We start from the raw sequence: 72089 nt of genomic DNA, 5'->3' as shown, positions 1-72089 counted from the left end.
CCCACCACTCCCCCTCTGCTGGGGGACAGAACCCTGCTGGTCCTTTCCTCCATTTCTCCTTCGGTCCTGGCAACAGACAGGGTAGGACAATGACATGGAAGGACCCTCCCTCTCCCTCCTCCCTCTCTCCCCACACAAGAACAACTGGATGATTTCCACCGCCAGCTACCAGCTCACATGAGGGTGGGGTTTCCCCTCTCATTAGAAAGAGCAAAGGAGGCACAGTATCAGCAGCTGGCTGCCATTGTTGGCTAGTCCCAAGTCAAACGTAGAGTGCCCCGTGTCCATGCAGCCCTTGGTGAGGACGGGCCACCCAACAACGCACAGGCCATTCCCGTCCAATAATTCCCCCATGATCCTATCGAGTTCATTTCCTCACTGTTGCCCACCAGGGAAAACAAGGCACCTGGACAAGGTGGATGATTAAATGCTTAGCTATGTCCCATTCGAACGATGCCAGATCCCACCCAGCCCCTGCCTTTCCTCTTCAACCAAGCGGTAACCTGTCAAAATAACTGGATTACAAAGACCGTGGGCTGCAGTGCTAACCCCACCCTTTTGTTTGGGGTCGTACGTATACGTCTGTGGTGCGTGGATGTCACGTCTGATACAGCCTCTGTCTCTCCTCCCGGGGCTTCTTACTGGTGTCAGATGTCTGTGTCCATCACCAAGTCAATAACAAGTCAGGATTCCAGAGGTCATGACCCCATTCCTGCCTGTGGCAACCCTACAGGGGGGTCAGTCTGAAAGCCCTTGCTCCAAGGAGCAGGGAATTATGGGGAATTGGGATGGCAGCCACGGGCATCTAGGGAAGGTAGAGATGCTGGCTGGTAGGCACAGTAATCATTTTAGCCCAAAGGAGGAAGGTGTCTACACTCCTGGCTGCTCTGGACCTCCAGTTCTGCATGCCAACCCGCACCAACAAAGACCAGCCTAAAGACCCAGGTACTTTTGTTTGTTGGTGGTGGTCGTGGGGCTTGAACTCAGGGCCCGGATGCTGTCCCTGAGCTTCTTTAGCACTCTACCACTTGAACCACAGTGTCATTTCTGGTCATGGCTCAATGGAGATGAGTCTCATGGCTTTTCCTTCCCCAGGCTGGCTTTGAACCACAATCCTTATGTCTCAATCTCCTGAGTAGCTGGGATTACAGGCGTAAGCCACCAGTACCCAGCTAAAACCCAGGTGCTTAACCTTGGGAACATCCCCAGACAATTCTGCTCTTACTGATGGCCTACTGTCCCAACCTCCGGAAACATCTTCTGGAGATCTTGGTTGGAGAGAGAGGGGCTCAGTGGGGTGAAGGGGGAATAGGTACAAAATGATAAAGGCAAGTTCAATCCTAGACATCTAGAGAGATCCTGGGAACCACATAGCTTTCCTGCCTTGAAACCAGACAGGAAGTCTCTGCTTATTGTTCCTTTTTCTTTTTCTGTTTTCTGTTTTCTGTCAGTTGTGGGGCTTGAAGCCAGGGCCTAGACGCTGTCCTTGACCTCTTTCTGCTCAGGATTAGTGTTCTACCACTTTGAGCCACAGCACCACTTCTGGTTTTGTGGTGGTTCATTGGAGATAATCTCATAGACTTTCCTGCCCAGGCTGGCTTCAACCCACCATCATCAGAGCTCAGCATCCTGAGTAGCTAGTCTGCCCACTGCTTCTAGGGTATACATTTTGGTTCCTTTACTGAGCTAGTAGGTCCAGGAGGGATGAAGCTCCATTTGACCCTTCCGTGTCCTTCACTGTATATACATTCAGAGCTGAGAAAAAACAAGCAGCCCCAACAGCTATGGCCCTCCCTGGAACAGGGCAAAGATTTGGCTTGAAGTGTGGTTAGAGTCTTCTAGTTCTTGTAGAATGTTGAATTTCCCATAGACACTTTGTGTCTATAAGTGGAGGTGTGGCTCAAGTAGTGGAGTACCACCCTTGTATGAAAAAGCTTAGAGACAGAGCCTAGGCCCTGAGTTCAAGCTCCAGTATACATACTCTGTCTCAGTGTCTCTCTCTGTCTCTGTCTCTGTCTCTGTCTCTGTCTCTGTCTCTGTCTCTGTCTCTGTCTCTGTCTCTGTCTCTGTCTCTGTCTCTCTCTCTCTCTCTCTCTCTCTCTCTCTCTCTCTCTCTCTCTCTCTCACACACACACACACACACACACACACACACACACACCCCTACGGGGAACTTATTTCCACCAGGACCTCATTTGTTACCAATCTCAATACTATCACTGAACAAAATCCTTCTAGAACATACCCAGCTCTCAACACAAAGGTGGGATTGGGAGCAGCAGTGGCAGGGGGGTGGTGGGGGGGGGATGGTAAGGAAGAGAGACCCACTGCTTTCAAGAAACCCTCTGTACTCCAAACTCCTAAAGCTGTTTGGCTCTTTGGGAAAATTGGTGATCAGAATTCCTGTAATCCGTTCTAATCCCAGGCATCTGACCAGCAAGTGTCCCAAAGATTAACTCTGTCTGACTACGCATATCGATGAGGGGAGAAAAAAAATAATGGCTCGTTAAGATCTGTAGCAAGGAAAATTCACAGCATCTAAACAGGGGAAATGGAGCCGACCAACTGCATTTTCTCCTCAGGACCATGGCCGATGTGATTTTGAGGAGGTTGACACACTTTATGGTTAATAGACAGTGTATTTGCTTGGCAGAAGTGATAGTAAGAAGGAAGTGATAGTGATGTGTAGACGTGCATGCTAATACATAACCATTCTCTCTCCTCTCCCTCTTTCTTTGTCACTGTCTCTGTCTGTCTTTCTCTTTCTCTGTCTCTCTCTCACACACACACACACAAAGTCATTTACCATATGATAATGTCTCAGTAAACTGTAGAATGGTGGCCCCACTAGATGACTTCATCTAGTGCCCTTGTAGCCACATTAAGCTTGGCTGACATCACAGCATGATCTGTGATGTTCTCACAGTGAAGAAATTATCCGGTGATGTATTCCTCAAAACATGGTCTCATCATTGCCTATATGAACCACAAGTATATAGATGAGAGAGAGCGAGAGAGAGATGATAGAGAAATAGACAGATAGATGATAGACAGATAGACAGATGATAGGTAGCTGGATAAACAGCTAGAAAGTCAGACAGATGATAGATAGATAGATAGATAGATAGATAGATAGATAGATAGATAGATAGATAGATAGATAGATAGATAGGGTAAACAGATGAAAAGTGGATGGCTAGACAAAGAGATAGATAGAAGTAGACAGGTGATAGATAGGCAGAAAGACAGAGATACAGATAGAGAGAAATAGAATTAGACAGATGACAGTTTGATAGACAGAAAGATGAGCTGGGAACACATGGGTCATGCCTAAGATCTTAGCTACTAAGGAGACTGAGATCTGAAGATGGTGGTTCAAAGATAGCCCAGATAGGAAAGTCTGTGAAACTCTTACCTCTAATTAACCACCAAAAATTCTGGAAGTGGAGCCATGGTTCAAGTGGTAAAGCACCAGCCTTGAGCACAAAAGTTCATGGACAATATCTAGGCCCTTTTCAAGCCCCACAACAGACTCACAAAAACTAAACAGAAGATCGATAATTCAACAGATAGATAGATAGATAGACAGACAGACAGATAGATAGATAGATAGATACATACATACATACATATATTAGATGCAAAGATAGGCGATAGATGGATAGAGAGCAAATAGATGACAGATGAATGGACAGATAGAAGCAGATAGAGACAGATAGATGGGTGGATGGATTTATAGAGATAGATGATAGACAGATAATACATATTTTATCATTGAATATGTACCTATACGTATCACAGGAGTTCTAAAAGCAAAGCAGATAGAACAGACATGTTCTGTTGTAGAGAGGTAGAAAGCAAGGACAGGATTCCTCACTTCCACTTCTAACATGGCACCCACTCAAGTCCTCTGAAGCAAGCAAGGTTCCAGGAACAGAGTACAGTGACCTTTGGCCTTGCCAGGGAGATTCATATTCTGACCTACCAAAATGACACTAGGCTGGCCAGCTTGTGGACCCTCTAGCCCCACAAAGTCTCAAGCCAAACAACCATCATTCTCTCAATCAGTGGCTCAAATCCTCCCATCCACTCTGAGCTGCACGAGGCCTACTGCCCAAAGACCTCGCTCTCCTCCAGTGTTACGAGAGAACTGAGGGCTTCGTGGCTCTAAAAGCAACAGACATAGAAAGGTTGTACTGGGGAACAATTCACAGAATTGGACTTGGTGACCTCCAGGCTGGGAGAGTAAGAAAAACAAGGTCAAAGTGACTAAGGTCAAGTTCAAATACTACTTATATTGCTTCTGATTATATCCCTCACTTCCCATGATACTTAACCAAGGTCCCAGACTAAGCACTGGGATTAAACTGGCTAATAATTGGGTCTAGCCAGGCACCTGTGGCTCAAACTTGCCATCCTAGCTGCTCAAGAGGTTGAGATCTGAGGATGATGGTTCAAAACCATTCAGGACAGGAAAGTTCCTGGGACTCTTCAATAAACTGTTCAAAAAAAGTCAGAGGTGGAACAGTGGCTCGAGTGGTAGAGTGCCAGTCTGGAGCGAAAAGTTCAGGGACAATGAGTTCAAGGCCCAGGACCAGCACATAAAATAAAATAAAGATTGCATGTATAATCCTAGCTATTATCTGAGGACTGTGGTTCCAAGCTAGCCCAGACTGGAAAGTCCATGAACCACCACAAAACCAGAAATAACACTGTGGGTTAAATTGGTAGAGTGTTAGCCTCCAGAGAAAAAGGTCAAAGGCAGTACCCAAGCCCTGAATTCAAGCTCTGTGACTGACAAAAAAGAAATAAAATAAAGTAAAATGGAATAAAACTGGGCCTATGTCTTCCAAAGAATGAAGACATTTCTGTTGCCCTAAGCAGGGCTATACTAGGGACCAGCTGTCCATAAGAGAATTGCTGGCTCTTTCCACACTATACTCACCCGATTTCCTCCAGCTCTCCTTACAGATGGTGGTACGCAGATAGGGGACCCCAAAGTGTCACCAGAAAGGGGCTGGCACCCCCATTCTCCAGAGTTAAGAATCTTCCCCAGACTGCACAATGATTGCAGAAAGAGCTGGCAAATTAAAGATGGTTGGTATTGATTCCAAAAATACTTTTGCTTTCAGCAAAATACATCTTTAATTACTTTCCTACGAGCTGTCATTTTTCATAAAGCAGTCTAGACGGCTCGTGCCAAATCATGCAAAGACGGTTTTCAATGAAATGCCTTTCCTTAATATCAAAGATCATAGAGGGTTGAAGAAAGAAAGAAAGGGAAAAAAACCTCTCTTCAGACAAAAACCTCTCTTCAGACGTGAAGTTTAGCAAATCTCTAACAAACTTGTCACATGTTCAAAATGGACCAATTCCTCTGCTCCCGTTATAACAGGTAGGGATTAAAGACAGTACCTCCAATGCCCATTTGTCATCTCTCTTTCTCTTGGGAGCTCTCCCATGTCCTACTGATATATATATTTTTTTTTCTATGCAAATAACAGGCATGTAACTTTTCTGTGCCAGTACTAGGGCTTGCACTTCCCACTTTCCCATAGCTTTTTCATTTCAGGCTGGCAACTTTATGATTTTACCTGCACCTCCACTTTCTATCATTTTTCTTTCTGGTTAATTAGAAATAAGAGTCTCCCAGACCCTTCTGCCCAAGTTGCCTTTGAACTACGATCCTCAGATCTCAACCTCCTGCACAGCTAGAATTACAGACGTGAACCATAGGCACCTCACATAAATTGTTCCCAATGTGCTCATTTCTTCTTTGTATATTCAACTTCCCTTTCCCCCTAATTCAGAGACCGAGATAACACCTCCATATAATACTGAACCATTTTTTCCTTATTCTTATTTATCCAAATTAAACTCGAAAGAAAGAAAGTAATTTGAACTCCCCTCCCCCTCCATGCACCCCTTACAAGTTTGATTAGAACCGACTGAGACAAGTTGAGAATTAGGGGAAGGAATGGTAGCAAAATTTGCAGGTTTAGCATTCAGCTTCGAAATCAGTGTCCAAGTCTAAAATTGATATAATTGACTGTTAATTAATTCCCTTGATATTTTCATTAACAGTTGGGAGCAACAAGTAGACCAGGGAGCATTCCTGAATTATTCAAGAGGCCCTCAGATTCCCTCATGAAGGCGATTTGTGATGGAAGCCCCTTGGAGAACAGGCTGAAACCTGAGGTCCTTTACTACTGGCTGCACCTTAGTAGGTGAAGGAAAGGAGATAGGAAGAAAGAGGGTATGGGAGACGCTACAGAGGTATCTTAAGTGAGACTCAGCTTTGAGCCATAGTTCCATTTCTCGCTTTTTGTTGATTCATTGGAGACCAGAGTTTCACAGTCTTTCCTGCAAGCTGGGTTCAAATAACCTTTGGATCTCAACCTCCTGAGTAGCCATAGCTAGTAGCACAGGCCTGAGGCACCAGCACCCAGTGTCTGCCATTGCATTTTGAGCCTCAGTGACTGGCAAGCAAACAACACTGAACTGTGAGAGCAAAGTACATCTAAATCACTTGGAAATGGGAAGAGTGTAGAAATGCACGCATTAGGTCAGGGAGAAGTAAGAGAACTTTGAGCATTCCCAGGGGGTGGAAGACACAACAGCCCAGGTGCCCAGGGCTCAGGTCAGAAGGGGCTCCAGGCTAGTCTATTCTGCTCCCCCAAATTACAGACTGTAAGGTGACTCCTCACCTTGAACAAACTGAGAGAGACTTGTGCATGGTGTATGCGTGTATGAGAGAGAGAGAGAGAGAGGTAAGAGAGAGGGGGAGGTGAGTATATGTGAAAGTATATGTGAAGGAGAGAGAAAGGAACGGAGAAAGAAAGAAAGAAAGAAAGAAAGAAAGAAAGAAAGAAAGAAAGAAAGAAAGAAAGAAAGAAAGAAAGAAAGAAAAAGAAAGAAAGAAAGAAAGAAAGAAAGAAAGAAAGAAAGAAAGAGGTGTGTGTATCTGTGTGTCAGTGTGTGTGTGTGTCAGTGTATGTGTGTGTATGTGTGTGTCAGTGTGTGTGTGTGTGTGTGTGTCAGTGTATGTGTGTGTATGTGTGTGTGTCAGTGTGTGTGTGTATGTGTGTGTGTCAGTGTATGTGTGTGTATGTGTGTGTGTCAGTGTATGTGTGTGTGTATGTGTGTGTGTCAGTGTGTGTGTATGTGTGTGTGTCAGTGTGTGTGTATGTGTGTGTGCAATATCCACCACATCTGGGCCCTACTCCTGGCTTCTGGAAGGGTGCAGAACTCAGATGGGGCCCTCTCCTCCTCCATGACACCTGCTGGGAAACAAAGGCAGAGACCCAGGAGTATTTTACTGGAGAAAGAAATTACATTCTCTGATCTCAATTGTTCGTTGAAACTTTAAGGAAAAAAAAAAAGGTTTAAAAAAAAAGACTCAACAAAATAAATTGAATAAAGGAAAATAAAATTCAGTTCCAGCTGAGAAACTGTTTGTGAGTTAACATCATAAACCTTCTTTTGACAAGAAGCTCTCCATCACCGAGCGGCTCCGTCGATGGCCTGGGGATGGTGGCCTGATCGTCAGCTGGCAGATGAGGGACGGATCTGCTTGTCAGGAAGCCGGCAGATTGCCCTGCAGTTGTTTGTAATGACAGGCGACAAAGAATGACTGTGGAAGAAATGATCTCTTGCTTTGCAAACTCAGTGGAGGGTCATCCAGAGAGACCCAGCCCTCTTATAGCTGTGGGCAAAGTGTTCCCACCTGGTCACGCCTTCTCCAGGCCACACCCCCACCTCCTCTGGCAATTAATGCGCAGGCTGGTTCATGCACTGTCCTCCTTGTTATGATAAATATTGGACTAAAATGATAATAAGTCTTTCTTCTTTCCTTCCTTCTTACTTCCTCCTTTCCTTCCTTTCTTCTTTCTTTCTTCCTTTCTTCCCTTTTTTTCTTTCTTTTTTTTCTTCCCTTCTTCCTTCCTTTCTTTCAGTTGTTGGCCATGGGGCTTGAACTCAGCCTGAGAGCTCTCCCTGAGCTCTTTTGCTCAAAGCTAGCACTCTACCACATTGAGCCATAGCACCACTCCCTGTTTTCTCATGGTAAGAGTCTCAGGGACTTTCCTGCCTGGGCTGGCTTTGAACTGCAAGCCGCAGAGCTTACAGTATAATCCTAAGTAGTTAGGATTATAGGTGTAAGCCACCAGCACGTATCTGATAAATCTTTCTTTCCTTAGGATTCACTATACTCCCTACGCTGTTCTTTATTTTTGTTGCCATGTTGAGAACTATTCCTCATCTTGTGTGTGTGTGTGTGTGTGTGTGTGTTTGCACGTGTGCACGCACGTGTGCGTGAATGTGTGTGTTGTGCATTTGATCGTGTCTTAAAAAATTAATTAGACACATGTTCACTATGTATTTTATCCAACTGCCTTCAGAACGTGTGTATGTGTGTGTGTGAGAGAGAGAGAGAGAGAGAGAGAGAGAGAGAGAGAGAGAGAGAGAGAGAGAAGAGGGATATTTAGAAAAAAAATGTTTTGCAAAATAGAAAAGGGAAATATTTGAGTAATTATGATCTTCCACACTGTAAAGCCAAGTGAAGGAAACAAATTCAATGGAAACATGTTTTACACATTTGTTTAATTATTTTCTAGTACAATGAAATTACACTAAGTGGAGGGAAAGATTTATAATCTTGACTTTCTTTGGTTCGTACCTCTTGAGTGACTATATGCCTCACCCAAGGGCTAACAGCTGGCCCCCAAGATTGGTTTTAGATTGTTAAATTACAGGACTCAGGACATCTACTCCGCTAGTTGAGCTTCTTCAATAAACATACAATCACAGTCAAAACCATATGGCTACTAGGCAAAACATCTTGAAGGCGTTCCTGAACCAGACTGCGGTCCCCAGGACCTCCCAAACACAAGTCCTGGAGCTGCCATTGCAATGAGAAGCTGTGTTTGCCATTTGCACATGGTCTTGCCCCTCCTCCTACCAAAAAAAATAAAGCCAGCCAGACTCAGAGCAGGCAGCCTGACCCCACATCCACGCCACCCTGCCTTGGGAAAGAGAATGGCAAGGCACTTTTGCCAGAACTGTGTTTTCCACCAGATTCCCCAGCCCAAAAGGGTTGGATATGTCTTTTTTTTTTTCCAAGTTGTGACTTGAGTGCTTCCTTATAAAGTGGGAGTGGCTCACATCTCTTATCCTAGCCACTCAGGAGGCTGAGATCTGAGAATCATGGTTCAAAGCCAGCCAAGGCAGGAAAGTCCATGAGACTCTTACCTCCAATGAACCACTAGAATACCGGAAGTGGCTCTGTGGCTCCAAGTGGTAAGTGCTAGTCTTGAACAACAACAACAATAAAAGCTCAGGTACAGCACCTAGGCCCTGAGTTCAAGCCCCATGACTGACAAAGAAACAAACAAAAACAACAATTAAAACACTGCTCTGGGGAGGCTGGCCAGAGCCAGGTGGTATCTCCCAGGTGGTATCTTCAAACCTCCCAAGTCTCCACAAGGCCTCAAAAACTCTTAGCACCTCCTTTCTCTTCTACTTTGCTCCCCCAGGGGGGTCCTCAGCCAGGCACATAACTCCCCAGGCTCTACACGGGGCAAAGGAAGACAGGGCCTCTTCCGCTTCTAGACCCAGGCTACTGTCCCTTAGGGCCTCCGACTTACTTTCCTACTCCCAGGGGCTAGCCCATTGCAGTATGACCTGCAGAGACTCTGTGAACTTGCTTGGGGAAAAATATACAGCCTGATATGTTCATAAATGTACTTCAGAGCCCTTTGGATTTTTTTCATGTTTTATTACTATTTTGTCACTTGGACAAAATAAGTCAGCTGTGGATAAGAAGAAGGAGGCAGTGGGCAGAATTTATTCACTGATAATAGCAAGAACAGAACTAACCAGCCACAGAGTTTGTATAGTGTATTAAAAGACAGAGGGGGGGAGAGAAAGAAAGAGAGAGGGAAAAAGAGAGAGAGAGAGGTTGTTACACACTTAGAGCAAAGGAGTATCTGTTTCAAAGGATTTTTCCTTTTGTTATGTGTTTTTCCTTTTGTCCCAACAGGGAACCTAAATCTGTTTTAATCGTACAGACACACGGACAAAAAGTCATTTTATATCTGCAAACTGTGTTACTTTCCTTTGTTATTAAACTGTTTGGAAAGAAGAAAAAAAACGAATCAGCCCCCTCCTTATACTCATTAGGGCTCCTAGTTTTTGTCAGTTGTGGGGCTTGAGCTCAGGGCCTGGGTGCTGTCCCTGAGCTTTTCCTGTTCAAGGCTCTACTACTTGAGCCTCAGTGCCATTTTCAGTTTTCTGATGGTTCATTGGAGATAAGAGTCTCATGGACTTTCCTATCCACGCTGGCTTTGAACTGTGATTCTTAGATCTCAGGCTCCTAAGTAGCTAGGACTACAGGTGTGAGCCACTAGTGACCAGCAGGGCTCCTATTTTTTGAGCTTCTGCTCAGTTGATGAGTAGGAATCGTGGTGCTAGGCTTCTATCTCTGCTGCCTAAGGTCATCCTTGTGACACGCCTCTCAGCTGAGATGCAGGCAGAATGAAGAGAGCCCATGTATGGAGGAGACACTAACTCTGTTGTGAGAACTCGTACTTTTAAAATCACGCCCATTTCTGGGCACGCAAGGCATCCTGTACCAAGGCCTCCCAAGAGTCCTTTTCTTCCCTGGGTGACAGCTGAGGCTGGTGGATTCCTGCTCCCATGTGTTATGCAAGCTCCCCACTCTCAGAGGAGCAAGGACTTGCTTGCAAAGGAGGAGGATGGCTTTCTAACTCAGGGATCTGGGGCAATGTCTCCAAGGTCTGTCTATAAGCAATGTAGAGTGGGTCCCTCCTAGCAAAAAAACATAAATTAACAAGCAAACCTAGCCACCATAAAGAACACAATGCATAGAGATCTGCATTGCCCAGCTGCTGAATTTATTGAACTGGGTCACAGCTGGCTCAGAGGAAAGGGGACATTTTCACATGTTTGTTTTCTGAGGTTCTACTGGGAGAGAATCAAGGCTTTGTAGGCCTTCCAGAATGATTCCAGGAATGCTAGGAATTGGGGGCAAGGAGGCTGGGGAGGAACCAAGGTAGTTCAATGAGCACAAAAGGAAATCCCACAATTGTCCTGTGGGAGAGAGAATCTTGAAGACTCTAATGGACAAATGGCCATCACGGGCCCAATGTCCCTTTCTGGTCTCTCCCTTGTCCCTCATGTTTATACTCTGCAAATGGTACCTAGAAGGGAGCTCCTGACCTCCATAAAGATCAAGGGCCTGGAGAAGAACATTCATTCAACCTCAAGTGAAAGGGGTTTCTCGGATAAAGACGGCAGTTAACACAAAGTAGAACTAATTTCAGCTGCTGTGTGTTAGTGGCTTATGCTGGTAATTTTCAAACTACTCAGGAAGCTGCAATCCACAGGACCACAGTCCAGAGCCAGCCAGAGAAGAGAAACTTACAAGACTCCATCTCTAAAAAACAACTGGCAAAAAAAGCTGAGTGCTGGGAAGGGGGAGGGGGCATGGCTCAAACAGTAGCCCACCAGCTGAGCAAGCAAAGCAAGGATCCGAATTCAAATTCTGATACTAACAAATAAAAATAAATAAATAAATAATGGTCTAGAGTCTATGCTTAAGAGACTGAAATCCTACAATTGCACAGCCCAAAGAACCTAAGTACATTGCATTGCATGCTGGGAAAGAAGTCCCTGGTACTGCCAAGTCAAGAGGAAGAGGCCATGAAATGAATTTGTCAAAAGAGACAGAAGCTGTTTAAAGAAGAAGGGTATGATTCTGACTGGACTGATATTTTCCTAACAGTGCTCTGGGCTGCTCTGTGTAAAATGGACTGCCCGGGGCAGGTGCAGAGAGGTAAACACTGGTTATAAATCACAGACAAAACGCAATGGGGTGCCAGACATGATAGGAGCAAGAAAACTGTGGAGAAATGGACAGGAACAAGACCTTCATTAAGGAAGAAGAATGAAGATGGATTAAGAGTTGGGACCTAGGGTGGAGAGAAAGCAAGAACTCATGTAAGTTTCTGGCTTAACCAAGATGGTAGACAATGGTGAAGGCAATTGAGATAGAAAAACGAAGCAAAGAATACATTAATTCTTCTGACAGGCTCCATTTCCGGCCCTTCTTTTAATGGTAGTTAATTGGAGATAAAAGTCTCACAGAATTTCCTTCCTAGGCTGGCTTTGCATCATGATCCTCAGATCTCAGCCTCCTGAGTAGCTAGGGTGACAGGCATGAGCCACCAACTCCCTGTCTTGCAGAAGCTACTGAACCAGTCTTCTGTCCATTTGACCAGAGTGGAAGGTCCATCAATGCCTTCTTCAACATTGTAGCTCCATGTTGGATGGAAAAGAACCACCAAGCATTGTTGAAGTAAAGATTTCTGTTTTCTCTTTCTATCTGATCAGCACCTTTCCAGAACAAGGGTTGTTTGTTGTTTTTTTTTTTTTGTTTCAACCACCACAGAAAAGTACATCTGACTGACGACAGGATTTGTTTCTTGAACTAAATTGAAGAAGACTCGTGGGAAAGTAGGCCTCGACAACATGAATGAATCCTGAGGTTGCTGATAACAAATGTCACTCTGTCATGGCTTTCCTTGCCAAATCAGAGTGACATGGTGGGGGGAAAGGGGACATTGTTCCTTCAAAGGGAGCCTGGTGATGGGCTGGCATCTTTATTTTACAAATTCTGCATATTCTCTGTGTAGATCCATGGTTCTATACTTCAACCCAAATGAGCAGAAACACCCAGCAGGGAGAAAGAGGGAAGAGATATCTAAAACATGAGCTTGTTATTAAAAATAAATAAACCCACACAAACCCTCTACCAAGCGGCTGTCTCTTCAAGTTAGCAGGAAACAGCTGAATCTGTTCCTTAGAACTGGGCGGTGGATGACGTCTGTCAGCTTCTGATGCTGAAATGCCATCTAGGGGCCACACTACCGAGGACCCCTTCCCACCAACCCGGCCTCGAGAGCTGTTTCTGTGATTTCTTGTTTCCTTTGGGGATGTTTCTCTCCGCTTCTCACACCTAGCCAAAGAGTAGCGGCCCTATACAATATTAAATGCAAGACACACATTTATCCTGGGCAGAAGATAGAGAAGGTGAAATAGGGTTGTGTGGAATAGACAAAAAGGCTCAGAGCCAGACCATAAAGAACTGAGCAACAAGGAGAGAGCGCAGAAGATCTGAGTTCTCACTTTGGCTCCATGCTTCCCATGGATGGTGAAGAAGTCATTACGTCACTTCCTCTCCGTCTTTTAGCTGACCCAAATGGATAGTCTTTCCTGGACCCCCCACAACCACTAGGTAGAGAGGCAGACAGATGATGAAGGAGAGGCGTGGTGCTGATGGCTCACACTTGTCATCCTAGCTACCCAGGAGACTGAGATCAAAGAATTGAGGTTCGAAGTCAGCCTGGACAGGAAAAGCTTGTGAAACTCTTTCTTCCAGTTTCTCCATTTAAGAAGCCATAAATGGAGCTGTGGCTCAAGTGGTAGCTGGCTTTGAGCAACAAAGCTCAGAGACAGCACCTAGGCTCTGAGTTCAAGTCCTGGGACCAGCATGAAGAAGAAAAAAAAGATGAAGGAGAAGGAGGAGGAAGAACAGGAAGAGGAGCAAAGGAGAAAGGGAGGAGAGGAGGACAAGGAAAAGAGGAGGAGGACAAGGAAGGGATAAGGGGTACAATGAAAAGAGTGATCCTTGATGCAACTTCCCAAGGTCTGCAAATGCCAAAAGCAGATGGTCCCTTACTTCGATCTAGTCAGAGTAACTCAAACATTAAGTAAGAAAGCACCCATGCCAGGCACTGGTGGCTCACGCTTGTCATCCCAGCTACTCAGAAGGCTGGGATCTGAGGATCATGGTTCAAATCCCAGGAGAAAAGACCAGAAAGACTCTCATCTCTAAGTAACTAAGAAAAAGCCAGAAGTGGAGGCATGACTGAAGTGGTAGAGACCAGCCTTGAGTGCCAAAGCCAAGTAAGAGCTCAAGGCCTTGTATTCAAGTCCCAGTGCTGGGGGAAAACATTAAAATTTGTTTAACAAAGTAATCATGAGGCTGGGTGCTGGTGACTCATGCCTATAATCCTAACTACTCAGAAGGCTGAGATCTGAGGTTCATGGTTCAAAAGTCCATGAGGCTCTACTCTCCAATAAACCACCAGAAAAACCAGAAGTAGCACTGTGGCTCAAGTGGCAGAGTGCTAACCTTGAGCTGAAGAGCTGAGGGACAGCACCCAGGCCCAGAGTTCAAGCCCCACGACTGACAAAAAAAAAAAAAAAAAAAGCAATCATGAGGAATGCAAAGGAAACAATCCAGCCACATCTGTAGAATGGGACTCCACTTGCTCCAAATATTTAACACCTCCTAGATGCTGGGGTATTTGGCCCAATTTTGCACCCATTTCTCACCTCTCAAGTTGAGAAACCCATTAATGTTGGCCTTTTTCATAAGGGACGAGCCAGGGGCTGGGAAGGTGGCTCAGTGGTAGAGCGCTTGCCTTGCATGCATGAGACCCTGGGTTTGATTCCCCAGCACCACATAAGCAAAAAGAAAAACGCCGGAAGTGGTGCTGTGGTTCAAGTGGTAGAGTGCTAGTCTTGAGCTGAAGAGCTGAGGGACAACGGCCAGGCCCAGAGTTCAGGCCCCACGACCGTACCCCCACCCCCAAAAAAAAGGGACAAGCCAGAGGAGGACCTAAACTATGTCTGGGGCAGAGTTCACCTACCAGCCTCCATACTTCCTGAAATTCTCCCATGAGAATTCCCTGGGGGTGGGAGGGATAAAAATAACAGAATTGCCTTTAGTAGGTGGAGGGGGGAGGGTCGACTTGATCACATGTAAAAATACCTCCACAGTGGGGTTCTGTGTGCTGTATTCTAATGTGTACCCCACTACATAAAGCTAGATTGCCTTCACCCCCACCCCAGTCTACCCCCATGGCTCATGGAGGATAGAGACACACGTGGGCTGCAATGGTGGGCCAGAGGCTCTCCAGAGAGGCAGGCCCATCCTCCCCTCACTCCCCTTTGGGTCTGTGCTCGGGCCACAGCTGGACTTGTGGGCCGGAGATCAAGTCTGGCACAGTGGCAGTGTGCAATGGGGGCTGGGTGTGGATGGGAAGAGCCCCAAAGTGTGCTTCGTAAGCACATCTGGGCAGCTCTGGGCGGAGAACTTGCTGACAGACTGTTTGCCAATAAAGAAAGTCGCACAGCCTAATAACAATCAGATGGCCTCTCTCTGTCTTGGCTGAGCTTTGGCAGGATGTACCTAGGCGGGTCCAGGCTGTACTTCTCCCTTGGGAGCCTCAACGTGGTGTCATTTTGTGGCTGCAAGAAGGCTGCGTCCCCTCCCAGAGAGCCAGGAGCTTGTGCTTTGGCTCAAGTCAGTCGGAAGCACTGTCTCAAAGCTCTGACCCATCAGGCTGCTTCCTAGTGGACCACTCCTCGATTAGCATATTCATGTGGTTGAGCCAAAATCCTCTGCTACCCAGAATTCATTGCCAGCCCATTATCCCAAATGGTCTTCTTCCCAAGGTGACTTCTAGAAACCAGTTTGTTTTATTAACCTATTCCAAGCTTCTTAGAGGTAGAGATTCTCACCTGGTCACAGGACTGAGCACTAAGCACTGAGGATGTGCTTCAAAGAACTAAGTCTGTTCATCTACAGCATCCTGGAGGGCCCTCCACACAGAGGAAGCCAAATGAAAGGGGAGGGGGAGGAAGAGGGGTGAGTGGCAGACTAATGCATGGAATAATGCAGACAGTTGCAAAACTGATACAGACATGGGGAAGCCACCAAAATCATCAATGGCACCCCCGACGTTCACACTTTAACTACAAAGTCATCTATAGCCAAAATCTTACCTATGGTTTCTAGTAAATCAAAGAGAAGGGCGGTCAGCTCTGGAGGAAAGGCAGGGGCCTACTTCTTCTAAAACTCTCCAGAGAGAGGGGTGACAACTGGAAACCTGTAGAACGTTTTGGGTCCAATGTAAACAACGTTGTCTCTGTCCTGCTTTAACCTCCCTGGAGACTTGTCTTCTAGCAATTCAGGGGAGCAGGTGCCACCCCCAATCTTGTTGAGGTGAGGATTTTTTTTCCTACGGATGAAATATTCCCAGACTGCAATTAGGACATGCAGGCTGGCTTCCCATTCTAGTCCTGGCATTGACTGCTTAGACAACCTTGGACTTCAAATACTTATATTTGTATTTTGGGCACACACCTTGGCTGAACTTCAACTCGCATATATATATATATATATATATATATATATATATATATTTACTTAAAGATTTTTATTAGCATATAAAGTTTGTACAAGGGGTTCTTTGTGATCCTTCTACAGATGTATACAGTGAGCCCCAATCAAACTCACCCATTTCAACATTTCCCCTCATCTCCTCCCCCTTCTTGAAACAATGTCAACAGGTTTCAATGTTCTATTTTCAGGCATGCATAAAAAAAATATCTCATGCCAGGCACTGGTGGCTCATGCATATAATCCTAGCTACTCAGAAGGCTGAGATCTGAGGATCAAAGCCAACCCAGGCAGGAAAGTCCATGAGACTCTTATCTCCAGAAAACCAGAAGTGGCTCTGTGGCTCAAGTGATAGAGTGCTAGCCTTGAGCTGAAGAGCTCAGGGACAGTGCCCAGGCCCAGAGTTGAAACCCAATGACCAACAAAAACAAAACAAACAAACAAAAAAAAACACCACATGCATCCTTGTTCTCCTTCTCCATTAATCCTACCCTCTTTCACTGGGGCCTACCCTCCACCCGCCATTAATTTTATCATTTTTATAGTGGATGTTACTATGCAAAGGGGTTCCCACATGCATGTATGTATGTCTGCATGCATGTGTTAGACTTTAATCCAATGAACTATTGCTCTCTCTTTCTGTGTTTCCCCAGCCCTCTACTGTTCAATAGCTTTAGTGAGTTCTCTTACGCTATGGACACACATAGACAGTATAACTTTATATTCTATTTATCCTCTCCTCCCTCATCATCTCCCCAAATAGTCACACCATTCCATTACACACACACACACACACACACACACACATACACACACACACACACACACACACACACACACACACACACAAATGCCTTTTAGGTTTAGATTCCATAAATGAGCAAAAATAAGTGATATGTGGTTTTTTTGAGCTATTATTGTACTGAATACATAATCTGTAGCTACTCACATGTATCCACAAATGACATAATTTCATTATTCTTTATGGCTGAGTTATATTCCACAGTACCTATGCGCCATATTTTCTTCCACCCATTCATTGATTGTTAGGGACCATGGCTAATTCCATAGTTTGGCTATTGTGAACAGAGCTGCAATAGATATGAAATCTCTCTCTTGTAAACTAATGCAGATTCTCTTAGACCTATGCCCTAAAGTGGTATGGTGAGATCATAATGTAGTTCTAACTTTAGTTTGGATTTTTAAGATTTTGTTTTGTTTCTGCTAATCCTGGGACTTGAACTTAAGGTCTGGGCACTGTCCCAGAGCTCTGTTTTCCTCAAGGCTGATGCTCTACCACTGGAGCCAGAGCTCCACTTCTGGTTTTTTGGTCATTAATTGGAGATAAGCAGACGTTCCTGCTTGGGTTGGTTTTGAACCACGAATCTCAGATCCCAGCCTCCTGATTCACTAAGATGACAGGTGTGAGCCACTAGGCTCTGGCTAATTGTAGATTTTTGTGAAGAATCTTCATATTGACTTCTCACAGTGGTTGCACTAGTTGACATTCCCACCAGCAGTGAATGATGGTTTCTTTTTCTCCCACATCTGCACCAGCATTTGTTATTGTTGTTTGTTTTCTTGATAATTACCATGATTTGGGATCCTGGTGTAGTTTTTGACTTGCATGAACTTCATGATCAATGAGGCTGAACATTTTTTCATGTATCTATGAGTCATTTGCATTTCTTCTTCTGAGATCTGTCTGTTCAACTTGTTTGTCTATTTATAGGTTGGGCTACTTGTTCTTTCACTGTTTAACTTTCTTGTTTGTTTGCTTGTGTGTTTGTGTGTGTGTGTGTGTGTGTGTGTGTGTGTGTGTGTGAGAGAGAGAGAGAGAGAGAGAGAGAGAGAGAGAGAGAGAGAGAGAGAGAGAGAGAGAGAGAGAGAGAGAATGTGTGTGTGTGTGTGTGTGTGCCAATACTGGGCCTTGAACTCAGGGTCTCTCCCTTTGATTTTATGCTCAAGGCTGGTGGTCTACCAATTGAGCCACATCTTTACTTCTGGCTTTTTGCTGGTTATTTGGAGATAAGAGTCTCATGGACTTTTCCTGCCTTACCTGGCTTCAATTTGCAATTCTAAGATCTCAGCCTCCTGAGTAGCTAGGATTCAAACCATGAGTAACCTATGCCCAGGATCTGTTTAACCTTTTGAGCTCCTTATATATTCTGGATATTAATCCTTTTTCCATTGAATAGCAGCTCTCTTATTTTATTTTATTTATTTGTTTTTGGTGGTGGTGGTGGTGGTGGACATGGGACTTTAGGGACCTGAGCTGTACCTGAGCCTTTTTGCTCTAGGCTAGAACTCTACCACTTTGAGACTCTGAGCCACAGCTCCACTTCAGGTTTCCTGGTGGTTCATTGCAGATAAGAGTCTCATGGACTTTGCTGCCCCAGCTGGCTTCAAGCCATGATCCTCAGATCACAGCCTCTTGAGTAGCTAGGATGACAGTTGTGACCAGCAGGTTGTACCAGCAACCTAATAACTCACTTATTTTAAAGCAGGCTTGATTCTGATGACATTGCAAAGAAATAGCACCATCCAATAATCCCTAGTGTGAAAATGGCATTGAATGGTCACTGAGAATGCCCTTGACCCTTAACCTCTGCAAAAGCAGGAAGAAGAAGGTGTTTGTGGAATCAGACCTACGTATGGCAGGAAAATCTGGAAGCTGTTGCAGACAGGAGCAGGACAGATAGGACCAGGCAACAGAGATGAGGGAAGAGTAGCATGAGTCTTCCCTTGGACACATTTTGCGAGAGACATCCTGTCCATTCTATTATTAGGAAAGGAGCCTAACCCAGGAGACAATCATCACAAACCTCAAACTGCTGTTTACAAATGCAAGGAGTTCAGTGGGATTGAAAATGCTCTTCCCCCAAAAAGCATTCTTCCCCGGCCTCTGGGTTTTTGAAACCCATGTGGATTCCAAAGGAAATTGAATCCATATGTTTCTGGTTCATTTACACTGAACTCATCAAAATGTAATTTTGCAACATCTAGTTGACGTCCAGCATGTCTTTTAGAAGCCTAATTTTTTATGCCTTCTCTCTCTCTCTCTTTTTAAATAAAGCCCCTTTCCCTTGGAGACAGGAAGCTGGACCTTGCCAAAAGTGGATGGAATTCCAGCCAAGCAGGAGTTCTGCCTGGAAGACCCAAGGGAATCAAAGGTCATCTTATCTCAGCCATGGGACCTTGGCCCTGTCTCCATCTTCAACATAAGAGCAAGGAGCTGTAAGAAGAAGGAGAGGAGCCAATTTCCCCAACCCAAGAACTAAGTAAAGCTCAGCTCTCTTGGTGTGTGTGTGTGTGTGTGTGTGTGTGTGTGTGTGTGTGTGTGTGTGTGTGTGTGTTGGTACTCAGGCTTGAATTTCAGCCTGGGCTTTGTTCCTTAGCTTTTTTGCTCAAGTCTGGTGCTCTAGCATTGGAGTTCTATTTCTGGCTTTTTGGAGGCTCATTGGAGATGAGTTGTATCACCAGTGGCTGACACCTGGAATTTTACCTACTGAGGAGGCTGACATCTGAGGGTTGTGGTTCAAAGCCAGGCCAGGCAGGACTGTCTGTGGTACAGCACTAACCTTGGGTTAGTGTTCAGCACTAATCTGAGTTCAAGCCCCAGAACTAGCACAACACACACACACATACCACCACCACCACCACCATCACCACCACCAAAAAATGTCTCACAGACATTCCTGCCTGAGCTGTTTTTGAACCGTGATCCTCAGATCTCAGCTTTCTGAATAGCTAGGATTGCAGCCGGTGCCCAGAAACACACACGGCACGGCTGGGTAAACAGGCTGCATGGAAGAGATCTGTGCCGTCCGAGGTGCCCGCACCACATGCAGGGTGAGCGTACACCTGCAACATCCATGGGGTAATGGAGAGAAACAGATATCGTCGCTGACCTGTTTCACTCTGCAGCCCGGCAGGATTCTGGGGTGCTACATTATCGGTGCTCTCTGAGCTCGGAGTAGGTTAATGGTCCATTTAAAAGTAAAATTTTGACCCGCTAATAAGGCTCTGGTCACAGGCTACCGTTTACACACACATCCGAATGCTGGAGAGGAGCCGGCACCTTGGGGTCGTCCTGGTAGAGGCAGATAAGTGGGAAATTTGAATTCCGGTCCCGCATCTGGTTTGCAGTGGCATCCTCAAACACCTGCTCTAATTAATTAGAACACCTTCTCTGCCTCCCCTCTCCGCAATTACACGGGCAGAGAAAAATAGCATGTCTCCTGGAGGGCTCGCAAAGGTCCTGGTGTCTTCTGCATTGGTCATTTGGAAGGGAGTGACGGCCAGCTAGCTGACTGTGGAACAAGCGCAGCATGCAAGATCTGAGCCAGGCCAGCAGCCTGGATTTAGAGAGAACAACTTGTTGGTTGTGGGGAGAGGATGGTACAAGGCAGGTGGGTGCCCAGACTAGGCAGATTTGAGGTAACCACGGCCAACGTGGAGACCCACATCAGAGGGCTACGTAGTATTCTGATCCAGAGCTTCTCCCCCGCTACCATGAATAAACAAAAACAATTGGCTCACCATTACTGTAGGCTACTCCCTGCCCCACCCCACCCAACCAAGAGTGGTCTGGCTCTGGGTGGCTTGGTGGTACAAAATGTCCCAAACAAGCCAGGACTAGAATGGTTGTATAAACATTCACCCACCATGTGGGTGGCCCTCTGTAGTCACAGCCAGTGGAGAGAAGTCTGCCTGCCAAGGAAATCTCTGTTTTTCCCAGATGGATGAGACAGTTGTGACAACTCCACCCCCTCTTCCTTCCTCCTCCTCTCAGTGTTGATAGGATGGGAGAAGGATCGGCAACCATCTTATCACCATGAGGTACCAGCAGGAAGAGAAAACTCCACACGGGGGAGAAGATAGCATGGAAGACAATGCAGGTGGCAGGTGGATACAGTGAAGTGTCTATAATCAACATGAATGTTACTGGAACAAAACGGGCCCCCTGTGTCTCTGAAATCCATGTTGGGTTTTCTATTCCTGGTGGCTGAAAGCATTCCTAAATACTGGAATTCACAGTTTTTAAGGACCCAAGCCAGGCACCAGTGGTTCACACCTGTCATGCTAACTACTCGGGAGGCTGAGATCTGAAGACTGAGGTTCACAGCCAGCCCAGAAACAATTCTGAGAGACTCTTACCTCCAATCCAGAAAAAAAAAAGTGGAGGTATGGATTAAGGGGTAGAGTGTCAGCCATGTCTAAAAAAAGTCCATCAAGAGCATGAAGCCCTGGGTTCAAGCCCCAGTACCAGCCCCAAAATAAACAAAATAAAACAAAACATGAAAATTAAAAAGAGAATCTAAATACCGTGGGAAGCTAAGACATATTTTCTTGTTCTTGTGTTTCCTGTGGTTTGATTTTTGTTTGTTTGGTTTGCTTTTGTGGGCTGTGTGTGTGTGTGTGTGTGTGTGTGTGTGTGTGTGTGTGTGTGTGTGTGTGTGTGTGTGTGTGTTGGATTGTTTATGTGTTGTCTGTTTTGAGATTGGGTCTCTGTAGTTCAAGAGGACTCAAATTTGAGACAGAAGTTATTGGAAGAGAGACGCAAGTAAAATTCTCAAGGTAAATCTACAGGTCCTGGGAAATTGTTTGGCAAAGAGAATGAGAACTAGCACGCGGGAAGATATAGATGTATTCATTCTCGTGGCCCTGGCTCTGGGTGTGGGGAGAAGGGATTACAAAAGCACTGTGATCCTAAGATATTGCCGTAACATTATCTGTGAATCCCATAGAAAAGAATTGGCCACACCCAGGTGATGGAAATGCCCGGTGACTCTCCTGCAGTGTCAGGAGCTACCGACAGCAACCCCCTGGAGAATGGGGCATCTCCACAGGACACTCTGAGGTAAGGACTCCAGATCCTTATCATCTAAGCCACGCCTCAGTCACTAACTACATCCCAGGGTTCAATACCCAGGCTTCCCCAGATCCCATCCAGGTCAGATGTGGTAAACTGGTAAGAGTTGGCTGTGCCCAACATAGAGGGAGAGAGATAGCGCTGTGGATCAAGTGGTAGGACACAAGCCTTGAACAAAAACAAGTTAAGGCAGGCCACAAGGCCCTGAGTTCAAGTCCCAGTACTGGCACAAAAGCAAACAACACCAACCAAGAAAAAAAATAACAAACCAACATACAATCTAACTACATGCTACCAACAAAAACATACTCTAAGTACAGATAAATATAAATACGATACAGATACAGATGAGAGATGGATATGTGATTTGAATGAAACAAACAGCAATAATATATTATGGGAAAACAAATGATAAGAAATCTGAAATGTTTATGTTAATATAAAAGTAGAAATCAGAGCAGAAATAAATTTTACCAGGAATAAAATAGATAAATGACAAAAAATATTTTCACGAAGAAGTCATTACAAACACAAACAGCTATACAACTAACACGATCGCTTCAAAATATGGAAAGCAAGCATTGACAGGATTGAAAGGGTAAACACATAATTAAAACTTATCTTTGGGTAGGTCATTATATCTCACAGTTACAGAGAGAGTCACCAAAAAAAATCATCAAGGAGACCAAAACTGAATGCCTCCCACCAACTGGTGACTTGAGTTATTATCAAAAATATGACAGGCCAGTTGTGGTGACTCATACCTGTAATCTCAGCTACTGGAAGACAGAGATAGGAAGATGGTGCACTCAAGCCAACTCTACAAAAATTCTGCATATAGTAGCATGTGCCTGTTATTGCTGCTACCATGGACATACATAGGAAGATCATAGTCTAGAACAACTTGGAACAAAAGTAATATTCCAGACAGGAACATGAAACGCTGCAGATCTATTTCACAGCATATTAAAGTTAATAATAATGCATCACATAGTTGAAAATTGCTAAAGTAGAAGGCTTTAAACGCTCTCATCCCCCAAAAGGGACACATATTTTAGATCACATGAATGTAAATAGTCTGATTTTATAATTTCTCAATGCATGCATTTATTAAAACATCATATGGTACCCTTTAAACATACACAATATTATATATTAATTTTTTAAAATCTTTAAAAAAAGATCTTATTTTTAAAAAGACAGCAGAATATGTAAGTACTGTAGAGGAGGGAGGAAAATGAAGGGGGAGGAGGAGGAGGAAGAGAAAAAGGAGGAGGAGGAAGAGGAGGAAAAGAGATGAGGCAAAGAAGGAGGGGAGAAAGAAGAGGCATGAGGGAAGAAGAGGAGGGGAAGGAGGAGGAAGAAGAAGATAAGGAAGAGGGGGAAAAGGAAGTTGACAAGAAGTAAAAGAAGGGGCTGGGAAGGTGGCTCAGTGGAGCTCTTGCCTTGCATGCATGAGGCCCTGGGTTCCATTCCTCAGCACCACATAAGCATAAAGAAAAAAGCCGGAAGTGGCACTGTGGTTCAAGTGGTAGAGCGCTAGCCTTGAGCTGAAGAGCTGAGGGACAGCACCCAGGACCCACGACCGGAGCCAAAAAAAAAGAAAAAAGAAAACTTGGTGGGGGAAGATCTTCTATGCATGGGCTATTAAAGAGTCATTCTTTGAGGAGCAAGAAAATAATACAGATCAGAAACTCAGAACTACATAGAGTGAAGGAAAAAAAAAGATTTGGAGAAATATAAAGATAAAATAAAACTATTTATTTATTTTTTTTTTTTTTTTTTTTTTGCCAGTCCTGGAGCTTGACTTCTGGGCCCGGGCGCTGTCCCTGAGCCTCATTGTGCTCAAGACTAGTGCTCTACCACTTGAGCCACAATACCACTTCTGGCTTTTTCTGAGTAATTTATTGGAGATAAGAGTCTCATGGGCTTTTCTGCCCAGACTAGCTTTGACTTGTGATCCTCAAATCTCAGCTTCTTGAGTAGCTAAGATTACAGGCATGAGCCACCAGTGCCCCGCTTTTGTTATCCTTTACTAACAAACAACTTTGCTTCAAATAATAATGGCAGCAATATGATTGGTGAGCATAGGTGAGAACTGATAGAATAAATAGCAACAACATTACAAGGCACAGGAGGGACGAATAGGATATTCTAAGGTGTTCCACCCATGAAGCAACATAGCATTATTTGAAATCAAGACACCAGTATCCCACACCCATAATCTAAGATACTGATTCAAAGCCAGCCTAGGCAGAAGTCAGCATGATTCAATCTCCAAATAACTTATCAAAAAGTTAGGCTGGAGAAATGGATCAAGTAGTAGAGTGCCCACTGAGCAAGCAAGCCAAGAAATGCAAGGCTCTGAGTTCAAACCCTGGTGCTAAAATAGTATATTGGTTTATTAGAAACTATACTTAAAATTTTTTCAAGTATAATTGATATGCTCAGAGAAAGAAGTCGTAGAAAATACTCAACGACAGGCAGAGAAAGCAGGAAAAAGATTTGAAGACAAAAAAGTGAACAAAGACAAAAAAATTAATTTCAAATAGGAATGATGAATGGAACTGTAACAATATGATTCGTACCAATGCAAGTTTGTACCAATACAAAATCTATCACTATAAATGTGAATGATCTAAATCTACCAGTTAAAAGACAGAGACTGCACAAGTAGAGTAAAAGAACAAGATCCAACTATATGCTGTCTACAAGAAATCTGTTATTAAATCCATGGCTAAATTGTGAGTTAAGGGGTATAGAAAGGTACACATTGTTAACAGTAACCAAAAGCAATTGGAGTAGTTGAATTGATTAGAGGAAAAGCTGATTTCAGAGCAAAGGAGATGAGCAGCGATGGGTTTTTATGAAAATAAAGGGGTCAGTTTTTCAAGAAGCTATGAATACCCTAAATATAAATGTATTATAAAGCTAATCACCAAACCCCCCAGTTTTGCTGTGCCCCCATGCAAAATAACTAAGTCATGGACTCTGCCTAGGTACCCACAGTCTAGAAATGCATGGATGAAGGGAGGAATAGCTGGATAAAGGAATATGGCATCACTACTAAACAGAGTATTATTCAGCTGCTGAGAAAAAAGTGAAATCATGACATATGCAGGAAAGTGGAAGGAACTAGAGATAATTCTGCTCAGTGACAGAAGGCTGACTCAGAGAGTCAAACATTTCATGTTTTCCATCATATATGGAATCTAGAAGAAGAAAGTGGGAGCGGGAGAGATGACATGAAAATGAAAGGGACATGATTAGGGAAGAGGAAGGAAAGTCACAGAAGGGAGAGGGCACAAGTGACAATCATGAGCATAAAGAAACATGATATCAAAACATCTTCTAACTCATCTAGAATATGACAAAGGAACCCACTGTTTTGCACATTTCATATACTCCAAGAGAAATATGTAAGGCAAAAATGAATAAAACCATGAGGAGAAACAGACAAATCCAGTATTATAATTGAAGATGTCAACACACTTTACCAGTAATTGACAGATTCAGCAGGCAGAAAATCCGTAAAGACACAGCCGATCCAACAGTATCATCTATCAACTACATCTAATTGACTTTCGTAGATGGCTTCATGCCACAATGACAGAATACACTCGCAGAGAACATCTATCACACAACAGAATACGTTCTGAGCCATAAAGACAGCTTAGCACACTCAGAAGAACAGCAATGATGCACAAGGTGTTGCCAGGCCTCTATGGAACCAGATAGACATCATCAACAGAAAACCCCAACATACTGAGGACTGAAGTACACTCCAAAAATAGATTAAAAATAACAAAAAGTCTCAAAGACAGGTGCCAGTGGTTCATACCTATAATTCTAAACTAATCGGGAAACTGAGAAATGAAAATCATGATTCAAAGCCAGCCCAGACAGGAAAGACTATGAGACTTTAATCACCAAGAAACCACCGAAAAGGCCAAAGTGGAGCTGTGGCTCAAGTGGTAGAACACCAGTCTTGAGCACAAAGCTCAGGGACAGCATCGGGGCCCTGAGTCCAAGCCCCAGAACCAGCACACGCACAATAAAATGTATCCAAGGAAATTAAAAATATTTTAACCAACAAAAGATGAAATCCCACCAATAAAAATGTATCCAATTCGGTGATAGCAGCAACTAGAGGAAAATTTGCAGCATTGGATACATATATTTGAACAAAGAAAAAATGATTAGAGTCAACAATCTCAGCTCCCATCATAGGAATTTTTTTTTTACAAAAAGAGCACATTAAATATAAGCAGAAAAAATACAAAAACAAAAAAAGACATCATTGAAAATAAATTTATGCAAACTATAGAGAAAAAATTAAAGCCACAGCAAGTTCAAAGCCAGCTCAGGAAGACAAGTCCATGAGATTTCAGGGAAAAAAGCTAAGGAACAGGGCCCTGGTCCTGAATTCAAGCCCCAGTACTGACCCCCCTCTCTCCCCCCCACAAAAAGTAAATCAAAGAAGAAATCTCTAGGAATAATTTTTGTGTGTGGGGTTGAATTCAGGACCTGGGTACTGTCCCTGACCTCTTTTGCTCCAGCCACAGTTCCATTATCAGCTTTCTGTGCTTAATTGGAGATAAGAGAGCCTCTTTGAACTGCCATCCTCAAATCTCAGCCTCCTGAGTAGCAAGGATTACAGGCCTGAGCCACCAGAGCCCAGCTAGGAAATATTTTCAATTGAGTGAAAATGAAAAGGCAGCCTAGCAAAATTTATGAGATGCACTTAACTTGGTGCTTGGAAGGAATCTGATGGGATTTAATTATACATTAGAAAAGAAGAAAGACCTCAAATCAACAGGCTAAGCTTCCCCAGAAAGAAAGTAGTAGCAGCTCATGCCTGAAACCCTGGCTACTAGGAAGACAGGAAGATTTGGGGCAAGACCAAGACCAAGCAATTAATTAAATTGCTTTAATTAATTAATTAATTAAATTAGACTCCACCTCTACCAATAAGCTAGATATAAAGGTCCACACATCAGCTATGCAGGAGGTGTAGATAGGAGAATGCCACTCATAGGTCCACCCCAGGCAAAAACTGTGAGACTCTACCTGAAAGAAAAACAAAGCAAAAATAAAAAAATAAGGATGAGGGACGTGGATTAAGTGGTGGAGCACCTGCCTAGCTGAGGCTCTGAAAGCAAACCCCAGTTAACACCAAAAAGATCAAAGAAAAGAAGCCAGCTAATGGATGTATGCGTTGGGAAAGAGCTTCCTCATCTGCCTGAAGGCTTTCTTGCCCAATCTTTTGCAATTCTGGGAGTCGGGGGGGGGAGCTCCTGGAACCCCAAAAGATCATCTTGAGGTGCCTTTCTTCTTCATGAACCTCCCAGGAGTACGGGTCACAGGAAGGAGCAAGCTGAGCAACAGGCCAGCCGAGGGGGGGGCCCAGCTACAGAGAACCTTCTGGAAGAGGAGGCAGGAACAGCTCTTCTCAGGGATCTGCACCTTGCTCTGGAACACTCTTTCTGCATCTTTCCGCATCTGTTCGCAAGGGGCCGACCATCCATCAGGATCCATCCTCACTGTGCACTTTCTATCCGTAAGGCAAGAAGAGCTCTGAGCCGCAGACTCCGGCTAATTTAGGCCGGGGTTCTCTTCAATAAACTCTTTGAACTCTCTGATGCCCTGATTTTCAATAAAAGGAAACAATAATCAGGGTAGGTAGAGGATGAATGAGTGAGAAAGTTTAAAGGGTGACATTATTCAGGGTACATTGTATTTGTGAACCACTTTGTGAAGTGGCGGCTCCTTTATTCAACCACTAAAAGATAATGAAAAAAGGCTGGTTTTTTTAAAAATCAAACTCAAAAAAACCCCACAAAATTTCCTTTCAAGGTAGTTGAGAAAAATAATTAAAAGGATTTTTTTTTGATTTGGGGAAAGGGAGCAGTACTGGCGTTTGTATTTAGCACCTTGGACTTGCTTGGCTGGCACCCTACCACTCTACCATGCCTCCAGTTCATTTTTTGTTCTGATCTTTGGGCTTGAACTCAGGGCCTGGGCACTGTCCCTGAGCTTTTTTGCTCAAGGGTGGCATTGTACCACTTGAGCCACAGCTCCACTTCTAGCTTCTTGGTGGTTCATTGGAGATAAGAGCCTCACTTTCCTGCCTGAGCTGACTTTGAACAGCAATCCTCGGTTCTCAGCCTCTAAAATACTGGGATTCGACCAACTCTCAGCTCCATCCCAGCATTTTGCTGGTTATTTTGGAGAAGTCTCAAAGACTTTTATGCCTAGACTGCCTTTGAACCACGATCCTCCAGATCTCAGCCTCATAAATAGATAGGAGTATAGGAATAACCCACTGGTATGTCCCAAGAGGAGACAAAGAGATGAATTAACTTCCTCTTCTACCAAGTCAGGATAACACCAATGCAAGGGACTAACTAGAATAGTCACTCCAAGGGGTTTGATTTCAAAAGTAAAAACCAAAGCAAAAGCAAAGCATTGATGTGAAGTGAATACAAAGAGCATTAGGAAGTCAGGATCAGAACAGAATGAGGAGGCCTCAGACTCACCCCTACAGGGTATCTAGACTAGAATGAGGTCCTAAGAGACTCTGAGACCCAGCATTCAAATCCCAGGGGCCACAGACAGCTGGGAATTCCAGCGGAGTCTCCACAGCATCCCTTCCGAGCCCTCCTCCCCCACCCCTTCCCAACGCCTTCTTCCTGTTTCTTCTCTCTTCCTCATTTACAAGATAAATAATTTTAAGATGTAACGAAAATTATTTTACAATCTTTTTAATCACTCAAAATTGTGTATAATTATTTTACCTCCACTCTACTGCCAAGAACTGCTGTGAATTATTTGGCTTCTCAAAGTGTAGAAAGAAAATGCTTCACTTCTGCATTAATTAAGGTTTTTTTTTTTTAAACCACCCCCCATTCCTGTCCATTAGCCGCCACCACACTTTGGCTATGAATGGTCATTACAATAGACAGAAATAGGAACATAAATCTCTTGCTAATGAAAATGTCACTGGGAGATGCACCGTCTATCACAGAAGGTCCTGATATGCAAAGGGATGGGTGTTTTGTGGGTCTGGATGTTTTTCAGTTCTGTCTTGTTCCTTTTCCCTATTTCTGGAAGGACAAGTATATTTTAGGTATAGGTCACCTAGAAAGCAGCTTTACAATAGATTGAAGCCTGTATTCTGGTCTCCAGCACATGTTCCACTGGTTTTTTAAATTGCTCTTTTTCTTATTAGGTCTCAGCCTGGGAAACCTTCCTGACCTCCTTCATCCCCTCCTCCTCCCCCCTGTACAAGGCCAGGGTCTGGGAGATTAGAGGCTATGTGTATATGTCACATGCTAGCTACCCTTCATCATTTTATGAATGGACATGAGCCATCACTTGGTAATGTGCAGGGACTTCAGTCATTCGCAGTTGTATGTTGATGCTTGTTTTATTGTGCCAGTAACTGGGGCTTGAACTCAGTACCTAACTATTGTGTCCCTGAGCTTCTTTTGCTCAAGGCTAGCACTCTACCATTAGAGTCGCAGCTCCACTTCTGTTTTTTGTTTTATTTTGTTTTGTTTTTAAAGTTTATTGGAGATAAGAGTCTCATGGGTTTCCTTGCCGGGTTGGCTTCGAACTGCGATCCTCAGCTCTCAGCCTCTTACATATTTGGGATGACAGCCATGAGCCACTTGTACCTGGCAATTGTAAACTTTCTCAATCACACAGTGGCTGGGTCTGTAGGAGAAGCGCAGATTATGCTGGGTGCCTTTAATCCAGGGTTATCTGTTGTCTAACTTTGCCGGAACCCACCCAGGGCAAGGCCTGAGAACTAATTATTTGTCCCCACACTGGTTCAAGGGCAGAGTTTTGTCCTCTTTGGAAGAAAGTCCTTTCTTAATCTCCCAGGTTTCTAAGCCCAAGGGAAGCTGCTAATGGCCATGATGCTCCTCGTTACCCAACCAAAAGCCGTGAGGGAACTCACTTTGGAAAACACCAATTTACTTATGAGGGGCAAATACAGAATCTAAGGATGTACTTGAAATATAAATCCATAACCAGCAGCTGGTGGCTTACATCTGTCAGCTACTTAGGAGGGGGCTGAGATCCGAGAATCATAGTTTAAAGCCATGGAAGTTCCATGAGATTCATAGTTCTAATTAATCAGCAAAATCTGGAAGTGGAGGTGTGGCTCAAGTAGAGTGCCAGCCTTGAGAAAAAAAAAGAAGCCAAGCAAGAACACAAGGCCCTAAGTTCAAACCCCAGAACTGACACAAAATAGTAATAAGGAAAACATTTTGGAAACCCCTTGTACACCCATGTCTCTTCCTGGATACTTTCTAGAGTACAAATTCTGTGTGTGTGTGTGTGTGTGTGTGTGTGTGTGTGTGTGTGTGTGTGCCAATCCTTGGGCTTGAAATCAGGGCCTGGGCACTGTCTCTGAGCTCTTTATCACTCAAGTCTAGTACTCTACCACTTTGAGCCACAGCACCACTTCTGGTTTTCTGGTGGTTCATTGGAGCTACGAGTCTCATGGAGTTTCCTGCCCAAGCAGGTTTTGAACTGTGATCCTCAGATGTCAGCCTCCTGAGTAGCTGAGATTATAGGCATGAGCCATCAGTGCTCAGCTCCAAATATGAGAAGCCTCTTCTCATAAGATGCCCTCTGACATCCACATTCTCTCCTACAAGTCTGGAGCCAACAGGGCTAAGTGTTGTGCAGATTCCTGGCTAGCATTCAGAACCCACTCCATTAAGCCACCAGGAGCAATGGGGTGGCTACAAGACACTCATTAGTCATTCTCTGCCACAATTGCGCTGGCCTGGCTGTCAAAAGGATTCCAAAAATATCTGTTTCTCCAGAAAACTTCCAGACAGGTTGTGTGGAATGACTATTTTAGAAATAATCTTTCAACATGTTCAAATGACTATTAACGAGCCACTACTAGTTGGATCCCGTTCAACAGAAGACAAATGGAGGAAATCAATTTCCTATATCAGAAGCAGTTTCAAGTGGCTCAACTCCGTTTCTTTCCTATAAAGTAGAGATGATCTAAAGTTGAGCCCCACAACATTACAACGATGCCTTCCCCTCATTCAACCGACGTCAAATGACGGTTGTTATAGTCAATGAAGACCTCCCTTGCATCTATAAGACTGGGAACCCCATCCTCCAGATGCAATCAATCCCTAAGACTTTTCCTCTATGTACAGGCACCCCAGGACCCTCCCTCTATCTGGAAGGTAAGAAGCAAGGTGAAGGTACTGAAAAGATTCACCAAAAATCAGTAGAATAAGGCTGGGTGCCAGTGGCTTATACCTATCCCTCTTAAGGGGCTGAGATCTGAGGACTGTGGTTCGAAGCCAGCCCAGGTAGGAAAGTCCATGAGACTCTTATCTCCAATGAACCACCAGAAAACTGGAAGTGGAGATGTGGCTCAAGTGGTAGAGCCTTAGCCTTGAGCAAAAAGGCTCTGGGATGGTGCCCAGGCCATGAGTTCAAGCCTCAACACTCACCAAAAAAATAAAAGAAAAAAAATCAGTAGAATGAGAAAATCCAGAGCTAAACATCAACAGGGACCCAAGACCAGCCAGAGCAAAGAAGCTCAAAACAAGGACGTTAGGGGCAAAAGACAGGCCAGGAGTGAGCCAGCCCTGGGTAGTTGTCTTTAACTAGGGTACTCCTGAAGGTTCTCTTATTATCTTAGGGCCTTGGTCATGCTTGCCTTTTCTATATACAAAGGACAACTTAAGGTACGTCCATTGCCATAGGCACCAAATAACAACAGTCAACAACAATAAAAAGTCTGTACAAAGTAGCCGCTTTGGCTACTAAATAATAAGCAGGATACAACTAACAGCAGCCAAAACCAAGAGTCTCTTACAGAACAGAAATCTCCTGGGCAATTTGTCTACACTCAGCAAAACACCCATAGTCATGTTTGCTTCTCTTCAAGGTGTAGATGCCTTCTAAAGAGCCCTTCCTGCTGGGCACCCATGACTCATACTGGTCATCCTAGCTACTCAGGAGGCTAAGATCGGAGGATCAGACTCTTATCTCCATAGATTACCAACAAAATGTCAGCAGTGGAGGTAGAGTGCTAGCCTTGAGGAAAAAACTTGGGAAAAGTGCCCAGGCCCTGAGTTCAAGCCCCACAACCTTCAAAAAAAAGTCTTTCCCAATACTGCCTTACCTAAAACATCTCTCAGGGGGCCAGGCAATGCCAATCGTCATCAGGAACTCACCCAACAGAGCCATTTAGCACCCTTGAAGCGTCCAAACCTTGGTATCTTATGTGGGTGCTGCACACTGGACCCAAATTTTCCTCCCAGAAATAAAATGCTCATGAGGCTTTGAGCATCCTCTGGAGAACACATCAAATCCAAGCTCAGGAAGCCCATAACCAAGGAGAAAGTCAGGCCACCAGACAATAAACAGCACTAACCCAATAGAAAGCCATGGGCTCGGACTGCTGAACCAGGTACACAGAACACCTTTGAAGTTTCTAGATGGAGGAAGAGCCACCATATCAGGACTTAGAATGTTTCCATGGCTCTCTGCCTTCAGGGAGATTTTGGCCTGTGGCAAGAAGAGGGGACATTTGTAAGGCAGAGAGAAGCCTTTGTACCTAAGGAAAGTTCAGCAAGAAAGCAAGATGTTCCCTAGACGTCATAGAGTTTTTTGTGGGCTATCCTAAGATTGAAACCTTAATCATCCTTCAAGAAGAAAGGTGAACCCAGGTACCAGTTGGCTCGCCCCTGATATCCTAGCTACTCAGGAGGCTGAGATTTGAGGTTCAAGGTTTAAAGCCAGTCCAGGAAAGACTATGAGACTCATATCTCCTATTATCTACCAAAATGTCAGACATGGAGGTGTGGTTCAAATGGTAGAGCACCAGACTTGAACAAAAAGTGCTGAAAGGCATTGTCTAGGCCTTGAGTTCAAGATGGAATGTTTCCTGATGTTTGGGGGTTCCATTCACACGCCCTCAGCTGTCCTCAGGGACCAGTGAATACTGACTTTCCAAGCAATAACATGGAGAAGACACACCCTTCCTGGAGGCCAACATGTAGCCCTTCTGTTGAGAGATGAGCCAGGGTAAGTAAATAGTAATAGCTAATTTTACCAGGTAGTAAGTGCTAAGTACTCTAGATGTACTAAGTGCTAAGTACCCTAAACACAAAGCAGCATGTTGTCATGGCAGTGCAGTGGTGTTTAGTGCTCGATGTATAGAAACAAAATTGAGAAGGTCACCATCCCAGATGAAGAAACTAAGGTGCTTATGAATCCTAATAGTTCTCTCTGAAGCCAAGCTTCAGTTCTCAAGAATACCACAGCTCACTCCCTTTCTCTGTCTCTCTGAGTCCCCCCCCCTTTGCCCTTTGTGCCAAACTTCCGTCGATATCTTTATTTAAAAGGGGCACGTCCCAATTTATTTCAGTATCAATTCTCTGTATCATTTACCTCAGCACTGATGGTATCATTTGCAAATTAGCAGTAAGCAGCAATTTCAGGTTCCATCTAAAACTATTTAGCAATCTAGTCAAGCAAATGAAAGATAGAAAACAAAGAGACCCGAGTGCCAAACCTTATTCTCTTCCTTATCTGCTTGTTACATATTGACGTACCCAAGGCCATTCCAAAGCCTCCAACTTGTCTTGCTCGAGTGCAAATCAGAATATTGGCAGAGAGAGCCATTTAACAGGTTATTTAAATATGGGATTCTTATCGTAGTGGGATCTGCCCCCCTTGCCTGGCTAATACTGCAGAATGGTCAACTTTTGTTTGGGATGAAGGAGATGTTCTGGTGTCTTCTGCTTGTTCCATGTGGAGCCTGTGGGATTCCTGCTCAGGAGCATCCAGATATCTTTCTCCAGGTCACCCATTCCCCAGCCCGAGAGTCTACCCCAAAGGCCAGCTTAAATGAGATTCTACTATGACCATTGCTAACGAAGGGCCAACCAGGCAACAGACCCAGAATCCACTCACTCGGCAGCTCTCGAATTCTTCCATCATTCCCAGGTGTCTCTGGCCCTCGTGGAAACTCAGCACAGATCATTTCTCCAAGGAGTATTCCAGAAACATTTTTTCTACACTTTTTTTTCTTTTTATGCAGGTTTTATTGTTATTATAAAGATGATGGACAGAGGGGTCACAGTTACATAAGTCAAGTAAAGAGCACATTTCTTTTTGGACAATGTCACCCCTTCCCTCTCTCTCTCCCAGTTTTTCCCCTCCCATCCCTACCCACAAGTTGTGTAGATCATTTTCCACATAGTGTCTAGTGAGTACCCCTGCTGCATTTGTTCACCCTTTGTCCCTCCATTTCTGTGCCCACATTCCTGCCCTCCCAAAGACAGGGAAAGGAACAAACAAGACAAAAAGGAAAACAACAACAAATGATCCCATTTCTTGGGATCATTTCAATCAATATTATTTTATATGATCAGATACACACAGGCTTTTGTGTTTCTCTCCTAAAAGTATCCTCCTTTGGTCTCACTGTGTGTGAATGCCTAGAGTCCTGTATAATTGATCATGTCCCGTGCATATGTTTTTACCGTCCAGTGTGTTTACTTGTAGATTTATAGGCACACTCTACCTACCAGAAGTGAGGGAAAACGTGCAATCTATGTTTTTCTGTGTCTGGCTTACTTCACTTAATATAATTTTTCCCCAAGTATCTTACCATTCCTAAGGAAATGGAAAGACTTGGAAAAATATTATGTATTTTTTGAATTCGTATTTTTATTATCTATAGGGAGTTGTATGAAGAGGTTAGCATTCAACATGTCAGTGTATGGATAACAAGCATCTTGATCAGTGCCACCTCTTCCATCCTTCTCCCCATCTCTACCAACCCTACCCCTCCCTTCCAATGACCTGCTTCCATTTTCCCATTTCTATTTATTCAAGAACATTGATTAGCCAGCTACCAATGGCTCGTGCCTGTCAACCTAACCACTCAAGAGAATGAAATCTGAAGCCAACATGGGCAGAAAAGTTATCAATATCTCCACTGTTCAAAGTAGGAAAGTGAGAGTCGTCTCTCTCATGAACCAGCAAAAAGCCAGATGTGGAGGGGTGATTCAAGTGGTAGAGCACAAGTCTTGAAAAATATAAGCAAGTAAAAGAGGGAGGCCCTGAAAGAAAAGAAAGATATTGATTATTTCTATGCTATCTTAGGAAAGGAAGAGAAAATCAACAATACTGATGAGCAACTATCATAACCTGTGCCGTGCTAAACTGTTGGAGCTCTTCGTCAGTAGAGCCCAGCTGTTGACAGCATAGTACCAGATGCCTTGACCCCTTAGTCCTCCTGGGATTCACACCGCTGTGGGCAGTCCCTTCCCCAGGATCGTGTCTGACCTAGACGGGCTATTGAGCTCCACGCCATTCTCTGTGGTTGTTTTTGGGTATTGACACATGAAGCCTCCCTATGTAGGCCAAGCCTGTTTGGAACTCTCTATGCAGCCCAGGATGGACTTGAACTCACAACCCTTCTGCCTCAGCCTCCTGAATGTTAAAAATTATAAGTAGGTACCACCAAACCTGTCTTCAATGCCATTCTTTTTTCTGCTTTTCTTTCTTCTTCTTATTTTTTTTTTTTTTTGTCAATACTGAGGCTTGAAGTCAGGGCCTCAACTTCTTATTTGACTTTCTTGTTCAAGGCTTCTGTTCTACCATTTCTACTGCTGGCGTTTGGGTGGTTGAGCAGAGTCTCTCAGATTTGTCTGCTCAGGCTGGCTTTGAGCCCTGATCCTCAGATCTCAGCCTCCTGATTAGCCAGGGTGACAGGCGTGAGCCACTGGCACATACCTGTCAGGGCCCTTTTTAAACGCTGTCTCCTAGCCATCCTTGAACTTGTGTCATCACCCAACCACGTTCTCCTCCCACTATTCCAGAGGTAAATCCAAATGTTCATAAACACAAACATGCTATCATGAACCAAAGGTCTGTGTCACCCCCCCCCCACACACACACACACCATCCTCAAACTCTTATACTGTTATTCTACTAACACTTGTCCCCTTCTCCAGTGTGAAGTGGGATCTTTGAGAGGTCATTTGGACATGCTGTGGTCAGGAAGGGAGAGCCCTCATAAATGGTACTGACATGCTCTCAAGTATGGCTATATCCTTCAAGATTTCAAAGGACACCCAACAGAGCCACAGGCACAGGCCTCTACACAAGGTGCATTTGTGGGCAAGGGATCTGCCCCCGTGAGGGAAAGAAAAGCACAAAGAAAGGAAACAATTGTAGGGCAGAGCACTGATGGCTCACGCCTGTCATCCTAGCTACTCCGGAGGCTGAGATGTGAGGATCGCAGTTCAAAGCCAGCCCAGGCAGGAAAGGCCATGAGACTCTTGTCTCCAATGAACCATCAGAAAACCAGAAGTGATGCTATGGCTCACAGTAGTAGAGGGCTAGCCTTGAGCAAAAGAGTTCAGGAACAGAGCGCAGGCTCTGAGTTCAAGCGCCATGACTGACAAAAAATAAGAAAAAAAAAAGCAAATAGTTTTAGGGGTAGAGTCATCTCTGCGACCCCTCCCCATCCCAAGTAGAATGTAACCCAGAAGAGCCAAGGCCATGGGGCTAGCCTGACCACCTAAAGACCCACAGAGCCACCAAGGTATGATTTTAGCCAACCCAGGAGAGCCACAGAGATGGACCAGATTCCCAGTAGATCCAGAAGGTCAAGAACCAAGTCAGAGATCATGCTCAAGTCTTTGGGTTTATTATAGTTGACCATATTGGATTTTAGACTTATTGGTACCCTGCCTTCTTTTTTATTTTGTTTCATGGAAATGTCTCCCCTATGCCGATCCCACCCAGTGTATTTTGAAAACACAGAATCATGTTGGTTTCACAGGTTCTGGAGAACAGTTTGCCTCAAGATGAATCATGTTCTCAGTCTTATTCATGTCTGATTTTAGATGATATTTAGGGGATAGTTGGCACTTGGAAGTTAATGTTGGTGCTAGGACAAGCTAAGACTTTAAGGACGGTTAGGATAGGACTGTATTTCTACAGTGAAGAAAGATATGAAGACTTTGTTGTACGCTGAGGGTTGTGTCCCCTATAATGTTGAAGCTTCATCTTCAATATGATGATCTAAGGAGATAGAATTATTGTTTATTCATTTGTTTGTTGACAGGTTGTTAATGTGCTCACAAAGAACTTCTGTCCTATGAGGTAATTGCAAGAAGACAGCAAAGAATCCAAGGTGCCAGTGTAGTCATACCTACTCAGGAGGCAGAGATCTGAGAATTGAGGTTCAAAGTCAATGCAAGCAGGAAAGTCTGTGAGACTCTTATCTCCAATTAAGCCACCAAAAAGCTGGAAGGGGAGCTGTGGCTCAAGAGGTAGAACATCAGCCTTGAGTACAAATGTTAAGGCTCTGAGTACAGGCCCCAGTACTGGCACACATAGAGACAGAGGGAGAGAGAGAGAGAGAGAGAGAGAGAGAGAGAGAGAGAGAGAGAGAGAGAGAGAGAGCGCACCCAGTCTTGAGTTATAGCTCCAGTAACTGGCACATACAGGAAGGAAGGAAGGAAGGAAGGAAGGAAGGAAGGAAGGAAGGAAGGAAAGAAGGAAGGAAGAGAGGGAGGGAGGGAGGGAGGGAGAGGGGGAGGGAGGAAAAGAGAAAGAGAAAGAGAAAGAGAAGGAAGGCAGGAAGGAAAGAAAGAAGGAGAGAAAGAATAAAGGAAGGAAGGGAGGGAAGAAGAGAAATAGAGAGAGGGAAGGGAAGGGAGGAAAATTCAGTCAAATGGGCTGATATCTGGAAAAATCCATCATTGACTCACTTAATCAATCCCTGCTTAGATTAGCATCCTGGCAGTGACCCTAAGAAAACTGTGGAGACCATCCTAGGCAAGAGCTGAGGCTGAAAAAATGTAGAGTGGAATGTAGAGTGGAAGAAGACGATATCAACAGGAACCCATGACCAGTTTCTGCAGAAGGGGCTGAAGTCACCTCACTAACCTTCTTCTACTGTTTCCCTCAGGAAGAACCCTATGAGAACCCCAAGGAAGATGTACCCCGAATACATATGGAATAAATCTGAACAGCCACAGGGCTAACAGATGGTGAAGTCAGAGGCTGCCATTGCGGAAACCTGAGATGTCATTATCCACCCCCACCTCTAACCCCTACCCCCTGACAGATAAATCACAACTTGCCTTTCCTATGTCTCCACAAACAAATATTTGGATAGAGTCTCCCCTTCGCTATGACCCATTCAGCAACCTGACATATCATCTGAATGTGTATTTGGTTTTTTTTGGGGGGGGGGGGTTGGGGGGGGTCTGGTCGTTGGGCCTGAACTCGGCCTGGCCGCTGTCCCTCAGCTCTTCAGCTCAAGGCTAGCGCACTCTACCACTTGAGCCACAGCGCCACTTCCGGCTTTTTTCATTTTGCTTATGTGGTGCTGAGGAATGGAACCCAGGGCCTCAGGCATGCAAGGCAAGCGCTCTACCACTGAGCCATCTTCCCAACCCTGAATGTGTATTTGTTTTATTAGTATACTGCTACGGCATGAATCTGAACAAGTGCCCATTTTGACGAATTATCTACTCATTCATTTATGTCCATGCTTCCTCTTTATATTGAGCAAAATGTCAACAAGAGACAGTTGTCCTCCTGCAACAAGCAGCCCTGTTTTGGGACACAGATGTAGAAACAGTGAAAGGTCTAAATAAAATTAGATAAAGACAAAGGAAAAAGTAATGGTTGTTGTGGGGTGGGGGTGGAGGGTTACCAGCCTTGAAAATGCACAAGCTCTCTGTTCAAAGTCCTTCCAAAGTCGGTTCTAATTTTATCCTTACTTAGTGGGGTTATCCAGTTGTTCTGAAGCTACGTGCACTCTGTGTTACCTTCCTAATGGTTTTCCCTTCTTTTATTCCCCACTTTGAGCTTATACTGGAGCTTGAACTCAGGGCCTGGCACTATCCTTTATCTTTTTCATTCAAAGCTAGTTAGTTAGTGCTCTACCATTTGATGCATAGCTCCACTTTTGCCTTTTTGGTAGTTAACTGGAGATAAGGGTTTCATGGACTTTCCTGCCTGGGCTGGCTTTGAACCGTGATCTTCAGATCTCAGTCTCCTGAGTAGCTAGGATGACAGGTGTGAGTTACCACACCTGGAGACCTTCTGATACGTGTTTTCTCATCCTCCAGCCCAGCTCTTACTCTTAGAATACGAGAAGCTGGTGTCTCTCTTCAGAAACTGAGACCCAGCCCATTGGAAATCCAGTAGCACTCTAGAGGCTTTCCCCAGAGGAAGAGGCCTGCTTGGGAGTGACAGGGTATCCTCTGAGTGTACCCCCTCAGCCTTCCCTGTCTGCCTTGGGGCACTGCTGAGCCCCTACCTGCCGCCACCCAGGCACCTACTCCTGAGTTCGGATTCCTCAGAAATGTGCTACCAAGCAGGAAACCGGAAACCAGGAATTGGAAACAGGAAATGGAAGTCACTGCTAGTTTTCCACAACCATTAATTCTATCATGGATACTTCCATCCAAATAAGTCTTTTCCCCCAACTCTGCTTCTCTAGGAGGAAAAAGCTGAGGGTTCGTTGTTCCTATTGTTTAACATGTCCCACAGGGAAAGAGAGGAGAGGATGAAAGTAGAAAAGAAGAAGAGAGAGAGGGAGGAAAGGAGAGCAGAGAAGAAGGAGGAGGAAGAGGGGAAGGGGGAGGGGGAGGGGAGGAGGGAGAGGGGAAGTCAGGCCTTCCTGCCTAGGTAAAATCTAGTGGGAAGGATGGCTCCAACATGGCAGTTTGAGGGTGGAGGCACGCTTCTGCAAGAACCATCACAAGACTTCCCACAGTACATGTCCACCCCTCAGCCAATCAAACCAGGAGCATGATCTGAGTGGGAGGGGCAAGTGGGGCAAGTGACAGGAGGCATATTGTAGGCCTTGGGAGCCTAGAACCCCACCCCACGCCTGCTTGTACAAGGAGTCCATTTCATTGTTTCTTTTGCGTTTTTCTTCTGGTTTCAAATAAATCTGCTCTGTCTGCTTTTCAACACTTTCCTGCCCTTTAATTCTTTAATGAGCAGAGAAAATGAACCTGAGTCCTAGATTGTGAGAGGGGGAGGGGGGAGGGGAGAGGAGGAGAGAGAGAGAGGGGGAAACAGGAGAGGGAAGAAAGGGAGAGGAAACAGGGGAGGAGGAGGAGAGGGGAGGAAAGAGAGGGAGGGGGAGAGGAAGAGAGTGTATGACTATCTAGTTAACAGTATACAAAAATAGCTTACATAGTAAGGAAAAGAAGAAGCTAATGGGCTGGACCAGGTCTGAGCACAGCCAGCCCACCCCCCCTTCTTCTTTCTCTCAGCCCTGTACACAATCACAACCTCATCTCCCTCCCAGGTTGCCCCTGGGGATGTCTCCAGCCTCTCTGTTCTCCAGACAGATATCTCAGCACCTTTGATTTGTGTGCCCTGCCTCCTGCTTCAGGCTCCTACACTGCGTACCCTCCACCTGACCCCCGATGACCTCCTCCCAGGGGAATGAAGCCACCAACACCTCCCTCTTCTCCACTCCCTCCCTCCTCCAAGTTCTGACACAGAGTGGTCGCCTCTCCATCACCCTGGCCTCTGCAGAATTCCTGGCAGTCACCATCTGTCTCGTTAATCTCATTATTGCAGAATCCATCAAGCTCTCTTCCACTTCAAAAAAAAAAAATGATAGCTAAGGACATTGTGCTAAATTGTTAGCCCCACCCCAGCTTTTTTCCCCAAAGACCTTCACTATCCATTAATTTATTCTCTCATGGAAGAACAAGGTAGAGAGAACTAATTATGTCTCCAGCACTAGTTACCCGGTACAAAAGTGGCCTTGGCCAAGGTGGATGAGGTCCCTGTACCCTAGCTAGGAGTCCATTACTAGAATAATCAAACCCGGTCATTGCAAGGGAACCAAAAGGTCATTCAACATAAGAAGCGGGTGATTGAGGAGTCAGACTCAAGCGAGAAGCAAGTCCCCGCGTTTCTGAACTCCTCACGTGCAATGCATCATCACCCATTCACCCATCTACCCATGGGGCCAACTTTGGCCCCAACACTTACAGCAGTGCAGATTCTGAGTGTCAACAAGAAGGCTGGAGAAGGCAGTGGCTGGCCACACAGAGCGATGATGATTTCCCATGAGTATCCTTAGCTAGGAAGGAAGCTCACCGCAGTACCAATGGGTGGCTTTATGTTACACTCTAACCCTCTCAAACCCATTTACTTGGCTGGATGGAAAGGTTGTTATTTTGTTTAGGGGAGAGAGGCCGTGCTTAAGAAAGCATCATTAGACTGGGCAGCGGTGACTCACACCTCGAAACCTAGCTACTCAAAAGGCCGAGATCCGAGGATCATGAAGTGAGCCTAGGCTGGAAGTAGAGCTGTGGGTCAAAGTGGTAGAATGTTAGCCTTGAGCACAAAAGCTCAGAGACAGCACCCAGGCCCCTGAGGTCAAACCCTAGGACTGGCAGAAAAATAAAATAGAAAAGATTACTATATTCCACCAACCCGGTGTCACCCTTGAGATATGTGCTAAATAATCTTGGTGATTCTTTTGAGGAAAACCAATACATTCTAATTCTCTAGTGAGAGATTGAGGAATAGCAGGCAGGGTTTTTCCCTCACCCCTCTGGATGGCAGACTGCATCTTCTCCCAACACGCCATAAAAGAGCCAGAGCACAGGCAATTTCCTTTCAACTGAAGAAATACAAATAGTTCTGGCATAAAGCAAAGCCAAGTAGCAACGCAGAAAGTCCTCGTTTGTAGTCTCTCTTATCAATTTACAATATAAAAACATCTCATGCATATAAAAGTGAATTTGGGTTTCAGCAGTTTTCCAACCATCCCTGAATGTTTTCTCTGCACCCAGGTTAGTACATATTTACACGTTGAATGCATACAGAATTCTGGCAGGGGCAAATCTTGAAAGAAAATATGCAGTAAATGGTTGCTTTAATAAGTCCTGTTTCATTGAAAGGAAATAAAACCTGGGTATTAATGAGATATAATTATATATTTAAAATCTTTTTTTTCCCTTGTGCAGTATATAGGATTAATGCCAGTAAACTCACAAACAGCACGATTCTACTCCATTACATCTGCAATGATTAGAGATAGTTTGAACATCTGGCATATAATCTGTGATTGAAAACAGCATTCTGTACTTTAATGGACGTCTGGAGGCTACACATATCTGATTTTATTTCTTTCTGTTAACTCTTTCATGAGAGAGACAGAGAAAGAGAGAGAAACTGTTGGTTACCAGAAAAGCTTTTCTTTCCATTTCTTCGTGGACCGATTTCTTTCACAACTGCTGGATTCTATTGCAATCTGCCATGGGCTCCTTGGAGTTTTCTAACAAGAGAACCGCCAAAATGGAAGTTTGTCCAAAGTTTACTTCTAAAAAGCATGATGGAGCTGTGTTAATATTCCAGTTTTACAACCCTTCAGAACCTCTACACACACACGCACGCGCACACACACACACACACACACACACACACACACACACACAAGAGGACCATTTCCCACAAGATGGCTCAAAGCAAATGCAGTGAAACAAAGCTATACCCATGCTTTCTTCTCCATTTCAGAGGCTCCCTCTCTGATTCTGGGTTCCTTTCATACTGTGTACACTGTAACATACCCAATGAAGCTGAGCATCTAATATTTGTACATCTTTTGATGCCTCTTAAGTGCAAAGACACAAGAACATCTTTGATTGACACAGATGTTCATTGAGAAAATTAGATGATTTTGTTTCTCTTCCCGCTTTCTGGAGAGCGTATTTACCCCCCAGCTAAAAACAAGGAAGGTTTTATTTCGTTCTATTGGGTTTCTGTTGGGAGAAGAGCAATTCTTTGTGGAAAGGAGCAATGGGTGACAGTCCTGGCTTTTGTTAGACGGCGCTGAAACACTGGTGAATGTCAGCTCCTAAGGAAACCTTGAACTTGAACTCCACCAACAGATCTGAATAACAAGTGTCAGGCAATCTCAGCGAATCAGACATCACCATTGAGAGTCTTCAGCATTTGGGAGGAGACCGCCTCGCTGGCGTGCTGCTGAGACCAGGTTTTGTATGAGGACATGCATGGAAATCTGCCAGTCAGTGGTAAGTGGATTTGGGGGGCGTAGGGGGAGGTGGGGGTGAAATAATGACTTTCATGTCCCAGATTTAACGGTTGGTGCTGAATGTTGTAATAAAGCTTATGGTTAATGCTCATAACTACAGGTGTAATAAGGCGAGCTACTGGGCCTTCAGACCCTTCCAGCAATAAGTCATGTGGGAATTAAGAAAGCTTAATGAGTCGAATGTGTCACTTGGGACCTCAGAAAATATAGTTCTTTGAAAAGACGAAAGCAGAAAGGACTTGCCAGAATTGAAATGATGAGAACAGTTCCAACAGACCACGAAAGCAGGCGTCTCTCTCTTCCCCACCCCACCCCCACTCCACCCCTAGTCTCTGCTCTAATTGCCTAGATTCTGACCACATCTGTCGTCAAAATAAAAACAAACAAAAAAACCTCTCTTGTTGAGAGTAGTGTGTCAGCTGTGTGGGGGTCACTGAGACCAAACATACTTGACAGAAACAACTTCAAGGTACAATGATCTATTGGGGCTCACAGGTTTTTAAATTTCAGCCAATAGTGCTTGGCTGAACTTCTGAAATTCATGGTGAAGGAAAACATCATGGCAGCAGGAGGAGTTCTTCACCTCATGGAGGACAGGAAATGGAGAAAAGGAAGAGGACTGGGGACCTGGTTACTTCCCCCACCTCCTGTTTTTCCCACACATACACACCCATCCCAAACTCCCCACAAGTTCTCAACTCATGCCAGTATTAAGGGGTGAAGTCTTCATCATCTGATTCTGTGGAAGGTACTTCCTGTTCAAACTGCAACAGAAATACTTTTCTCCATTCTTCCTGGGAACACCTTTCCCAAAGCAGACTCTACTTCAGGACTCCTGGAGGGCATAGCTGTTTTTGCTAAAGTACCTTTGGCCCGTGATTGAGTGACCAAAGTTGATCTGGAGCCATGGGGTTACCCATTCAATCCGTGAGGCTTTTTTGTGTTTGTAGGAATTCAGACAATACTTTGCTCATTCCGCGCACAAAAGATTTGCTTAGTATGATTCTGTGAGACTCTTGTTGGGTGTTTATTAGTCTTCGAACATTTATTTATTTATTTACTTATTTATTTATTTTTGTGCCAGTACTGGAGCTTGAACTCAGGACCTGGGTACTGTCTCTGAGTTGTTTTATTCAAGGCTGGCACTCTACCCCTTGAGTCATAGCTCTACCACCATTGTTTTTAGTAGTTCACTGGAGATAAAACTCTCATGAACTTTCCTGCCCGGGCTGGTTTGATCCTCAGATCTCATCCTCCTGAATACCTCAAATTATAGCCTGAATCCACCAACCAGTGGCTGGCATGAATCTTTACAAATAGTTTTGCAGTGTCTCCAGCGCCTCATGAAGTGCTGGCAGGTTCCACACTAGGTGCAAATGGCTCCTACTCCTTCAGGAGAGAAGTGACACCCAGACAGTCTCTCCTCAATACCACAGCCATTAGAATCAGTAACCATGCACACGCAGATGCTTGAGAGGCTTCGTTTCAACCCTAGAATTCTGATTCCTCCCTTCCTGAAGATCAGCCTAATGTAAGTACCAAACAGATACGAGAGGGAGAGAGGGAAAGAGATTCTTTCTCCATCCTCAGTTTTAATGAGATCCAGTTGTTAAGTCAGGATCAACTCTGGCCTTGTCCTCATGACCTGGGACAAATATAAACCTTTCCAGAGATTCTTAGGACCCATGACTCTTAATTTCTCAGTTCTAGTCAAATTCAAGAACTGCTGGGATTTTTTTGATGTTATTTTTTCCACCTAGCTTAGACTGTGAGCCAGGCCCTTCTCCCTCCCACCTAAATCAGCTTGTTGTGGAACTTTTGTCAGCAATTTCTGGGGTAATCGGGCTGAAAGAGGAAGAAATGTTGGAGTACCTTAGTGCAGCCCATGATGGAAAACTGAAGGATGAATCTGTCTCTTGCACTTCAGTTTTCTTCCTAGGACACCTGTCCTTTTGACTAAATAAGTAAATAAATAAATGCATAGCCACACTCTACTCCTTTAGTATAAGAAGCAAGTCAGCTGGGCACTGGTGGCTCCTCGCTGTAATCTTAGCTACTCAGAAGGCTGAGATCTGAGGATCACAGTTCAGAGCCATCTCAGGCAGCAAAGTCTATAAGACTCTTATCTTCAATGAACCACCAAAAAACCAGAAGTGGTGCTGTGGCTCAAAATGATAGAGCACTTGCCTTGAACATAAAGAGCTCTGGGACAGCATTCAAGCTCCAGTTCAAGTCCCACAATAGAAAAAAAGAAGCGAGTTATGACCCTCAGCCTGTGCCTAAGACTTGGTGTTAGGACCCTGCTGTTGCTGTCTCCACCCCCTCCCCCACTGACGCACAAGGATCTGTTCTTAACTCCAACAGTTGTAGTCTTACCAGCCCAAATCTTAAAACTTCAGTTCTCAGTATAAAGATCATTCCTATACTGAGGTGAATTGTGCCCCCCTCCCTCTTGAAAATGAAAGATTTCCTTCATTTTGAATTTATAATACTTTTCCCATTATTGTCAAAATAAGATCTCTGGGCATTTTTTTTGGTTGTTCTTGCCTATCACTGTAGCTATTCATGAGGCTGAGGATCATAGTGTAAAGCTAGCTGTGGCCAGAAAAGTCATGAAACTCTTATCTCCAATTAACCAGCAAAAAAAGCCCTGTGGTAGAGAACTAACTAGACTTGAGCAAAAAAAAAAGCTCAGGGAAAGCAACCCAGCCCTGAGTTCAAGTCCCAAGACCAGCACACACACACACACACACACACACACACACACACACACACACACACACACAATTGTAACATGGCTTGCTCTGAACTTCTGAAAACTGGGCTGGGTGCCATTCCATTGTCTGTCCTTCTTAGCGCAATGCCTTTTCTTTCCCTCCTAGCAAATGGCAGGTTTTGTGGTGATTGAGTATGTATCTGATTAGCATATTGAGCTTGAGTCTTTCTTACTAGATTCCAAATCCCATGAGGATCATGGACCAGTCCCCTTTCGTGTTGACCCATTGACAAAGTGCCTGATGCCCACTGCTCAACAGTCCATGTGCAGGAGAGGGACCGAAGACAAGGTGAGTTAGGGACAAGATTACATTGTAGCCTTTCATCTTGCCCACAGCTCTGACTCTATACCTGCATACTGGAGCGTATAAATGTTGTTTGGCTCAAGTACTGCAGTCCCAGACCCAGGAAACATAACCTTTTACCTCCTAAGATTCCCAAGACACAGTGATCTTGGTATGACTAAGAGCTGGGATGGACAAGATGACCCTTAGTTGGCTTTCTACCCACTCATCGGGAGCCAGGCATTTGTCTGCTAGGCATGGTTGCTAGAGTTTCTGGAAGGTATACCTCTTTTCCATGCCCATCCCCTCTGCTTACCCAAGATCTCCTCCATCATCACCCTCTAGTCTCCAAGAGCTATTCTCCTAGCTAGGACAACATATCACAAACTCAAAGATACTAACAATACAGATACCTGCACATGCTTCTGTTTGGATGGTAGTGGCCCAAAGTGGCTACTTGGCATCCCCTGAGTCTTACCAGCTGCCATTTTGTCGCCATCATCTTCTCCAAACCTAATGACATGGAAGACATATTCTTTCCAAGAGAAATGCATCTGTGTTGATCTGTTTTGTACTTTGCTTTGTAATCTTTCTTGGCCCAGAGGCAGAAACTTGGACAATGGGACAGATTCTCTAGGCTCTATACAGAGCATTTCTTGGCATCCTGCAATTTCAAGGTGGTCTTTCTCTAGCCCACACAGAAAAACACTGCCATTTCCTTCATTCGTCTTCTTACTCCACAGGTAGCTTGTAAGCACCTGATTTTAAACTGTAGAGGCACACTTGCTGGGATTATGTTGGCCCAGGAATACATGATCAGATAGATTGAAGGACACAGGACACAGTGACACTATGCAGGATGGGTGCTAAGTTCCTTGGGTCAGAGAATAGAGGTGGCATTCTGCTGGAGATCTAGAAAAGGCGTCGCATTGGAAATGTCCCCACCGATGGTCCCAAGCCAGTCAGACAAAGTGAATCAGCAGTACCATTGGTTAATCAGATCTATTGAGATGTTGAGATTTATCTGCATGATAAAGATCTTCCCAAGCTGGGAAGCTGGGCACTGGTGGATTTCCCTTGTCATCCTAGCTAGTCAGGAGGCTGAGATCTGAGCATCACTGTTCAAAGCCAGTCCAGTCAGGAAAATCTGTGAGACTTTATCTCCAGCTAACCACCTAAACAAAACAGAAATGGAGCTGTGGCTCAAGGTGTAGAGCAGTAGCCTGGGGCAAAATACCTCAGGGATAACACCCAGTCCCTGAGTTCAAGTCTAACCACTGAGCAAAACAACAGCAACAACAAAATCTTCCTACAGCGAGGTCTTGGTTTCCAATGAAAAGCTTGAGATGTTTTTCTTTTCAGTTGTTAAATACTGACCTTGAGCTGATGAAGAATTGATTTAAAAAAAACAAACAGTGGCCTAGAAGTGGTAGAAATGGAAGGTCTATCCAGAAAGTTCCATGGGAGGCTGCTCTAGGGGAGTGGGGCCCTGAGGATTTGATGTGGAAGCAGTCAGAGGTGAGAATGGGGTGTAATGCTGGCCTGAGCCTCCTCGTATGGATGATTGCACCTGCTTCTGTAGGACACCTTTCCTTCAGAGTGGCACTGAGCACAGGGAGGAGCAAAGAGACTTCTGTCTCTCTGTTGATGAGGACAGTTAGATTCTTTTCCTTGAAAAAAAATTACTTTAATGCTTGCTGTTTATAGCCATCCTATTTCCAGAGGGAGTTGGGGCTTCTTTCTCATAAAGATACTGGTGTATCTGTTTATAGCAGCAGGTTAAAATACAGGTACTTTTAAAACTCAGGGAAGGTGTGGGAAGCTGGACACTGGAAGCTCAAGCTTGTTCTTCTAGCTACTCAGCAGGCTGAGATCTGAGGATCTTGGTTCAATGTCATCCCAGGCAGGAAAATTCCATGAGAAACTTATTGCCAATTAACCACCAAAAAGCCAGAAGTGAAACTGTGGCACAAATAGTGGAGCACCAATCTTAAACAGAAAATGCTAAGGGACAGTACCCAGGCCCTAAATTCTCCTTCTTCCAGAAGGAGGAGAAAGTAGAGGAGAAAGAAAAGAGGAGGAGGGAGAGGAAAGAAAGATAGAGAAGGAAAATGAAGAGGAAGAGGAGGAAGTAGAAAAGGAGGAGGAAGAGGAAAAGGAGGAGAAAGGAGGAGGAGGAGGAGAAAGAGGAGGAAAAGACAGAGGAGGAAAATGAAAAGAAGGAGGATGAGGAGAAATGAGAGGAGGAGGAGAAGAAAGAAAATAAGGGGAGGAAAAGGAAAGAGAGAAGGAAGAAGCAAAGGAAGAGGAGAAGAAGGAAGAGGAGAAGGAGGATGAAGAGGAGAAGAATGAGGAGGTTGTGGAGACGGATGTGGAGGAAGAGAAGGGAGAGGAGGAAGAGGAGAATGAGGAGGTGGAGAAAAAGAAGATGGAGGAGGAGGAGGAGCAGCAGCTCCATGTTCTCTTCAAAGTTTGGTAAATGTAGCTTTTTGTATGCTCTTATCCACAGGGTCTATCTTCCCCATCTATGAATAAGCTAGGTGAGCACAAGGTCTCTATTTTATGGCTGAGCAACCTAAGGAGTTCTAGATCTGATTAGCAGCAGGGCAAGGGCTCAGCCTGGGTGTCTCTTTCTTCAGGTCCCTCCAAGGTTGTCTCTGGATACACCCAAATGGGACATGGTCTCCTGCCTTGGCCTGTGCCCACCTGCTCTAACAGTCTATCTTCCCCTGCCTGCAAGAAGCCCATCTGTGGAAATTCGCATTTGCATCTTTCACAAGGGTGCAAGGGTCTTGGAGGGCCCTCCCAAGGATCCCCTCTCTGTGTGGATAGGAAATACATCAGGAGAAGGCGGTCAACCTATCCTTGCCGTCCACCGTGGGCTCTACATTCGGCCTAGCTGGCCCTTTAAGCATTAACTTCAGCTTTCCTGTTGTACTGCAGGATGCGTGGCTGAATGGATGGCAACTCGTGTCCTGGATGACTCTTTCCTCTTCCCTAAGCTCTGGAATAGCCACAGAGGTCCTGACCGTAGTCTATCACAATCTGTTCTGAGGGTAGCAGAGCAGTCAGTGTGAGACATACATTTGACTTCTCCTACTCCAGGGCAGAGGAAACATAAGACACAAACAGCTTCACCATTTTGTTTAGTCCACCTGCAGGGCAGAAAGGCAAACTAAGTGCTGCAGAGGGCTGGGTAGGTGGAGAACACACACTTGACTTATTCCTATGCTGTGAATCATCCCATGAGTCTTTAGGGATGCCTAGGAATATCGAGAAGCATTTGGCACACTTGTGAGTTGGTATGGGATGGGTGCAGACAATCCTCAGAAGAATACCAGAAGGACTAGAAATGAACATTTGTGCTGTTTTTTTTTCCTCCCCTTGTACTGAAATTCTCTCTCTCTCTCTCTCTTGTTTTATTTTATTTTTTACTTTTAGAGAAACAGCTCCCACACCTTAATGGTAGGAGAGCCAGAGACCAAGTGTTATCTAATTCAAATCCATTCTGAGAAGGTTGTGGGGGCCACCTGGTGTCCAACGCAGACAGGGCCTTCTATGAGATGAACTAGAAAGACAAGGATCGCCCAGAGAAGAGCAGGATGTGAGGTGAGAGGCTGGCTTTCTTTTCACTCCTGGGAAGCACAAGGTGTGGAGGGAGCTTGCCTTATGTGATGGGAAACAGAACAAAGAAGAAAAGACAATGCCTTCCAAGAAAAACCAGAAGCGTTCAGGAGCAATGTCAGATGATCTTGGGAAGAAGTAGAGAGAGGCTCAGAACCCTGGTTCCTAGCTGAACTCCTCGAATCTGGGGATGGACGTCCTTCAAAGACAGAACAAATGCCCCAGACTAGCCCAGGCTTCAAACCACAGAGACACTGAAAGTTTCCTGTGATCTTTCCCTGTGGGCTTTCTGTTTTACCGACAGGATGAAAAAAGAAAAAGAAAAGAGAAATGTAATCTCCACCATCCGCTTTCTCTGCAGAGCTGAAATAATTCATCAAATATTTGGAATGTGTAATTAAATATCTAATGCCAATTAGCTAATTACTAATGAAATAATCAGGGGCTTTTATGGTTTATAGTTCGACTCGAATTTTAATCCTAAGTGGTTATTGATTCTAAATAGAGTAGAATCAGGCTCACAAAACACCAAGTAGGTATGTAACTATGAAAGGTGAATGGAAAGATGGTTTGGGGGGTACCTGTTAAGAATGCTGATGGATGCTAAAGATCATAATGGCCCAGAAGCATGAACGGGGGGAGCTGGCAAAGACCCCAGTGTCCACGCCTGCCCCCTGGCACCCACAGTGACACACAGGTTTGCTGTGCAGGAATGGGGGCTGACACACACATTTCTCATTGTAACAGGTTTTGTTACAGCAGTATGAATACAGACCAATGAGTGGACACTTGCTGTCTCCCTGAATGCTTGCACTGGCACACCACAAGGGGCATCACGGGCGGTAAAAGAGGGGTTAGGAGACCTCAGAGGTATCTTGTTCCTTTGGGCTGGAAGGAGACATTGCAGTGGTGGAAGTATTCGTGTATGAGCCAGCAGGGGTGGCAAAGGACATTTCCTTCCAGTGTGAATTTGGATTGGTAGGGGAGCGGGTGATGCTTAGGAATGTAGGCTTAGTTACAGAGTGTGGGCTACAGGGTGTGGGGTACCTGGTTACCTACAGGACCTAGGGGCTACATGTTTCCATATAGGGTACTGGAAACACATGTTACAAATAGGAGACAGCTTAGCTATGGGGTGTCTGGTGATGTATGAGGAATGTAGGAAAACATGGTTTCAAATATACTTATACATATGCTCATGCATACCATGCATGTAGCCATGTACATGTGCATCCATGTACATGTGGGCATATGTGTATGCATACAGCCATGTATGCTGTACATGTGTGTGCCCTGTGTCTATATGTGTGCACATATGTGTGTGTGTGTGCATTATATGTGCTTGTGTGTCTCTGCACACATATATGTTCATACACATATGTACATGTGTATGTTTACACCTGTATGTGTGTAGATAGTATATACTCATGTGCATATCATATACCATACATACATATAAACACATGAGTGTAGTGTGTACCTCCATGTGTATATAGTTGTGAAGAGTATATACAGTGTGCATAGGTGTGAATTTAATGCATACATGTGCACCTATGTATTGACATATATATATATATACTGTTTGTAAAGATGTATATAAACACAAATGCATGTTTATATGCATGCATTCACATATATGTATGTGGACAGAATATATTCTATATGTCATATACTGGTATATACATATAAACATGAGTACAATGTATACATGTCTGTGTATATAGTTGTAAAAATAGCATGTGCACATATGTATATAGGCATGAATATAGCATGTGTATATGTACATATGAGCATGAACATATATGTGTGCTGTGTGTGTGAATACGTGTGTGCATATACAAGTGTGCAGTGTGGTATAGTACATGTTCACATTGTGTGTATATATTATATACCTGTACATATGTTTAAACACATGGACAGAGTATATACATATACGTGTGTACCAGTGTGAAAATAGTTTATACCTCTGAACATAGGCATAGATACATCTGCATGTGCATATGCATGTGTATACACGTGTGTACCTCCCATGGCCTGCGGTGATGGTGGGACTGGCCATGAGCGCAGCCAGCCAGGAGCTAGGACCCTGTTGTCCCATGGGTGTGTTGCACAGGCTTCTTGCTGGCCTTAAATCTGCTTTCACCTGGGCCCAGCTGGCCACCAGAAGACCCCAGCTGCCATACCCCCCCACCCTGCTGAGCACCTGGTAGCAGGAGAGGGGAGGGGGTAGACAGGGTGTTACATAGAGCACCAGAGTGATTTAAACACTCCTCCGGCTCAAAGGGGAATCTTGGATTTCATTAATTAATACATCAATAGAAGCCAATGGAGAAAAACATGTCTTGTTATCTGGCTTCTCAGATGCTAGACATGGGCTCATTAGCCTTAAGCATATCGGCCCGATAACACTATTTATTCTATACAGAATAATGATCTGCTTTAGAAGAATACTGCAGAGAATGGAAAGGCTGAGTCCATCCATTAGCCCGCTCACCCAACCCCATGCTGCATGCGTGCAGCATGACCATCCTCGATGAGAAGGGCCGGCATCCATCCGGGCCCATAACCCCCTGGGCCCCCACATTTCACTTCCCCACAAACCCTCAGAGACATGTGCTCACCCTGCTTCAGAGATGAGCTCAAATAACCCAGCCAAGGTCACACCTATTTGGGAACAGATGCAAATCCGGGTCTGACGGACAACAGACAAAGGAATCAGAATGGTCACTAAGGTTGCATGGCAGTCCACACACAGGACAAGCAGGCGGGAAACTGGACAAGCCAGCATCAGGGAGGTGTCCGACCCTCCTGTACTTCACACTGACCACAGCCTCACCAAGAGAAGGAACTGGGGCCATTGTTAGTTCTGTTTTAACTGACACGATCTGTTTAATGATGGTGTCTTCCGAAGAGGGGACCACTAGAATGACAATGGAGCTCTGGATTCGTCAGCCTTGAAGGAGCCAAGATGCAGAAATAAGCACAGTGCATTCAGGCCTGGTAATGATGGTGGTGGTGGTGGTGGTGGTGGTGGTGGTGGTGGTAACAGTGGTGGTGGTAGTGTGTGCCTATAATCCCAGTACTCAGAAGGCTGAGGAAAGAGGATCTAGAGTTTGAGGTCAGCCTGGATTACAGAGTGAGATTCTGGCTCAGACACAGAAATGAAAACAAATGAGAGAGAGGAGCAAATGTGAGCGAGAGAGACAGAGACAGAGACAGAGAGAGGGATGGAGGGAGAGAAAGGAGGGAAGAAGGAAGGAAGAAGGCAAGAGGAGGGAAGGGAAGAGGATGGGGAGGAGGGGAAAGGAAAGGAAGTACGCAGTATAAGTTTTAATAAGCTCATACAAGGCTGGTTTGAGACACTTAAGAGTCCTGGTAGATTTATTGCAGCATTATTTATTATAGCTAAGATATGGAACCAACCCAGATGCCCCTCAGTAGATGAATGGATCAAGAAAATGTGGTATATATACACAGTGGAATTCTATGCCTCCATCAGAAAGAATGACATTGCCACATTTGTTAGGAAATGGAAAGGCTTGGAAAAAATTCTATTAAGTGAAGTAAGCCAGGCCCAAAGAAACATAGGTCCCATGGTTTCCCTTATTTGCAATATCTAATATATATCTGAGTCAAGCAGAAAAGGTCAGATAAGGTGATGTTAGGGAAATGAACTCTAAGATATGTACTCAAATGTTTTTTTTTTCTTTCTTGCGATTGTTTCTAACACATTTATAAGATGATTTCTTTGTTGCTTTGTATGTCCCTCCCCCACAGTATAACCTCTGCTTTCACTGTATTTGATGTCGGTATAATTTGTGGAGGGGAAGGGGGAAAAACAAATTGTTTAAATAGGGATACAGGTGGACCCATTGCAACAATGAGACGTACAAGTCGTTATGTCAAAAACTAACTTTACAACTTTGGTGAGGGGTGGGGGAGGGTGGAGAGCAGGGAGGATTGGTGGGGGCGGGGGGAGGATGGGAAGGGATGGGAAGGGTAAACAAAGGAGGAGGCTACAATGCTTGATAAGAAATGTACTCAGGGGCTGGGAAGGTGGCTCAGTGGTAGAGTGCTTGCCTTGCATGCCTGAGGCCCTGGGTTCAATTCCCCAGCACCACATAAGCAAAAAGAAAAAAGCCGGAAGTGGAGCTATGACTCAAGTGGTAGAGTGCTAGCCTTGAGCTGAAGAGCTGAGGGACAGCGCCCAGGCCCAGAGTTCAGGCCCCACGACCGGACCCAAAAAAAAAAAAAAAAAAAAAAGAAATGTACTCATTATCTTGCCCATGTAATTGTAACCCCTCTGTACAGTATTTTCACAATAAAAATAAAAAATAAAAAAAGTCCTGGTAGAGATTCAATCTGCAATTGTATGCTGGAAAAGGCAAGATGCCAGCAGGAAACACTAAGGAGCTGAGACTGGGGCATAGACCACCCATGAGAGCATCAACACCATCTACTGCGTGCTCCTAGCCCATCTTCAGGAAGGAAGGAGGTAAGATCCGAGGGGACAGGTGCCATTCCATCCTGGTACTGCACTTTGGCAAATGATCTGGTAAGGGGACTGGTCAGTCTTGTGGAAGACACTGAGAGTTCGTGGGCATCATTTGAAGTGTCACACGTTGCTGAGTGGACTACTTCCTGTCAGGGGCAGGAAGACCGCTTCCTTGCTCAGGTTGACAACAAAGGACAATGCCATCATATTTAGTGACCAAGGCTGCACAGCCACACGCTGCTCCCAGGCTGGCGGTGCATCATCCTAAAACCCTGACGAGACGGAACAAAGGCTCTGCTAGGCTGGCAGCATTGCTGGGATGAGGAAGAAGATTGACCTCCAGGATCATTAAAAACAGTGGCAGAGTTGTTTAGGTTTTATTATTATTATTATTCAAATTAATAAAATGCAACCGTCCACACTCAAGACCAACAGCTTGTAAAATTAGATTTCTGAAAGATGTAAAGGGACTGATGACTGACCAGCGTTGGTCAGAAGCAGCAAAATAGAGGATTCGGAAGGAAGAGAACCAGCTAATCCTTACATGGGAAATGCCTATGGCTATAGAGGTGGGACTTCTGAGAAGTGATTGGATCCTGAGGGCTCTGAGGCCATTGGTGGATAGAGTTTAGTGAGCTTTGGGATAGGGTGGAAACAGGGGTGGGTGGGACCTCATTAGAGGAAGTAGCAGCGAGGTTGTACCTACTGAAGTTATATCTTGTGGCCAGGCTTTCCTCTCTCTCTCTTCCCACGTTCCTTCCCTCACTCCTCTCTTCCTCTCCTCTCCCTTTCTCTCTTCCTATCTCTCTCTGTCCTTCTCTATCTCTCTATCTCTGTTTCTTTCTTTCCCTCTCTGTCCCTCTCCATCTCTCTCTCAGCTTTTCTCTCTCTGTCTCTTTCCATGGGTCTCTCATTGTCTCTGTCTCTCTTCTTCCATTTCTGAGTCTGTTTCCCTGTCTTTCTCTCCCATTCTCTCTCCCTCTCTCTCTCTCTTCTCCTTTACTTCCCTCCCTCTTTTCCTGTCTCTCTCTGTCTCTGTCTCCCCTCCCTCCCTCTCATCCTCTCTCTCTTTCTCTCTGTTTTCTGGTTGCCATTAGGTGAGCATCTCTTACTACCACACCCTCTCCGCCACCACGATGCTCATCGGCCAGAAAACAACTGAACTAAGTGATCTGAAACCACAAACCAAAAGGGACCCTTACTTCCCTTAAACCAGGGCTCTGGGATATGTTTACAGCTCAAGAAAGCTAACACAGTACGCTTACATAGACACTCCCGATAAATCCCTGCTCCTTCGGCTTGTTAGAAAACCAAGGAAAGGCAGACAGAGCTACAAACCAGGGAAAGTGAGCCGGCACCAGACGCTGAATCTACCAACACCTTGGCCTTGCATTCTCCGACCTCCAGAACGTTGACCAAATAAAAACTGTGTAGAAGGTACCCAGTTTGGGGTACTTTGCTATGGGACCCCCTCGTGACTGACAACACTGAGCTCCCTCGGCTGGGTGACTGAGCAGAGAATGTTGTGCAGAATTCTCATGGAGAAAGATCCCACCATCCTCGCCCAGGTCTATTCTTAGCCATGCTCACAGCCGGTTCTGGGAAGAAGGCTGGTTGTTGTTAAGTGTTCGGCAGAGCCTGGCTTTCTCTGTCCAATCTTTGGTGGAGCCTTCTGTTTCTGCCTTCAGGTATGTGAGTCGTTCCTGTCCTTGTATCAAAATGGGAGGCGGGGAGGAAGAGAGAGAGGGAAAGAACCATCTGGAAGCCCTCACCTCATTCAGCCCCAGTGCCTGCTTTTTTCCATTCCCACCTCAGTTAGCTGGGCCTTTCTGTTGTTTTTTCTTTTCTTTCTTACAGAGCATAGCTCAAAATATAAAATTCACAGTGTGTGCATGTGTATATCTGTGTGTGCATGCATGTGCTGGTCCTGGGACTTGAACTCAAGACCTGGGTGCTGTCCTTTAGCTATTTTGCTCAAAGCTGGCCCTCTACCACTTGAACCACAGCTCCACTTCCAGCTCCACTTTCTGTTGGTTTACTGGAGATAAGACTGTCAGATTTGTCTGCCTGGTCTGGATTCAAATCCTGATTTTCAGATCTCAGCCTCCTTCATCTCTAAGGTGTCAGGTGTGAACCTGACACCTTATCTTTTCATTTATTTATTATCTTTTCATTTATTTATTTATTGAGCCAGAGCCTGGATAATTTTCCCTCTCCAAGTTGACTACCACCTTTATCTACTAATGAAGTACCTTTAGATTCTGCTGTAGACTGAATGCCTTTGTCTTCCCGAATTTCAAGGACTGAACCTAATTCCCCACAGATGCAGACCAATGCAGCCTCAGGTGCTGAGGCTAGACAGGAACACAGCTCATCCAAAGAAAGTTTCCATACAGCCTCCTGACCCTTCCAGCCCTGCCAAAGCCAAGCCTACTGGGACTCCAACCTTCCTACTTCTAGGAGGAGGTATGTCTTTGTAAGGTGTATCTCTCCATGTTCTGCTTCCTGGCCACCATGAGATGAAGAACTCTCCTCAGCTATTTTATTTCCTTCTGCCATGATGATCAGCCTTCCACAGCCCAGAAGCATGGGAATCAGACAAGCACAGGCTGAAACCACGCATGACCCAAAATAAATCTCTCCTTCTTTTAGATTGTTTATGTCAACTGTTTTGGTTTTTCTTCCTTTTGTCACTGTGATAGACACAGCCTAACACAGCTATTACAGAGTTATGAGTTTCCTAACACAGGGGTCCATGCGTTAATTGTATGGCCAATTCTGGGTATGTATTTATCACCGGGTGATAAAAGTTAAGTGAGCAAATGCTTCACTCCAGAGATGAGATGACTCTAGACAATAGAAAGACTCATCATCGTGTCTCACTGATGTGGGGGGAGGGAGATAGGACATCAAAGGAAAACATTCTGGAGCCATAAATTCCTCCATGTAGGATCAAAAGCTTATTTTAGTATTTAGAAACACACAGACGAGATAAGCTGGGAGTTGGGGGGAGGGGGGGCTCACATCTGTAATCTCCACTCCTTGAGAGGCTGAAAACAGGAGGATCATGATTTGAGGCCAGCCTGGGCTGAAAAGGTTGTAAGACCCACTTCTTAATCCATTTCTGGGCACAATGGAGTTCCCTGTCATCCTAGCTTCACAGGAGGCTGAGATCAAGTGGAACAAGGTTCTAGCCAGCCTAGGTGGAAAAGACAGAAAGACCCAACTCAATGAAAGAAGCTGGGAATGGCAGTACATACCTATCACCCTAGCTTAAACAAAAACTGTGAAATAGATGGACCTTGGTCCAGGAGTATAACTGGTTAAGAAGAGAGCCCCTACCTCAAAAATAACTAGTACAATCAGGCATTGGTGGTTCCCACCTGTAATCCTAGCTACTCAGAAAGCTGAGATCTGAGGATCATGGTTCTAACCCATCCTCAGGCAGGAGGAGGGTCCAGGAGACTGCTATCTCCAATGAACCTCCAGAAAACTGGAAGTGGGGGGCTGGGAAGTTGGCTCAGTGGTAGAGTGCTTGCCTTGCATGCCTGAGGCCCTGGGTTCGATTCCTCAGCACCACATAAGCAAAAAGAAAAAAGCCAGAAGTGGTGTTGTGGCTCAAGTGGTAGAGTGCTAGCCTTGAGCTGAAGAGCCGAGGGACAGCGCCCAGGCCCAGAGTTCACGCCGAAAGAAAAAAGAAAACTGGAAGTGGAAGTGTGGCTCATGTGGTAGAGAACCAGCCTGAACCACAAAATTAAAAAATTTAAAAACTATAGTACCCAGGCCCTGAGTTCAAGTCCCAGGACAGGGGTGGCCTAGTGATAGAATACCTGTCAATAAAGCAGTAGCCTCTTTGTCTAAACCTCAATTACTGCATAAAACAAAAAGCAGACCACCATCTTTAGGTCTCTAAACATTGTGTGCATAACTATTCCATAGACCAACTGTGGCTAGCTTCTAGACACCAAATTTACACCAAGCTCTTATCTTGCATGGAACTGGGCTAGACCCACCCACTCAGATATCTTGTGATTCTCTCTCCCTCCCTCCCTACCCCCCCTCTCTCTCTCACACACACACAGAGTAGAAAATAGCCAATACTGTTTGTGGAGGGCCTGTTAGTCTCGTTGCCCCAACGTTTTCAAGGGAAAATGAAATATTTCCAATGCTTGGTGTCACACACCATAGCGCTTCTCACTTCCCTGGAGAGCGTCAGACAATGGAGGAGAGGCTGGGCTGTGGGTCAGGCTGTCATCTTGGTTAACAAATGCTGTTCTCCTCCCGCTTCATCTGTCTCATGGATTCTCCTGGTCAGACATGGACACATTCCTGAGGTTAGAAGGACATCAGTGATGGGGGAATCGATGGGGGAGGGGAGAGAGAGAGAGATATTTACATCGCCACCCAGAGCAAGCTCCTAGCCACCTGCTCCCAGCACCCTCTGAGGTCCTGAGGCTAACCAGACCTGACCTCAGTGGGGGGGGGCAGGATTCCCCATGGGGGAATCTATGACATGCATTAAAATAATTTACACCCAGCCCTATAAAGCGTTTAATTCGCCCTGCCATCATCCATTCCAGAAGTGTTCCTCTTCATAGTGAATTATTTTTGAAGTATTTATGTGGACCTCACCGAAAATCACCCCAGTCAGCAAACTGAGAAATGGAAAGGCATTAATAAGAGACATTGACCCCAGGCCCCACCCCCTGGGTCACTGGCTAGGAGTGTAGTCCCGGGGGGGAGGGGGGGGCATGGGGCTGGAGAAGGGACTAAGGTGGATGAGGCTGCCGTTATGGTTATGACTGCCAGGATCCATTCTCCCTGCCCATCCCTTGGCACAAGGTGGGTGCACAGAACCCAGAAATAGGAATAGGAGGTGAGGATGGATGGGTGGAGGACCTGCAATGTCCTGGCCCAGGAAATCATGTGTTCACAAGCACACCCAAGCCATAGATGTGTGTCCTCCCCAGTGGCAGCTTCTAGCCCTGGGCCCAGCTGGGTAGGCTCAGAGGAGCCTCTGAAGGAGGGTGAAGGGCCAGCCCTGTCAAGAGTGCATTCCTCTAGAACCATGTCATTCACCCACCAGAGCAAGGAGGGCCTACCCAAGCTCTCTAGACAGGGCTGCTGCTCCACCATCAAGCTGGGTGTGCATGTGCTGCTTGGGTTGCAGACATTTCTGGAGTCTGTTGAGAGAACTTCTCCTCCTCCTCCTCCTCCTCCTCCTCCTCCTCCTCCTCCTCCTCCTCCTCCTCCTCCTCCTCCTCCTCCTCCTCCTCCTCCTCCTCCTCCCTCCTCTTCTTCTTCTTCGTGGGGCCTGAACTCTGGGCCTGGGCACTGTCTCTCAGCTCTTCAGCTCAAGGTTAGCGCTCTACCACTTAAGCCATAGTGCCACTCCCGACTTTTTCTGCTTATGTGGTGCTGAGGAATCCAACCCAGGGCCTCATGCATGCAAGGCAAGCACTCTACCACTGAGCCACCTTCCCAGCTGTCTTCTTATTTTTAAAGGAAGCTCAGAACTCACATCATCAAGATTCTTGTCAAGGCTCATAAGAGTAGAGATTTTTATTTATTCAGTAAGTATTTCACTGGGGTCCTACATCTGGCCAGGAGGTGTCTGTGGAAGGCAAGACCCCACTCTCCTTCCAGCCAGGGAAGAAGAACACAGACATGGAATTACAAAAGAGAAGAAAAGTGATTCCAGAATGATTACTTGCACCAGAAGACAGAAGTCAGTGATGGTCAGGGACACATGGAACCACTGATGAGGATCATCCATTGGTGATATATCAACTTCAACATAAGGAGAAAGTAACAAACATGGAAAAAAAATAAGGAACAAAATACATGAAAGCCCTGGGGCAGGAGCAGGTTTTGCATGTCCAAAGGACAGAAGCCATTTCCCACTTGGGTAGATAGATGGCACCCAGATAAAAAGGAAGGGAAAGGCCAAATCAAGTAGGGTGTCCACAGCAGATCATGCAGAGAAATGTCAGGAGTGCATGCCACCACATAGCTGAATCTGTGTGTGTGTGTATGCGTGCACACACGTGCGTGCGTGCACAAGTCTTGGGACTTGAACTCAGGTCCTAGGTGCTGCCCCTTACCCTTTTCACTCAAGGCTGGTGCTCTACCACTTGAACCACAGCTCTACTTCTGATAAAGAGTTTCATGGACTTTCCTGCCCAGGCTGGCTTTGAATTGCAATCCTCAGATCTCTGCTTCCTGAGTAGCTGGTATTACAGGTGTGAGCCACCACCACGGGACCACATGGATGAATGGGTGAGTATGCCAAGAAGCACAAAGTCTCGGGTTGTACAAGTGCTTGTATGCAGAGGTGTGGTGATTCTGGGAAGTCAGGAGGTGGAGAGAGGACACGCCCACTTGGCCCCAGTCTCTTTGGAGGTAAAAAAGACATTTCAGAACAACACAAAACCATCATGAATCATACACATTTTAAATGTTCTAAAGACCACTGAATCACACAGGTGGAACAGTTGGTTGTATATTATCTCATGTGAACTTCACATTGATATATTATTTCTATATAATGTATGATATATAATATATAATAGTATATATGTTTATATAATACATTATTTTTACATAATATATAGTTATATGCTTATATAAATATATAGTTATATAAACATATATATGCTTATATAACTATATATATGCTTATATATATGCTTATATAACTATATATTTATATATGTATATATGCATATACATATGTATATATGTACATATTATATTTTATGTTTATATATTTATATACAACATATTGTATCCATAAATATATATATGAATATTTATAATATAAACAAATATATGTTAGTTTAGAATACATATAATATATAAGTATATATTATATATTATTGTATTTCTATATTTGTTATAAATTATATAATATGCACAATTACTATTATATATCATTATATATTATATATATTGCTATTCTTAGACAACAGGTGGACTTCTTCGTGTCATTTCTTTTTTCAATTTTTTTTTTTTTTTGTCGGTCGTGGGGCTTGAACTCTGGGCCTGGGTGCTGTCCCTCAGCTCTTCAGCTCAAGGCGAGCGCTCTACCACTTGAGCTACAGCGCCACTTCCGGCTTTCTGGTGGTTTATTGGAGATAGGAGTCTCACGGTCTCTCCTGCCCGGGCTGGCTTTGAACCGCGATCCTCAGATCTCAGCCTCCTGAGTAGCTAGGATTACAGGCGTGAGCCACCAGCGCCCGGCTCTTCGTGTCATTTCTTGACAATGAACTCCTTCCCCAAACCAGCCAGAGGGGCTTCCTGCACCCCTCTGTCCATCCCTAAATCCAGCCTCCCCAAATCCTTTCCCTTGGGTCTGCTCCTGCTCCTCCCCAGGTCTCTGTGGCCCCCAGTACCCACTCTCCAGTGCTGCACTCATTTGTTCAGTGGAAACGATGGGGAGAGGGCAAGTGGAGACACAGGGACCCTCTCCTCCCACGGTGTCCCCAGGAGAGCAGACAAGGCATCTGCTAAGGCCATCAGTGTCCAGCCTCAGCCTGGTGCTGCTAGGCCTAGATTCACGTCACTACCCAGAGCCTCCAGAGTGATCTGAGGGGAAACTGAGTAACAAACAGTCATTGAAAAGTCACAAAGGGTTGGGGCTGGTGGCTCAGGCCTGTCATCCTAGCTATTTAGGAGACAGATCTGAGGATTGAGGTTCAACGCCAGCCCAGACTCTTATCTCCCATGAATCACCAAAACGAAAAGCAAACAAACAAAGGCTGGAAGGGGGAGACATGGTTCACTAGTGCTGGAGCACGAGTTGCTAAAGCTCAGTGGCAGCAGTCAGGCTCTGAGTTCAAGCCCCCAGGAACAGCACAGAAAAGCATCAGTAAAGTCCTGAGGCTGCCCGATCCCCCTGTGCTGGAGAGGGGACTGGAGGAGGCCTTATGCAGTGCAGGATCCTGGCACCACTCCTGAGTCCTCTGCCCCTCCCCTGGGGGCTGGCGGGCTGCTGGGACCACCACCCCCTTCTGCAGGAAGTAGCAGACAGATTCAGTATCTGAGAGCACCCCCATCCCAGGGCACACGATGGCCCGAGTGCCCCCACTTGCAACATGTCTTGCTCAGTGCTCAGTCCAGGTCACCTTCCTATGTGCACAGCCAAGACTGGTTACAGAACTGACAATGGTCTCTCCTCTAGCTTCCTTGGCTCCAAGAGGAACCCTCCTCCATCCCCCAACACACACACACACACACACACACACACACACACACACACACACACACACACACACACACACACACACACACTCAGAGTATCCACATTCGACCAATTAGCTTTGGTGGGGGTAGTCCCCATTCCCCTCCCTGGGCTCCTATTCTGTCCTGGTCTCTCTCTGCAGGGCTTATGGAAATGATTTGCTGGCTACTAAACAGAAGCAGAAGGAAACCAGGAAAACTGACCACTGGAACAAAAGGAAACCCCTTTACCCCACGGATAGCACAGAGGAAATCTGGCTTGTGATCCCTGTTACTTACCTGTGCTCTTCTTTTTCCCACTGCCTGGCTTGTTTGTGTTTTGTTTTGTTTTAGCTTGAGCTCAGGGCCTGGGCACGATCCCCAAGCTTTTGTGTTCAAGGCTAGCACGTGCTCTACCACTTGAGCCACAGTTCCATGTCTAGCCTTTTATTGATTCATTGGAGATAGGAGTCTCATGGATTTTTCTACCCTGGCTGGCTTCAAACCTTAATCGGCAGATCTCAGCCTCCTGAGTAGCTAGGATGACAGATGTGAGCCACCAGTTTTCTTTCTTTCTTTTTTCTTCCTTTCTTTTTAAACAGCAAAGCTGACACATTTTGGACAAATCACAGCAGCCCAGTTTCCTGCCCCAGCCCAGGTCTCACTGAAAGAGAAGGGGGTAAACCCCTCCGCTACCACCAGGTAAGTGGATTAATGGTGCTTCCTTCCCAGCCTCTCCCAGCGAACTCCTCATAACCCCAGGAATAAATAATCACATGTTTTATAAATAGCTGTGGACAACAGGCTATAAAACAACGAAGATATATTTGTGCCTTTATGTCTTAGGAATATTTTTTTTCTAAAATGACTGTTTTATTTGATGTGGGTAGAACAAGGGGTGTCAATATACACTGAGATTCCCCCAAGTTGTTTTTTTTTTCTCCACACCCCCGAATCCCTATATCTGTCTTCCCATCCAGGTCAAGCCAGCCCTGTAGTTAGTGAAGGCTAAGTTTCTCCGGACAAGCTTTATTCCTTCTGACACCAGCCTATGACACTTTATAAAAAGAAGTAATCCAGAACAATCTCTAGGTAATTAACACCTAGATAAACAAACATAAATTTCTATATTGCGTTTATTTGGACTACCACTCAAATATGCGTGAACCATGCTTTTTTAATTAAAAGATAAATCCATGTGACACTTAGCCTCAAACTTAATTATTCAGCATAGTATAATAAAAAATAGAGCCCATTAAATGTGTCTTACACTGTATTTCTGTATTAACAGCAAAACAGTTCGGTCGGGGATCATTTAAATTTCTCCCCCCCCACCCTTGGTTTGTGAATTCCCTCTTCACACAAGCCTTTCTTCTCCCTCTTTGTATCTCCCCCTCCCTCATAAAAAAAAAAAACTCTCCCTTTTCTCTTAATACCAACAGGTGAATAGATTAAAATAGAGTTTCCCTTCGCAGAATGTAGGCCTGGCTGCAGGCCTGGCCGGACGTTTTTTGTATGTGTGTATTGTTCCTGGGACTTGAACTCAGAGCCTGGGTGCTGTATCTGAGCTTTTATTTGCTCAAGACTAGCACTCTACCACTTGAGCCAGACCTCCACTTCTGGCTTTATGCTGGTTAGTTGGAATTAGGAGACTTACACAAACTTGTCTGCCCAGACTGACTTTGAACTGCAATCCCTAGATCTCAGCCTCCTGAGTAGCTAGGCTAACAAATGTGAGCCACTGGAGCCCAACCAAAACACCATTTTTAGTATTGCATTACATTATGAGGTTGGTTTTATTATGTTTTTTTTCTTCCCCATGGAAACATATTTCTTCTTTTGGTTTTACGTGCCCAGCCCTGGTACCTTGAAATGAAGATCACAATATTGAATGCTAATTTCCTGAGAATGGGGCTTACAAGACACCAGGTGAATTCCTTATAATATACTGTTACACTACAGATGTTCAACAGAGAGTGGGAAGTGTGCAAATCCCAGGGAACAAGAGACAACAAGGTGATCATCTTTTTATGAAAGTTTCTCCACAGAAAATAGTCACTTAACACAGCTCCACAGCTTCCTGCTGAGAAGAAGAGAAAATGGCATTAAAAGCCATTTCCCACCAGAGATGAAAATACAGCTGGAGGTTGGGGGCTCATGCCTGTCATCCCTAGCTACTCAGGAGGCTGAGATCTGAGGACTGCAGTTCCAAGTCAGCCCAGACAGAGAAGTCCATGAGACTCTTATCTCCAGTGAACCACCAAAAAATCCAGAAGTAGGGCTGGGAAGGTGGCTCAGTGGTAGAGCCCTTGCCTTGCATGCTTGAGGCCCTGGGTTCGATTCCTCAGCACCACATAAGCAAAAAAAAAAAAAGAAAGAAAGAAAAAAGCCAGAAGTGGTGCTGTGGCTCAAGTGGTAGAGCGCTAGCCTTGAGCTGGAGAGCTGAGGGACAGCACCCAGGCCCAGAGTTCAGGCCCCACAACTGGACCCAAAAAAAAAAAAAGCCAGAAGTGAAGCTGTGGCTCAACAAATAGAGTACCAGCTTTGAGAAAACAAAAACAAAAAACTAAGAGACAGCACCCAGGCTCTGCCTCAGGACCACCAACACACAGGAAAAAAAAATGGCAACAGTTGTTAATACTTTCATATGTTTTTTCAAATGAGGGAACTGGAAAGTAAAAGTTGAAGACATTGATCCAATTGGATCTTTATCTGAAATTTCGCCAAACACAGGATTATTCTTAGCGTCCAGCTTCCTTCCTTCCATCCTTCCTTCCTCTTTCTTTCTTTCTTTCTTTCTTGCTCGGTCATGGGGCTTGAACTCTGAGCCTGGGTGCTACCCCTCAGCATTTCAGCTCAAGTCTACCACTCTACCACTTGAGCTACAACACCACTTGCGATTTTCTGGTGGTTTATTGGCATTAGAGTCTCACAGACTTTTCTGCTCGGGCTGGCTTTGAACCGTGATCCTCAGATCTCAGCCTTCTTAGTAGCTAGGAGGACAGGTGTGAGCCATCAGCATCTGGCTGCTTCAAGCTTTCTGGTAAGGATAAATTTAATTTCCCAGTTTATCCAGAATTTATTACACCACAATTGGCAGAACCAAGCATTTAGAAGACTAACCAAATATACGCAAAACATCCTCAACAGAAAGTAGTCGGTTCTTAGGATTTTCTAGATATGATCAGTCAACTCAAGAAACAGTTAAAATTACTCAAGATCAGATACCCAGCAAGCAGCATCATGAGGGTTTGACTTTAAGTTTAATCATCACCCTCCAACTTTTGTGTCCTGTACCAAATCTTCCAGTTGTCTAGGATCATTATGCAACTCCCAGAATATCTTGATGGGACACAGGTATGGAGGTTTCTTAACAATGCTGCTCTTTCCAGTTTATTTTCTTTTTCTTTATTATCACAGCTTTATTGAGATGTAGTTCCCATATTGTAAAATTCATCCCTTTAGCTGGTTAGCTACTCAGGAGGCTGAGATCTGAAGATCACAGTTCAAAGCCAGCTCATGCAGGAAAGTCCATGAGACCCTTATCTCCAATAAACCACTAGAAGACCAGAAGTGAAGCAGTTGCTCAAGCTCACTTTGAGCTGAAGAGCACAGGGATCGCGCCGAAGCCCAGAGTTCAAGGCCCACAACTGACAAAAAAAAAAAAAGATGTGCCACTCAGTAGGTTCTAGTCTATCTTCACAAAGTAGGAAGCCAACACTGCTGTCTGACTTTAGCACATTTTTACCATCTCAGGAAAGCAACTTGTTTGTTCATTCGCTGTCTTGAAGCCCTCCTCCTCTTCCTCTTCAATCTTCTATTTCAGGACCTAGCAATGACCAGACTTTGCTTGTTCTAGAAATATTCTAGGACGGAGAGCCTGTTATGTGTTGTCTTACCTTTGCCTGTGTCCTTTCAGGGTATTCAAAGTTGGTTGTCCAAATCAGCACCTCTTCCATTGTCCCCCCCCCCCCACACCATGACAGAATAATATTCCTTTCTATAGATAGACCATCATTGCTGTCTTTGAAGTCAGTAGGGAAAAGGTGGAAGATTTGGTAGTAAATTCAGGTATCTAGAACTTCTGGAAAGAACCAACACTTGTGCCACATTCTTGGTGAGAAGACAGGAGGGCAGCCTTACCCTTCCCTGCTGACTCCTGCCCTCCCCCTCTCTGGGGTTTTCACTAAATCCGGTGGCTTTGGAAGCCATTCTGTAGGTACTTGGGACCAAACTCACTGTGCAACCTAGCTTTCATAATGAGTCCCTTCCCACGCTGTCACCTGGCAAGTCCCTTTGGCCCTGGGTAACAACTGATCATCACTATGCAAGAAACACAGTCGGCCTACAAAACTCCTGTGCAGGGTGGGAGAATGCTGATGCATTTCATACCCCAAGACTCGGGCAGTAGCCCTGATGAGCTTGGTTCTGAAGAAAAAATAACCCTCCCACACCCCCCTCCCCACATACATGAATAATCTATAGCCAGGCACGGGTGGCTCACACCTGTCAGCTACTCAGGAGGCTGAGATCTGAGCCTCGAGATTCAAAGCTTATGGACTTATGGAGAGTCCATCAGACCCTTATGTCCAAGCAACCACCAAAAATCCAGAAGTGGAGCTGTGTCTCCAGTGGTAAAACACTAGCCTGGAGCAAAAAAAAAAAAAAAGCTCAGGGACAGTGCTCAGTCTCTGAGTTCCAGCCCCAGGACCAGCACCAAAAATAATAAATAATCATTCCAGTCCAAGGAAAATTCTGCACATCTAGTCTCCAACAAATATCTTCTCATGAGAATACCTGTTTTTCCATCATCCCAGATTCCAGATTTTATTACACGTTCTTCTATTCCTTATCTTCTACAGAAAGAACTCAGCCTCTCCTACGATCATTTGAGGTAAAGGACTTCCTTGCACATAATTATTTTTAATGAGGTTTACCAGTAGAAGAAAATAATAAACCCCACCATTCTATGCATTTTATATAATTGAAATAATGTGAGGATCACAGATAATCTCTAAGTTTTACCTTACTGAAACTTTGACCAAACATAGCTCCTGCCTGCAACTTGGGCCCACACATGTGCACACTGAATATTTATGCACACATGTGCACGGGCTAGCATATCACATATGCACAAATATTTGTCAACCTGAAAGCTATAAGGCAAAGAAGTCCATCTACCTTTTAGAAGATCACATCTTGACAAAGTCTAAACATCCTGGGAAAATACGTTTAACCACTCAGGATTAGACAAATAAATAGGAAAAGATGTGTGTTTTTAAATTTTTTTCTTCTTGTTTTCTCCGGAGGTTGAGTGTTAATGCACGAAACACTGGATAAAACCACACTGCTTCAAAGACATTTTATTCTAACAGCAGAAATAAAAAAAAAGTCATTGCTGGAAGAAAAAAAAAACTTTTAATACTTTCTATACCAGAATAAAGTTCTGTCAACTGATGTATTATAATAATAAATAATGACCAAGAATAAACTTTAAATACAAAGTTGTCTACTGGTTACAAGCATAGCAACAAAACCCTTCTAACTCTATGGATCTCAGAGTTGTCCCAAGATGAGACTTCTCTTTGCGCAGGAATGTAGACAGTATTATGACCAGCATCACAGACTACAGGAATCACACGGGAACTTGACATGTTTAGATATAAGGACCTGGTGACATTCAGAAACTGACACGGAGTCTCTGTGCTGTCTCTTGTCTGGATTACAAGTTACAAGTGTGCTAGAGCGAGGCCTGTGTCAGAATGGGGTAAGGATAGGGGAGGGGCACGCTGGACAGAATGGAAGTAACACACACTCACATGCGCACACGTGTGCACGTGCACGCGCGCGCGCACACACACACACACACACACACACATCACAGAAGAAGGGCTGGTCCCAGTGTCACCAAAAGAATTATTGCCTGTAGCATCGAATGATACTCAGAAGACAGGAATGGATAGTCAGAGCTCCCAAAGTGCTAGAAATACAAGGTGGCTCTGATTTTTGTTTTCTGTTTTGTTGTTTGGGTTTTTCTTTCTTTTTTCTTTTTTTGCTTTTTTTTGTTTGTTTTATGATTTTTCTTTTGTTTTTCCTTTTTCTTTTTTCTTTTTTTAAACTCTTCTTTTTTTTTCCTTTTTTTTTTGTTTTTTTAATTTCTCTTTGCTAAGATACCAAAGGCAGAATTCACACACAAGAAGCAAGGGGGTTGTCACAGACACCAAACACAGTAGTGCAGTTAAAACCCTAAAGCTTACTACAGTTCAAAAGTTTCAATAATACCTCCATTTATTTATTTATTATTTTACTCTCTCTCTCTCTCTCTCTCTCTCTCTCTCTCTCTCTCTCTCTCTCTCTCTCTCTCTCTCTCTCTCTCTCTCTCTCTCTCTCCCTCTCTCTCTCTCTCTCTCTCTGTAGGATCATAGAAACAAGTTGCATTAAGTTTATCCACTCAATTTCAGTAAGGCAGTGAGAACTAATCTAGAAAGAACAAGAAAGCAGCCTGCACTCTGCCAGATGGGTCCCAGTTGCGCGTGGCATTCCTTTACACCCGGACATCTTCAAAGCTCCCTCCACTCTTTTACCACCTATGCCAACGGGATCCTGTATTAGCCTGAGCTTCTTTCTGGCCTCAGGACATTCTTAGTGAATGTTATTTACATTGATTGCAGTTTAGTATTTTGATTTTTTTTTGTAAACTGCTGTAGGCAGAGCTAACGTTTTTAAGGCCCTGGGTTTGTTTATTATTATTATTATTAATTATTATTATTATTATTGTTTGCTCCCAGCCTGCAATGAAATATTGACTCATTTTTTTTTCTTTTAAGTCATCATAATGGTTTTGTTTTACCAGAAGTTAATACTTCCAAATGCATCTACCATCACCAGCAACAATGCCAGTTTGTTGTCCTTCAAAGGAAGTGTGTGGAGAGGCAGAATTTTACACCACTGAGGCAGATTCAAGAATGAGCTGGGCTCCGTCACCGTAAACTTGCCAATGTGAAAAATGAGTTCGGTGTGCCGTGATTGACTCTCACCACAGAAAAAAGAAAAACTCTCCATCCATGTGGCAGAGAACTTGATAAATTTGGAGCATCCAATCAGTAGGAAAAAAATACAAAAATAGAGAACATATTTGTTTTTACAAAAACATGGAATTTGTAACTCTGTTTTCTTCATTAAAGAAAGACAGCCAGATGTTCAGGTATGTAACATTAATGCAAGGTATTTCTTAAGAACTTGGGGAAGAAGAAAGTCTTCACTTTTCATCTGTAACACATAGAAAACTATATATGAAACCAAGTCTGATTGAGGGGATAGAGCAGTTTTCATTCAAGTAAAAAACAAAAATCATAATAGACCCAGACACCAATGGCTCACTCCTATAATCCCAGGTACTCAGGAGACTGAGATCTGAAGATCATGGTTCAAGGCCAGCCAGGTAGAAATGGCCATGAGATTCTTCTCTCCAATTCATACCATAATAAAGGCTTACGTGGTAATGTACAAGCCTTGAGTTAAAAAAAAAAAATCCAAGGCACGAATTCAAGCCCCAGTACTAGCCCAGACAACGGGGGAGGAGGGGGTGGAATCATAATAGAAAACAATATTTCTATCCTTTTTTATTTTTTTTGTCCATCCTGGGGTCTGAACTCTGGGTCTGAGCACTGTCCCTCAGCTCTTCAGCTCAAGGCTAGTACTCTACCGCTTGAGCCACAGCACCACTTCTGGCTTTTTCTGCTTATGTGGTGCTGAGGAATTAAAGCCAGGGCCTCATGCATGCAAGGCAAGCACTCTACCACTGAGCCACCTTCCCAGCCTAATGTTTCTATTCTTATATGGATTACAATTAAAAACCATCCATCTCTTACTGGTCGGGTTGGCTTGGTTTTCCTAAGAATATTTTGTATAATGCCCTTGACAATTTTTTTTTAATATCAACTTTCTTCATCCAAAGAAAAAAAATTAAAAGAACAATAGACAACTAAGAAAGGCCAAAAAAAAAAATCCCTCAATACTGCAATTTGATCTAGAAAAAGAAAAAAAAAAAAGGAAGAAATTGCTCATCAAACCTGAAATGACATTTGTCTACAGACGCGTCCTGACCGATTGATTGATTTGAATGTGTCTCTTTTTATTGTTATTTTTTCAAAGCCTATTTTGGGCAGCCATCTCTGTAAGGCTGGCTGAGGGCTCTGACGCTCCCAGGCCCGGCCGGCTAGGATTTCTCCACAGAGCACAGAGGACTGACACCATGCGAATCAATTTTCCTGCGGTGGCTGCTCCCGCCTGCCTGGCACCAGAGCCACCTCCTCACACCACTCATCAGGGCTCTGGGTGGATGGCGGGTGTTGGTGTCAGATTATAGAGGTGTTTGCAAGCCATGAAAGCACAGCCGTCCATCTCTGAGTCTGCAGGAACTCCTGGAGATGCTATTGGGTTTTCGGAGCATGATTTGGGGACAAAGATGATTCTCAAGTTGGACAATCCCCCCTCCCCAGTTTTCTCCAGCTTGAAGGACACTAGGCATTTCCAGGCTCTCTCTCTCTCTCTCTCTCTCTCTCTCTCTCTCTCTCTCTCTCTCTCTCTCTCTCTCTCTCTCTCTCTCTGTAAGATTTGGAAGTTCTTGTTGCTGAGTAACCATCTAACAGCCACATTCAAGGGCTGGGGATTTGTTTCAGGTTGTTTTGTTGTTGTTATTTCTTAATATAGATAGATATCTTTTACTTTTTTTTTTAATGTTCTATACACTAGCCAGAGGGAAGATGACATGAGATTTCTCCCCCTTAGAATACAGTGAACAAACTGGTGTCGGCAGATGTTTCGTTCTTCGGTGTGGATAACGCATTATTGCCGTGTACAGAGATCACCCCCCCCCCCTCCCCGGCCCGTTCAGTGGCTCTCTTCTGGGCCCTTGCCACCCTCCTCAGCCAGCTCTGCCAAACTCCCGCCCTTGACAGCTGCGGGCTCCTCGAAACTCCCAGCGGCCTCCGAGTCCACCCTGGAGCGCTTGAACCTGCGGTCTGGATACTGGCTATTGTCAAAAGGCATTCGGTGGACGCAGAGGACATGGGTCTTCAGGTTGCCTTTCTGAGAGGCACTGTAAGGACAGTAGCGACACTGGAAAGGCCTGTGACCTGCAAGGGAGAGACACACAGAACAAAACAAGACAAAAAAGGAGCCGATCAGTACTCTTCTCACACCCGGCCTATCACCATGGGCAATAGAGCGTGATCATTAAGCATCCATAAGATCCTATTGCATTGCAAAAATCATAATTCAGAAGAAGAAGAAGAAAAGGAGAGAAAAGCAGCTGGTATCTTAGGCAGATAAACGGGGATGTAAAAGGTCTTCCCTTTCTAATCCGTTTCACCAGTGTCTGGGCTTGAACTCCTACCTTGCTTGTTCGCACATCACTGGCATGC

At 44.7% G+C, this 72089-nt stretch overlaps 1 protein-coding gene across 7 annotated transcripts in view; it reads right to left on the bottom strand.

The window, feature by feature from the left end:
* Nucleotides 1-71545: 71545 nt before the first annotated feature.
* Znf536 (zinc finger protein 536) overlaps nucleotides 71546-72089 on the bottom strand; it is a 456162-nt gene continuing 455618 nt past the window's right edge. For all 7 annotated transcript variants that reach the window (XM_069998524.1, XM_069998529.1, XM_069998526.1 and 4 more), the window contains one exon: nucleotides 71546-71801. In XM_069998524.1, the coding sequence (XP_069854625.1) occupies nucleotides 71557-71801 (245 nt within the window). In that variant the 3' untranslated portion in view covers nucleotides 71546-71556. The remainder of the gene's footprint in view (nucleotides 71802-72089) is intronic.

Source organism: Dipodomys merriami, unplaced genomic scaffold (assembly GCF_024711535.1).
Source record: "Dipodomys merriami isolate MVZ:Mamm:240054 unplaced genomic scaffold, mDipMer1.0.p SCAF_52, whole genome shotgun sequence".
Taxonomy (NCBI): domain Eukaryota; kingdom Metazoa; phylum Chordata; class Mammalia; order Rodentia; family Heteromyidae; genus Dipodomys; species Dipodomys merriami.
Note: the sequence above shows the minus strand (reverse complement) of the source record. Positions and strands in the feature narration are given on the sequence as shown.